Below are 72,089 nucleotides of genomic sequence, written 5' to 3'. Positions count from 1 at the left end.
CTTTCTCCAAATGGAGTTAGAGGTAAATGCTTGTATCTGTATCTCATCCATCAGTTGCTTTGCAGGCAACTTCTACACCAACCTGATATGATAATATGAACATCGCTTTCTGTTCAGTATAATTTTTGTCTTCCAATGCTCGTGCTTTGGCCCCTCTATTACCATTTTGTTGAGAAAACTACTAGTATTATTGTAATGTGTACTTTTGGAGAATGAATATCTTATAATTTAATTTGGCAAAAGATACATTATATAGATGAATGAGAAATCTTAATCTAGGATATACAAAATTGTGATAAAAGATGACTATACATATTAATTTAAATATATATTATAACATTCCTCCCTCAAGCTGGAGCGTCAATCATGCCTAGCTTGTGTTGCATAGATGTCTTATTCTTGCTTCGTTTACAGCTTTCAATTGTTCTTCGGTCTTCACATATTGTAGATATTAAAATCTCTCTTGTATTTTCTCGAGTGACAATCCACTTCAATATGTTTAGTTTGTTCATGAAACACTGGAATGGATGCAATGTGAAATGCAACTTAATTATCATACCATAATTTAGCTAGCACGGTAACACTGAAACCCATCTTAGATAAAAGTTGGTGTATTCATACTATTTTCACTCACAGATTGTGTCATAGTTCTATATTCTGACTTAGCACTCGAATGAGAAACTACATTTTGTTTCTTTTCCATGACACTAGGTTTCCTCCTACAAAAACACAATATCTAGAGGTCGATCTCCTATCCTCTCGAGATCTAATCCAATAAGCATTTGAAAAACATTCAACCCTTGTATGATCATGATCCTTATATAAGATCCCATATCCATATGCAACTTTTAGATAACATAAAATTTGTTCTATTGCAAATAACGATCCACTGCAGGAGAAGATATAAATTGACTCACAATGCTCACAGAATAAGCAATATCACAATGCTCACAGAATAAGCAATATCTGGTTGTGTTATTATTAAATAGTTCAACCTTCCAACTAATCTTCTATATCTCTTTAAATAATTCCTCTTCTCTAGCAAGTTACAAATTTGATATCATCGAAGTACTATATGGTTATAATAATATCTATTCTAAAAACAAAAGAAGTACTATATGCTTTGACTCCTACTTTTCCAGTTTCAAACAACAAATAAAGTACATATTTCCATTGTGATAGATAAACACCTTTCTTGCTTCTCATTACTTCAATTCCCAATAAATCTTTCAATTGTCCTAAATCTTTATTATGAAATTGACTCTTAAGGAAAGACTTAAGGGAAAATATACCTGATATATCATTTTCAATATTATCAACATACACAACAAGTAAAGTAATGTCATTGTCAGATCGTTGATAGAATATAGAATGATCAAAAGTACTTTTTTTCATATCAAAACATTCAAATGCTTGACTAAACTTACTGAACCATGCACAAGGACTTTGTTTCAGTCCATACAAAGATTTTTTAAGGCGACACACCTTATCACTCTCCCCTGAGCAATAAACCCAGGTGGTTTCTCCATGTAAACTTCCTCCTGAAGATCAGCATGCAGAAAAACATTCTTAATATCAAGTTGATGTAAAGGCCAATTGTGGGTAGCAGCCATGGACAGAAATAGTCAAATGGAAGTTAATTTAGCAACAGAAGAAATGTATCAGAATAATAAGTCCCATAGATTTGGGCATAAACTTTGGCAACAAGACGAGCATTCAATCGAGCCATTATTCCGTCAGGATTGGCCTTTATAGCAAACACCCATTTACATCCAATAGCCTTCTTTCCTGCTAGATGTGAGACTAAATCCCAAGTACCATTATCATCCAAAGTAGTCATCTCCTAAATCATTGCATCATGCCACCTAGAATGAGATAAAACTTCATGAACAGAGTAAGGAATAGAGATGGAATCAAGAGATGTAATAAAGAGATATGAGCGAAAACAACCAGTTATACGAAACAAATGAAGAAATAGAGTAAGTACAAGTGTGTTTACCTTTTCGAAGGGCAATGGGTAGATCATCACTTGATTCTGAATCAGATGTCGAAGAAGCCATCGATGTAGGACATGTATTTGAAGGTGGCTTTGGAGGACGCTTTGAGTAAACTCGAGTAGCAAGTGGGCGAGAAGAAAGAGACATAGAAGAAGGTTGAGTAGGAAATAGTGTGCAAGAGGTAATCTTATAGATAAAAAAAAATCACCATCCTCTCCTTTACAATGACTTGATGGAGAGGGACTAAAAGGTATATCCTCAAAAAATGTAACATCGAGAGAGACAAGATACCTGTTAAGAGTAGGACAATAACAATGCTAACTCTTTTGAACACGCAAATAGCCTAAGAAAATGCATTTCAGATATTTTGGATCTAATTCAGTATTATATGGACAAATATCCCGAGGAAAATAAACACAACCATTTCATATAAAAAAGAGTACAATAAGGAATATCTCCATTGAGGACAGAGGAAGACATTTTATTAATCAGGAAGCAAGCAGTGAACACCCCATTAGCCCAAAATTGCTTTGGAACATGTATTTGAAAGGATAAGGCGTGGACTGTTTCAAGGAGGTGTTTGTTCTTTCTTTCAGCAACTTTATTTTGAGATCAAGAGGGTTGATGAATGATGCCATGATCACATAAGTAAGATCCAAGTATATGAGAGCAATATTCACCAGCATTATCAGTGCACAAGGTTTTGATAGAGATTAAATTGATTTCGAATTTCAGCATGAAAAGCACAAAAATGAGATAAAAACCCAGAATGATTTTTCATTAAATATAACCAAGTCACATGAGAATAATCATCAACAAAGGCAGTACAATAACGTAAACCTGTTTGGGACACGATTGGACAAGGCTCCCAAATATCAAAATGAACTAACTCAAATGGAGTGTTGGCTTGTTTATGGACTCTGGGACTAGAACTAAGATGATGAAATTTAGAAAACTAACACGAATCACAATTCAAAAACGACAAAGAACGAAATTCAAGATAAAGTTTCTTCATCACGGACAAACAGGGATGGCCCAGACGACAATGAACTGCAAATGGGGATGTAACTCCAAAGCAGGCTACAACTTTTGGTATCTGGTGGTAAAAAAATGTAAAAAGCCCTCGACTCATGTCATCTACCAATATTCTTCTTCACATGATCCTGAAACAAGCAATAACTAGGGAAGAATGAGACACAATAATTAAGGTCGCATGTAAGTTGACTAATAGAAATTAAATTAGAAGACAATTGAGACAAATGTAATACAAAAGACAAAGAAAGAGATGGCATGAGAGGAATGGTGCCAAATCCAAGGACAGAGGAGGTGGATTTATCTGCTAAAGTGATAGATAGGGATGGGCAAGGGACAAATGTGTAGAAAATAAGTTAAAATTACTTATCATATAAGCGGTGGCACCTGAGTGTATGCCGACTTAATAGATGATGTAAGAAGACATTTCGAACTACCTATCTTAGCAATGGTGGCAGTAGGATTCGATGAAGACGATGCCTGCAGGAATTCCTGAAATACTTGAAATTTAGCAAAGTCATCAGCAGAGATGGTAACAGACTTAGGCCATATTACTGGTGGAAGCTATCTGAGTATTCTGAGATCGTTGAGTCTTGTATAACAATTTTCGACAATCATGTTTCAGATGTCCTGGCTTACAACACTAGTGACAAACAATCTCCTGAGAATATGATTTTCGATTATCTTAACTAGGCTTCTGGAAATTGTTGGTCATCCCTGGTGTTACTCAAGAGTTGTTATTCTTGCTTATAAGAGCACTACTAGGTTGAGAAGCAAATGAACCAGATTAAGAACTTTCAATACAAAGAATATGATTAAAGGCCTCCTATAATGATGAAAATTCAGAATAAAAAATAATCTATGTTTTAGCCTTCCCAAATTCAGGTGAAAGTCCATTCAAAAATATCAAACAACCATTTTTTCTCGCTGAGCTTGTTGAACTTTGGCATCTGGGCTAAAAGGTAATAATAAAGCAAGTTTGGCAGTTGTCTTTTTAAGCCTCATAAAGTAGCTTGTAATAGATTCTGCTTTCTGTTTTGTTCGAAATAATTGCATACAAACTTCAAACATTCGGTGGACGTGTTCTTTTCCCGAGTAAAAAAATTCTAAGAACTCTAAGAGTTCCCTAAAAAAATTACAGTGATCTACCAAACCAACAACCACTCAACGGAATTCTTAATCTGAAGATAAAGTCGAGCATCATCACAAAGCCGAACCTTTTTCTTATCATCTTGTAGTGGATTCTCAGTCACTATTAGTATTAAGTAAATAAAACTGAACCATGTGACGCCAATCATAGTAATTAGCTTCATTTAACTAATGTTCTATTATCTTTAATGCTAAGGGAATTACATTGGATATAATCATATGCTTCATCTCATCCATTAAGAACTAACACACGATCCCATAGGAAGAATTAAACAAATTAGAATCGAAGGCAAGATAAACCAAAGAGCAAAACAACCCAAAATCAGAACAAAACAATCACAAACTGTAGGAAAACGGGTATTTTACAAACAGCTTGACACTTAAGTAGATGTTGATGGAACAAAATGCACAAATGAACTGAAAAACGCAACCTGAGACGAACCCAACCGACAAGTGAAAAATACAATTGCACATGCTTCCACGCATCGACATGTGGCGATGGAGAAAAACCAAGCCAGTTGTGCGTGTACCTCATGCGTGGTTGTTTCCAATGAACGAAGAAGGTAGACTGAAGCGGATGACGGTGGTGCTCCTCCTAAGGTGGGCAGTGTCAACGAACGACCACTCAAAGTTAAGAACCTAAACTTAAACCCTAACTGTGTGAGAATGAAGCCATCAAACGAATATTTTAAACCTTAAACGAATATGGCTATGATACAATGTACTTTATACTTTTGGAGAATGAATATCTATAATTTAATTAGGCAAAAGATACATATATATAGGTGAATGAGAAACCCTAATCTAGGATATATAAGATAATAAAGGACGACTATACATATTAATTTAAATATATATTATATTGACTTTCGTTCATTGTTTGCTACAAAAGTAGAATTTAAGAATTATGTGATGTCTATAAAATAAATAAATAATAACTTAATATATCATTTTATGACATGTCAAATTATGAATAAGAGTTTTAGTCTTATCATAGTGCTAGAAAAATTTTTCAAAATGGATCAAAATGGATAGTGTAATTGATGGAAATGACTTCAATAGTGGTTTTAGGGGAAAATAAAGCTTAAAGTAAAAACTTGTTCAATGCAATTGTACCAAAAATTTTGGAAATGACATGAATGGTTTATAGCCATGCACTAGAGGTGGAACACAAACTTTTAAATGGTGTTTTGTTCACCAACATGAGTTGAATTGAGTTGGTATAATATACCAATTCAATGTTTGGCCCACTAACTTTAAATGTTGGTGGAGTCGAGTTGGTATATTTTACCAACTCACCTCAACTCTCGCTTCTTCCAATGTTTTCAATGGCTCCACCCATCGGCCACTGCAAGTGAATATGGGTGTCACACTTCGGGAACTAACCTAGAGCTCTGACAACCACCTCCGATGAAAAAACCGATGACTACCTTCACACGACCAACTCCAACAACCAATTCCAGGCTCTGACAACTACCTTTGATGACAACTTCGGTGACCCAATTTCAATGACCACCTTCACGCGAAAACTCTGACGACTAATTTCAGGCTTCAGCAACCATCTCTGACAACAAACTCCAATGACCAACTCCAACAACCATCTTTGTAGGCTCCGACAACCACCTTCGACTACAAACTCCAACGAAAATCACCTTTGTTGTTCAACTTTGATGACCAACTTGGGCTTCAACAACCACCACCAACGACAACTTCAGCAACCAACTCCAATACCACCATCATGCGACCAACTTTAGGCTTCGACAACCACCTCCGATTACAAACTCCAGCGAGAATCATCTTTGATGATCAATTTTGAAGACCATCTTCGTGCAGCGAACTCCGGACTCTGAAAACTACCTCCAACAACTAACTCCAATACCACTTTCATACAACAAACATCAAGCTCCAACAACCACCATCGACTACAAACTCCAGCAAAAATCATCTTCGATAATCAACTTTGATAACCACTTTTGATTATTATAAGATTGATTCCTGTTAAAGTATGTTGTAGGTGAAGGAACGATGAAGATTACAGAGAACATTATGCATTATCACAAAAAATTACAGCATATATATAAGAGGAGGAATAAGAAATATGGGAGGTGTGGGCTTTGTGTATTTTAGGAAGAGGGAGAGAGTTTGAGAGAGTAATAGAAAATTCTACAAAGAGAGTTTTTTTTTATTATTATTTTTAAGATTAATCACATAGAGACCCTTCTATACACTAAACTCGTGGAAGAAGAAAATCTCATTAAAAAAAAAAAAAAAAACTCCCCACCACACACGTTCCCCTGAGAGAAAATAAGGGGAGAGAAGTTATTTCCTTCCCTTTAATTTCAAAAATACATTTAAATTTAAATTAATTTAATTTAAATAATAATAAGATATAATATATATATAATAACTAATTTATTATATACATATATAACTATATGTTATATCATATATAACACATAACCTATAGTTTTAATATTGTATCCAATACAATATAACCTATAGTTTATTTCTCTCTCAATAATATATGACATTTAATATAAATCACATTTATACTAAATTTATTTATATGAATCTCATTCATATAATTAATATTTGAATCATATTCAAAGATTTAATTCCTCTCAAATAAACTTTATATTATAATGTATTAAATACATTATAGTAATTATATCATATATAATTAAGTTAAATTAATCATATCACATATAATTAATTCCCTCAATTAATTTGAACAATTCAAATTAATCCAAAATTGATTCTCACTAGTCCCTGTTGAGCTATAAAAGGGACCTTATAGACCTATAGATTAATCCTCTAATGAACAATAATTCATAATCCAACTATGACCAAACCCCTCTTGGACAAGAGAAGGTGTGGTGTCACATTGTTCAAGTCCTGGAATTAGTCATTAAGGGAGCAATTTATCTACTTACTCCAACATTAGGGAATGAATAAATTTCGTCTTGTGTAGTTGTGTTCCCAACTCCCCAATCATATGAATCCCAAATGGTAGGCTTATTGAGTCGACAATCTGGCCACTCTCACCCATACAAATCAAATGATCGTCTTCATAGGTAGGAGTTCACAACTCACTCATGAAGAAACTCGGATTCACAATTTCTATGAGCAGCGGAACAAGACTATTCCAAATTACAATCATGAATCAACAAATCATTTACAGTCGACTTCAATACAAGCAGTTATACAATTTACAGAGAAATTACAGCATGAAACAACAAATGTACAAAGGGAAAAACTGTACTAATAACGGAAGAAGCATCTCCACGCTCCAATGTGCACTCTAATCAAACAACAGCAACCACGAGCGCTCGATCTACACGACCGCAACACTGCACAAACACTTCGCGCTCGTCCTCAATGATCTCCTCGATCACAAACTCCTCCGCAACAGTGAACGGCCTTCGCAACACCACGAACGGCCTTCGAAAAACCTCGACGGTGTCGAGTTGAGTCTGGCACCACCAACAAGGCGACCTTGGTATTCTTGTGTGAGAATCCAGAAGGTGGGCTCTGTTTGGACTTGGTGTGAGGCAGACGAACAGAGGAAACAACGATCACGTACACGATTAGGCAAGTGGGAGAAGTTGGAGACCTATCGTATAGGTCGATGCCCAATCGTTTATATAAAACTATGCAATCGTCTAGCAAAAGCTATGCAATCGTTTAGCTCTATCGTTTAACTCGCTCGATTCTATACGATCATTTACCTTGGTTCAGCGATCGTCTAGAAAAGCTATGCGATTGTTTAATAAACACTGCACGATCGTTTAGCTAGCATCTGCACGATCGTTTAGCTCGCTCAGCCGTCGTTTAGTAAATCTATATTTACTTGACGACTTCCGTGAGTTTCTTTTCGCCGAAGAGAAAACTCAAATTCTTTTCAAACTTTTGTAAAACTTCTTCTTTTTCAAAAAATAGGAAACCATTTTCCTTTATACTCATGGTTACCATGATCCAATAACCACCCACTACATTTGGTTATTTAAAAAAAAAAATATTAATTATCTAATAATTAATATTATTATAAATATAAATGATAACTAACTTATCATACTATATTTATAACCTATAGTTTTAATATTTCATCTCTTGAAACATATAAACCATAGTTCTTTTTCCATTCCATGGTACTTAATGTAAATCTCATTTACATCAATCCATCCACTAAGATGTATCTCATACATCATACCGATTATATCACATATAATCAAAATACCTCTTGTCAATTTGAACATTTTAAATCAACATCAAGAACTGATCTTCAACAGAATCCAAGGCTACCAAGGGGACCTCATGGACCTGTAGATCCGAAGCTCCAACGGTACGTGAATAACTGACTAAACTCTTTAATCACGGGATCCATCATCCATTAACTACCAGGCACTCCACTAAAGACCAACAGTTGAACTCTTCTTACTGCAGATATATTATGTGTCCATCTTAACCAATCAGCAGTACGACAACCCTTTATAGATCGCTCGTAAGTACAACTGGGCCAATAACCGTTATGCCCCTGTAGTTACATCTATCTCAAGTACCACTGATCCCTCTAATGAACATAAATCATAGTCCTACTATGACTGAGTCTTCTCTTCCAAAGAGAAGTTGAGGCCACTATGTTCAAGCCTTGGAATCAGCCCTTAAGGGAGCAATCTCTCTACTTATCCCTGCTTTGGGAAAGTAGTGAATTCCATATTGTGAATTGAATTCCCAGCTCCCAAATCAGACAAGTCCCCAAAAAGGTAGGCATGTTGAGTTGGCAATCTGGCCACTCTCACCCATACTAATCAAAGGACCGCCCTCAAAGGTAGTAATTCACAAAATACTCAGGATTGAGGTCATGTCACTTATGGTCATTTAGGTGAGATGCAAGTCTCTAGTATCAATGACATAATATACAGAGTCTAGTCATCTCGTGGTCCAAGTCTTATACAAACTCTTTGTATAGGACACCCCCACTTCATGTCTCCACATGAATGGTCAGGATCTACCATCTGTAGTAGTTTACAACACTTACAAACCTCTACAAAGTTGGTCGTATCCGTAGTGTCACAAGGATCAGATATCCCACCTTAATCCTTATACTACAAACCGATTTAGGTTATCACTTAAGGCATGATCCACTTGTATATCACATATACTGCTTAAGTTCACATAAGATAACCAAGGAGCTTTGTTTATTGGATATGAGTAAATGCCAGAATTAAATAACATTTATTTTATTCATTGAACAATGTGTATCTTTACAAAACAACGAGACTCTGGGAGAATTAGGATACCAATCCTAACAACTCAAGATTTAGGTCATGTTACCTATGGTCATCTTGGTGAAATGCGAGTCTCTATTATTAATGGTGTTATATAATGAGACTAGTCATTTCATGGTCCGGTCTTATACAAACCCTTTTGTATAGGACACCCTCGCTCACATATCTCTACATGAATGATCAGGATCAGATTATTTGCAGCACTTTATAACAATTATAATATCTACAAAGCGGGTCATATTCATAGTGTCACCAGGATAAGGTACCCAATCTTATCTATCTACTACAGACCATTTAGGTTATCACTTAAACATGATCCACCTATATGTCTCTACATACATGTTTAAGTTACAAAAGATAACCTCAGATGTTAGTTTATTGGTTTTGTGGGTTAATGCTACTAATTGTCGAATAAAATATCTCATATTTTAGTAAATAAATAAATCGTTTGTACATTACAATTACAAACTACAGAACCCCGGGATTTAGATTATCAACCCCAACAATTTACCACTTGTCATAAAGCTAGTGGGATGTACATCATAAAAGTCATACTAATATACAAGTACACAAAACAGTAAACTAGTGCATAATACTCCACTGAGCTAATAGACTGTCGTGCGGACCTTCCGCTCGGGGCCCACTATGCCAAAAACAAGAGAAACCCCATCCCTCTTTTCCTTTTTTTGCCCCCATGTTGCCACACGGGAGGGACATGAGGATGTAAAAAAAACTTCCATCTCTAAGTTTAACTAATAGACTGTCGTGCGGACCTTCCGCTCATGAGGTTAGTCTTACTTCACGTCGAGAAACGAAAGAAAACTTCCATCTCTAAGTTTAACTCAGATGTAGCTCGCTTCTTTTTGGATATGAAGCAACGTCAAACCATAATACCCAACAAGCATTAACTTTCCCTGAAAAAGAGATGATCCAGCCGCACCTTCCAATATGGCTACCTTGTTATGATTTCATTCTAGTCACTAGCCCTGCCTTTGGCACCCAATACTAAATCTCTCACTTGCCCTAGACTAGATGTGGCTTGTCCCGTAGACCTATACTATGAAGATGACTCTCAAATACCTTAGCCATAAGGGCCTTTGTAAATGGATCAGCAACGTTGTGCTCTGAAGTGATTTGTGTGACGATTACATCCCCTTGGTGCACTATCTCTCAAATGAGATGATACTTCCACCCTATGTGCTTCTCGCGCTTGTGACCCCTAGGCTTTTGGAAATTAACCACAATTCCATTATTATCACAATAAAAGGTGATGGGCTTTAACATGTCTGGAACCACTTCCAGATTAGTCAGGAATTTCCTGAGCCACACAACTTCTTTAGAAACTTAAAAAGTCGTTACATAATTAGCCTTCAAGTGGAGTTAGCAATGCACCCCTGCTTGGTGCTCCTCCAGACTATTGCCCTTCTGTTAAGAGTGAACACTGATCCTGATGTAGACTTCCTAGAATCCTTATGAGTTTGAAAATTAGAATGTGTGTATCATGTAAGGATCAGATCCTTAGATTATACACAAGCATGTAGTCTCGTACTCTGTAAATATTTGAGGATATTCTTAACGGCAGTTCGTGATCAAATCCTGGATTAGACTGATATCTACTGACTATCCCCACCGCATAGCAGATGTCAAGTATGGTACATAACATCGCATACATCAGGCTACCAACAACCGATGCATAGAGGATCTATTTCATTTTCTCAACTTCTTGAGGTGTTTTAGGATACTGTTCCTTAAACAATATAACTTCATGCTTGAAAGAGAGTAAAACTCTCTTGGAATTCTGCATTAAAAACTTGACAAGCATCTTGTCAATATACGATGCCTGAGACATGACCAACATTTTGTTATTTCGATCTTTAAAGATCTAAATACCCAGAACAAACTGTGTCTATCGCAAATTTTTCATTTAGAATTGGGTCGCTAGCCAATTTTTAATTTCAATCAGTAGACCAACATCATTCCCAATTAGTAGGATATCGTCTACGTACAGCATTAGAAAAGCTATGAACTGTTGATGATTTTCTTGTAGACACAAGACTCGTCAACATTCTGATCAAAGCCATAAGATTTGATCGTAGTATCAAATATTATATTCCAAGATTGAGAAGCTTATTTTAATCCATAAATGGACCGATTAAGCTTGCAAACTTTTTGCTCTTGACCTTGGGTTATGTATCCCTCAAGCTGCTCCATATAAATGGTCTCCTCTGAAGGAAAACTCAACATGAGAAGTTCCTTGAGTGGAAGCAGATCGTCCAAATTCCATTGTGATCGAACGCATACATTTACAGTCATATAAGAAGATTATGCAATCAAAGTAAATTACAACATGCTTTTCAAATAAAATACATAGCTCAAGGAAAATCATCTTTGAAGGACACTTCTTCTCGTGTCCCTCGAACTGTCACGAACTCTTCGATTAAACAACAACAAAGAATTGAAGACCTTTTCCAAGGGAATCACAAACCAAATGGAAGATAACATTACCAATCGGATTCCTTGGTATGCTCAGGATGAGAACCCAGGAGTGGTGGGCTCTGACTATTTTGGTTAAGAGGATATTTGTGAGATTGGAGGAGGAAGACGATCGAAGAAGCACTGTCGCATAGGAACTGCTTTAATCGTTTAGGCTATTGTATAGCAAAAGTCTTCCAATCGTGTAGACTATTGCATAGCCTCTCTTTTATCGCATAGACAAAGAGCCTATCGTATATGCTCTCTTTTTGTCGTGTAGACTATTGCATAGCCTCTCCTTTGCGATCTTGTTGTTCTCTTTGGTGTATCGAAAAGAAAAAACAATTTTTCCTTTTATTCCAATTGCCATAAAATTTTCATAACCATCCACTAAGGTAGTTTTTGAGAAAAAGGATTATTATTCAAAATAATAAATAATATAAATAAATATGATAACCAACTTATGAATCCTTGGGTTATGAATCCCTCAGGCTGCTTCATATAAATGGTCTCCTCTGAAGGGAAACTCAACATGAGGAGTTCCTTGAGCGAAAGCGAATCGTCCAAATTCCATTGTGATTGAATGCATACATTTACAATCATACAAGAAGATCATGCAATCAAAGTAAATTACAACATGCTTTTCAAATAAAATACATAGTTCAAGGGAAATCACCTTTAAAGAACACTTCTTCTCATATCCCTCAAACGGTTACGAACTCTTCGATCAAAAAGCAAGAAGGACTTGAAGACCTTCTCCAAGTGAATCACGAACCAAATGGAAGAGAACACTACCACTCAGATTCCTTGGTATGCTTGGGATGAGAACCCATGAGTGGTGAGCTCTGACTATTTTGGTTAAGAGGATATTTGTGAGTTTTGAGGAGGAAGACGATCGAAGAAGCACTATCACATAGGAATTGCTTCAATCGTTTAGGCTATCGCATAGTAAAAGTCTTCCAATCGTCTAGACTATCGCATAGCCTCTCTTTTATCGCACAGACAAAGAGCCTATCATATATACTCTCTTTTTGTCGTGTAGACTATCACATGGCCTATCTTTTGCGATCTTGTTGTTCTATTTGGTGTATCGAAAAGAAAAAATAATTTTTCCTTTTATTCCAATTGCCATAAAATTTCCATAACCACCCACTAAGGTAGTTTTTGAGAAAATGGATTATTATTCAAAATAATAAATAATATAAATAAATATGATATTCAACTTATCATATTATATTTATAACCTATAGTTTTAATATTGCATCATATACAATATAAACTATAATTCTTTTCTCTATTTTATGGCATTTAATATAAATCATATTTATATTAAATTAACAACTATTTGAATCTCATTCAAATATTTATTCCTCCAATTAATGTATCAAATATATTATATCAAATATATTATATATAATTTAATTAATTTAATTAATTTAATTATATCATATATAATTAAATTCCCTCTTATTAATTTGAACAATTCAAATTAACCCAAAAACTGATTCTCAACATAATCCTTTTGAGCTACCAAGGGGACCTTATAGACCTATACTTTGAAGTTCCAACTATAAGTGAATAATTAATTAAAGTCTTTAATTACATTATCCACCATCCGTTAACTGCCGAGCACTCCACTAAAGACCGACAGTTGCACTCTTCGCACTACAAATATATTTCTATATCCATTAGATATAACTAGTTAACAGTATGATGATCCTTCATAAATTGCTCGTAAGTACAGCTACGCCGAATTACCGTTTTGCCCCTGTAGTTACATCTAACTCCTTAAGTATCACTGATTCCTCTAATGAACAATAAGTCATAGTCCCACTATGCCTGAGTCCTCTCTAGCCAAAAGAGGGTGTGGCCACTGTGTTCAAGACCCGAATCAGCCCTTAAGGGAGTAATTTATCTACTTGCCCCTGCATCAGGGAAGAAGTGAATTCCGTCTTGTGAAGCTGAGTTCTTAGCTCCCCACTCAGACAAATCCCCAAAATGGTAGGCTTGTTGAGTTGGAAATCTAGCTACTCTCACCCATACGAATCAAATGACCGCCTTCATGAGCAGGAGTTCACAACTCACTCAAGATTCAGGTTATGTCACCCATGGTCATCCTAGTGAAATGTAAATGTCTAATATCAACGGTGTTCTATAAAGAGACTAATCATTTCGTGGTCCGGTCTTATACAAATTCTTTGTATAGGATACCCATACTTGTATGAATGATTAGGATCATATCATTTGTAGCACTTTACAATATTTATAACACCTACAAAGCAGGTCGTATCTGTAGTGTCATAAAGATAAGAGGATAAGGTACCTAACCTTATCCATCTACTACAGACCATTTAAATTATCATTTAAACAAGATCTACCTGTATGTCTCTACATACTTATTTAAATTTACATAAAAATATGTCTCTACATACTTGTTTAAATTTACATAAAAATATGTCTCTACATACTTGTTTAAATTTACATAAAATAACCTCCGATGTTAGTTTATTGGATTGAGTATATGCTTATAAAATAACACTTATTTTATTAATAACAATAAGTTTATACAGAGTTTACAAACTACAAGATTAAAAGAAGATTTAGGAAACCATTCCCAACATCCTCAAGATTGTCACTAAAAAAAACAGTCTTGATGTCCATTTGCCAAATCTCATAGTCATAATATGAGGCATTGGATAGGAGTATCTGGATAGACTTCGACATGACAACAAATAAGAAAGTCTCCTCATAGTCGAATCCCTCAACTTGGGTATAACCCTTTGCCACAAGTTTAGCCTTGAAGGTTTGCACCTTCCCATCAGCACCCTGTTTTCTCAAGTAGATCCACTTGCAACCTATAGGTTTCACCCCATCAAGTTGATCTACAAGATGACCAAATCCCCTCTCGAGCCAAGAAAGAATGTGATGCCACATTGTTCAAGCCCTGGAATCAGTCCTTAAAGGAGTAATTTATCTACTTACCTCGACATCAGGGAATGAATGAATTTCGTCTTGTGTAGTTATGTTCCCAACTCCTTAATTATATGAATCCCTAAAATGGTAGGTTTATTGAGTTAGCAATCTGGCCACTCTCACTCGTACAAATTAAAGGACTACCTTCATAGGAAAAAGTTCACAACTCACTTAAGATTCAGGTTATGTGACCTATGGTCATCCTGGTGAAATGTGAGTCTCCATTATTAATGGTGTTATATAATAAGACTAGTCATTTCGTGGCCCGGTCTTATACAAATCCTTTTTTATAAAACGCCCCCGCTCCCGTGTCTCTACATGAATGATCAGGATTAGATCATTTGTAGCATTTTATAATAAATGTAACATATACAAAGCGGGTCGTATTCGTAGTGTCACCAGGATAAGGTACCCAGCTTTATCCATTTACTACAGACCATTTAGGTTATCACTTAAACATGATTCACTTGTGTGTCTCTACATACATGTTTAAGCTACAAAAGATAACTTTGGATGTCAGTTTATTAGTTTTGTGGGTTAATGCTACTAAATGTTGAATAAATTATCTTATATTATATTACAAAAATAAATCGTTTGTACATTACAATTACCAACTACAGAACCCACATGATTAGGGCATCAACCCCCACAATAGGGTTGTTGATTATATAAATAATAGTATTTTGTCTATATTAAGTCCAATATTTATACATAGAAATTTTTAAAATATATATTTTTTTAATTGAATTCATATATCAAATGAGTGTTAAGAATATTTAGAAAAGTATGTAACATATAACCCAAAAAAAAAAACATAAAGTGGAAATTTTTTTAGGAACATTTTCTAGCAAGAGTTAGTGAAAAATTAAGATTTGTTTATCCTTCTGTTAGATTTTATGTCCTAAAACTCGCAATTTGTAAAAGTCAAACATATTCTATTATTAATATAAAATGTTATTTAACATTTCTTCAATAAAGGTATTGAATCTATTAATTGCATCGATAGAGACTAAATCCAATAAACTAAGATCCATGGCTATTACATGAATACTTGAACTTTATGTGGAGACATAAAGATGGATCAAGTTCGAGTAAATAGCTAAAACGGTCTATAGTACATGAATAAGGTTGGGTACCTTATTCTGATAACACTATTGGATGCGGCCTACTCTGTAGCTGTTACAAGTTGTTGAAAGGATACTACAAACAAAGTGATCCAGATTCGTTTATGTATTGACATGAGGGGTATGGGCGTTCTATGTAATGAGTTTGAATAAGATCAGACCAAGAAATAAGTCACTCTTACTTTATAACATTGTTTACTGTTTAAGACTGACTATTTCACTTAGATGACCTAGGTGACTCGATCTTAATCCTGAGCTAACTATGAACTCCTGTTTATACGAGATTATTATTAGATTTGCATAGGTGAGGGTTGGCTAAAAAACGTCGGCTCAATAAGCCTCCCATTTTAAGGGTAAGATCGGGCATATAGTTGGGGACGTAGGGTGTAAGACGAAATTCACGGCTACCCGATTTAGGGATTGGATAAAGGTTGTTCTCTTAAGTATTGTATCCAGATCTTGAACAAGGGGCCCTACCCTCTCATTGGCTCGAAAGGAATCAGGTTTAGTGATTGGATCATAAACCAATTGTTCATTAGAGGAACAGTTGAAACTTAAGGAACAAGACATAATATCGAGGTTAAAACAGCACATTGACATAGTCGGTATTACGAACAACCTGTGAAGGGTCGACTTATTAGTTTTGGTTATATTGTGTGGACATAAATATATCTACAGTGAGGAGAGTGTAACAATCGAGCTATAGTGGTATGACTCAGTAGTTAACGAGTGTTGATTAATTCGGTCTAAAGAGTTTAGCCAATTAATTTTAATCGTTGGAGCTCATGATTTGTAGGTCCATAAGAACCCTCTACTAGCTCGTAAAACATGAACACATTAAGTTATTAAATTGAATGAATTTGGAATGATATCAATTTGAATTGTTCAAATTGAATTTGAAATTGTTCAAATTAAAAATAGGGTTTTTGAGTTTGAATTAGTTCAAAATCAAATTAGGGTTTGCTTAATTATATTCGATATAATGAACTTTAATTTGTTGAAATTAAATGAAATTGGAGAGTGTATAATACTTAATGTTGATTTAAATATCAATTGCATGAATAGGATTCATGTTTAAAATTAAGTGTGTGATTAATTTAATATTTGATATTTAATTAATTAATTAATTAATTATGTTTAATTAACTATAAATTCAAATTAATTCCAACCTTTAATCCAATTAATTTTAGAAATTGGATTTTTAATTTTAGATTTGATTAATTGAGAATTAATTAAATCAAAATTAGAATTATTGTAGAATTAATCAAAAGGAAAAGAAATTGGAAATTGGAAAACATGAAAAATGGGTTTTCCCACTTTCATCTTGAAGCATGAGGTGCAACTCATGCATCTTCACACAAATCCATTCTCCAATTGAAGTAGTTGTTGACTAATTCCATTACAGAGGTTACCTGCATGTAGATGAATAATAAAAACACATCAAATTGGCTGAGATGAGGTGAATGGATTGAAAATAAAAGGCAGAAAGTGAGTTTCTGCTTTGGCTTCTTCTTCCTCTTCAAACCCACAAAAACCTTCACCAAATTCACTCAAGTCTGACTTCCACAACTCAAATTCAAGGCTGAGAATAGTAGAGAAGATCTCTTGATGGTTCACTGTCGATTTGGAGCTTATTTGGAGTGAATAACAGCTTGGAATTGGAAGATTTCATCAAAGGTATGTTTATTCCAAACCCTCTTGTGAAAGCATGCTTTTAGAACTCAAATTAAAAGTAATTAGAGTGTTTATTGATTCTGTTTGCTTCCGTTGCATGCTTATGTTTTCCTTCACCTCCAAATCCAGAGGAATTGAAAGTGAAATTGTTGAAGAAATGTGGTGGCATTCTATTGACTATTTAGATGATAGGAAGATTCAATTAAAAAAAATTCACAATAGAGTAAAAATACGAAGCAAAAATGGGAAGAATAAGAAGAAAAAGAAGATGATGATGATGAAATTCATGGAGAAAAAATAGAAATCAAAAGTTTTGACTTCACTTTTGTTTCTCATTATATTTAACCATATTTCTGCAAGAAATGTATGGATTAATTATTATTCATTATCCAAAAGAAGGAAATAATGAAAGCAAGAAAATGTTTAAAATTAAAAGAAAGCAAATTGCAAGCCATATTTTATTTCAACAAAGATGATAGAACTATTGTATAAAAAATTTCAAAACAAAAATAGTAATCATAAAAACAGATTATTTAAAGTTAAAAAAAACTACACCAGATATCTCAGACATATGAACTCAACGCTGCACCTCAAACACAAACATATGAACTCCATTATATATAAATTTCAGACATCATATCTCAACTCAGTGTCTCAAACAGACCCTTAAATGTGTTTTAAAAGGATTAGGTGGTTTAGTTACGTTTGTATTTAAAATTGCTAATAGTATGAATCTTCAATTCTATGTCTAGTAATTCTTAAGAAATTTATGGTTTTGTTCGTATACAATATTAAATTTTAGATGTGAAATGAACTGTGAATTATTAAACATAAAATTAATTTTATTGAGCACAAAATTAAAAGTTTCTTAGCTATTAACATCTTTAAAAGTTTATTGCAAATTTAGGGATTAAGCTTGTAGTCTAGCTAAAAATAATAAGTTAATAATTATTCTTGATCATTTTATTTGTGTCATATTATTTTACTTGCTTTGATGGTTGTTAGTGAATTACACAAATGAACTCGTATACCATAATGCTTTAGTTGATGGAAATCATGAACTTTTCATTGAAGAGAGAGAGAGAAAAGGGGGTAAATTGCCTGTTTGATTTCCTTAAAAAAAATTGCCTTTTTTGAATCTATAGGTTTAAATTTTGTGTCAATTTAGTTTAAAAGTTTCAAAATGGGACTACTGAATCTCCTAACATTTAGAAATGTTCAATTTAGTAATACCTTACCCAACAACTTTTAAAAATAATGATAAAATAATAATTAAAATAAATGAAAATAATAATTATTTTAAATTAAGAAGTCCAAAAAAAAAGGAGTTTTACATTCTCCAAATCCATTTTGACTTGATGAATCTAAAAATATTGGATAGAATTCATAGTACCTAACAAACCTTTGGAAACCCCAGGGCATGTTTCCTACTAAATTTGAAAACAAGGTGAAAATAAGGGTGTTGGCAATTTGCCACTCAAATCTCATTTACGGTTGTTGTCGTTGTGAGTTCTTGATTTTTTGTCCGTCCAAATCACGAGGTACTATTTTTTTCCCTTTTGGAATGCACATAGCCCTATGCCTCTTCCCATACCTTATGGGCTTGGATCTACCCATGAACTTTTTGCCTTGTATTTGACAATTATCAACAAAGAAATTCAATGAAAACAAAGTCATATTTCATGTTTTCAAATATATGTTTCATAATATATTTAAAAATTAGATTCTAATTTGAACAATTGTTTTAAATGTGTTTGATATTATATTTATAAACCATAAAAATTAGTTTTAATTATCTATTAAATATTGTGTTGAGTATGAAATATTTTTAATTAATTTGTGAACATCTTTATGATATTTTATATATTGTCATTATTTTGTAATATTATAAAATTTCTAATACATTACATATTACATATTCTAATTTTTAAAAAATGAATTGAGTTTATAATCTGACAAACTGTATTTCTATGTATTTTTATCTTTATTTTTGCCTTTTAAAATTCAAAATTCAAAATTTATATACATTGAAAACATAAAAATGTTATTTTTAAAATTTATATTATTTGGATCATATAATTTAAAAATAGTTTTCAGAACATAATCAATGAATTTAAAAACATAAACTACAAGGGCAATGATGATTAATACAAAAGCTTTTAATGGTAGAAAGAGATTCCTCCTCATCTAAACTTGTCAAAAGGCCCCGCATAAAGGAAAAAGGTATGGGGACAACCTATGAAGCACAGACACAGATAGGATTACACGATACTAATATGATCGGATATAGCGATTTGTCAATTTTTAAAAAACTAAGATACGAATACGTCTAAGGATACGTCATTTTTTTTATATATATATTTTTAATATATATATTTCTGAAAAACGAGGATATTGATACATTGAAGATACATTTACTTTTTCTTAAAAAAATCTAAGATATAGATAAATTTAGCATACAGGTTAATAACAATAGCACAAAATATAATACAAATACTGAAATACAATACAAAAAAAGCAATATCTAAGATGTTGAAATACAATAGTTAATAAATTGCAATAAAAAAGTGACTCATATTACAAAGAAGAAGAAGAAGATTAGAGGGAGAAGTAAACGAAGAACTTCTTCATTGAATTGTTGAAGATATCAAAATGGTTTATATTTTGGTGGACTTTGTGGGGACTCAAATGTGAAGATGAAGATTAGATGATTTTAGGGTTTGGTCTTTTCTTTATTTTTTTCTTTTAGTTTGGACTTGAGTAGTGAGCTGTTTAAATAGGTTTCTTAGTTTTAAATTGGGAAAGATTAAACGAGTTGCTTGTATTTTTTTTCTTTAAAAAAGGTACGCATAGAAATAGATACGTCAAATCATCAAATCGCGTGTCAAATAATATCTGGAAAGTATCTAGATGTCTCACATGAAGTATTTGTGATTATATTCTTTTTTATATATATAAGGTGATTTTTCGATGTGGTTTTTTTTTTTTATATATATACTATGATTTATATATTTGTTTCCAATCTTAATAGTATATTTTATATATTGTTTATAATATTTGCAAATATCGAAGACAAATGTTCTAACGTATATCTAAAAATAACTATGAATCCAAACTATGGTGTATATATATATAAATCATTTTACTAGTATATTTAAAAATATATTGGAATATTTAAAAATGTTTTACCATTTTACTAGTATATTTCATATATTGGTTTGATTATTTGCAAACATCTAAAATAATGTTCCAAGATATAGATACATACATATTAGAGCAACGGAATATTGATCCTAATTAGAAGTGCATATATATCATAATACTTGGGATATATACATCAAATACATAATGAAATATATTGACATACGTATCAAAATATGTTTGAGTTATAAGGTATATTTAAAAATAACCACAAATATTTTAGTAGATATCACAAATATTTGAGTAGATATCAAATATATTTACCAGAATGTTTCCAAATAAACAATGGAATATATTACATGCACAAGTGAACAAACATTGAAATATTTCACATAATATAAAAAATCAATATTAAAAACGAAATTGTGATGTATGTTAAGAATTAAATCAATCTCAAATTTACATGTTGTGGTATATTTCAAATATTTTTTATAATATTTTCAATTATTAAAAAAATACTTCGAGGTATATTTTAAGTAACCATGAATTCGAAAAAAAATAATATGTGGATTTTTTTAAAAAATAATGTTTTTTAATAAATAATGACAAAAATAGGGTTGGGGAGAAGTATTTTCAAAAATAGGTGTTTTGGTAAAGTATTGACAGATTTAGGGTAGTGGAATCGTGTACCCGGTACACGATTTCCATGTGGCATACTCGTGTACCGGGTACATGAGTACCATTTAATCCAGTTAGCCGACCACATCAGCTGACTAGTTGACCGGTGGGTACACGAGTTCGCTTATAATTTTTTTTCTTTTTTTTTTTAAAGTTAATCATTAAAAGTTAATTGTTAAAACTTAATTCATTCATTGTTGCTTATAATTTTTTTTAATTGTTAAACTTAATTATATATTTAATCTACAATGAAAACATCTTGCACTCATATTAAAAAAAATACCATGATATTAAATAATATTTACAATTAATTCTTTTAAGATTTGCAATTTGAAAATGATACAATGTGGGATTTAAAAACGACCCTCTGGCCCTTACTCCTCATGGGGTTGCCTTCATGTCCCTCTAAATTAGGTTCACTCCGTTGTCGCTGTCGTCTACGATGAATATGCCTTCGATCGGTGTCAGCAACATTGAGTCGTCTTGTTTGTTGAATAATACTTTCTACGTTCATCAATGTTTGCTGACACATTGAACCCAATTTTGATAGGTTGTTCTACACTGAATATTGTTGAACATCGCCGATAAAATTATTCTGTAGAATAAAAAAATATTAAACAATATTATATGGAAAATGTCTGATTTTAAATATCTTACCATGCAGTAATAGTAAGCGTCGTCTGGTGAGATAAATTGCCTCGTGATGAAATTGTACCAAGGAAAGTAGTCATCTGATACAGCTAACCCATCTGTTAATTTTCCCTGTGCACAACAATCACGTCGTCCATGCCAGTAGGATAAATACTCTGCATGGATTTGACGCCAATCTTGGTCGTGCTTACCTCTTAAATCGATCTGGTGTAGTTCTGGGAGTGTATAGGACAATGAAGGGATCGTTTGTCGTATACCGAACTGTCTCAGCACACAATCATGATGATGTCACTCTACTATATGGAAGCATATAAGAGGGCTAACAGTCAACCAAATGTCTTCACCATCACGACAATAATTAGGTAAGGATGACCAAATCTATGAGTATGGCGTCCAAATAATCTGACAAAAAAAAAATAAGTATACATATTAAATTTTTTAAATATTCATTTATATACATATTTACTACCTGATTGGGCTTCAGCATGTCAAATTTTTTTTGTACACGAGCAACATATTTACTGTTCAGAGGCAGATGATACACCATTCCATCTAAAATTATAAAAAATACAATTAATTTATATTCTTACATAAAATGGTAACGAAATAAATATATAAATAAAATAATACCTGGCACTAAGTGGACGATGATCTGGGGCCTATAGTTGGACTTGTGGTACTACAATTGAAAATCAATTATAAGCCCATACTTTAATAGTATCAGTGGCCCCGCTATTTCCAACGTTTGTGCATTGGAAGCCCGACAAAGTTCTCTGTACAACCATGCAAGACATGCACCACCCCACAAGTACATACCAGCGTACTTGAAATCATACAATAATGGGAGGAACATGAGATGCACCAGAGTATTTGACTTGTCGGCAAATAAAAATCCTCCAATAATACTATAGTGATCCACTGGTAGAATGCCTAAAAGCTCTTCTAGTGAGCCTGTTAGTGGTTACCCGTCCACTCTTAACCCAAATTGTACAGCAACATCCTGCAGCATAATAGTGCATTCCCCATAAGGCAGATGAAATGTGTGGGTCTCTGGTCTCCAGCGCTCAATTAGAGCAGTAATCAGGTGCCAATCAAGCTGGATGAAACCAATTTGTACAACCCCAAGAAAACTCGCCTCTTGAACGTATGGAATAATGCGATGATCAAATGAGATAGTACTTTGTGCAGTTGCCTCCCTCCTCCAACAACTCAACACTATCGTGGAAGAACTAAGCGTGTTTTGTTGATATAATTGGACAGGATTAGAAGGACCAGGTCCATTACCTAAAAAGTTTAAATTATATTATATAATAGAATCGATACATAAATTATACATACATAAACTATACATAAATTATACATACATAAACTATACATACACTATATATAAACTATACAAAAATGTAGGAATATACCGAGCAAAATTCAACCCAAAAACATGCAAAAACATACATATAAATACAGATCAGCCCAACTAGAGAAAGAAATATACCAAGCAAAATTCGGCAGCAAAAAATGTAGGAAAATCGAGCAACACGACCTCTACAATGGAGGATTCGATGAGGATCAAATGAAGGACTAAAAGTCAAGCAAAATCAAAATTTTGGAAGATTTCGGTGAAATAGAGGCTTTGGTGAGGAAAATCAACGAGATTTTGGTAGGTAGAAGGGAGGAATCAATGGTTTCAGTGAGGGAAAACGGCAGTGAGAAGAAGAAGGGTTGGGCTGAGGTTTTAATGCGAGGGAATCGTGTACCCGCACGATTCCCTCAGTCAAACCTGCATGATTGCCACGCCAGACTGGGCGGGGAATCGTGTACCTGGTACACGATTTAGACCTTATCGTATATCTGATACATGATTTAGGTGTAATCGTGTATCCGATAATACTTTTCCTCCAACCCTATTTTTGTCATTATTTATTAAAAAAAACATTATTTAAAAAAAAAATCCAATATGTGAAACCAACAAAAATAGAAAATAAAGTATCATTAAATGCATTTTCTCTCTGCAATTAAATTAAAGAAATAAAAAAATCTCAAATTTTCTCTCTCCATTTCAAAATGTTAAAAAATCATATTAAATGCATTTTCTCTCTCTATAATAAATGTAGTTTTTCTCTCTATCATTACGAAAGTTTTGTAAATAGAGAAATATATATAAAAATCGAAAATAAAATAATAAAAGGGAAAATTTGTCCAAGAATAATACTAAAAGTCTTTTTTGAAAAAATTCTAAGTTAAAGACATTTTTGAAAAATATGATCTAAAGATGATTATTTATGTAAAAAACTCTTTAATATTTGTTAATGTTAAGGACTGATTCAAGGATTTTGTCCAAGATGAAATGGGCTTTGGATTGTTATTTAGCTTAGGTTTAAACTTGAGATAAGCACTTCACTACCGATTCGCCTTTGAATCCATGTTGTTGTTAAGTATGTGATTGTATTGAAAGCATGCTCCTGTATGTTGGATTGAACTGTTATGACCTGTTATGTTGGACTGTTGAGGGGGTTACAGAGGCCTATGTTTGTGCCACAAGAATTATGATTCTGTGTGAATGTTGTGGTGTCTGAATGATGGATGTATTTAGAGATTGTTTTGAACCCTTTCAGACATGATTAAAGACTATGATTGTATGCTTAAGACTATGTTAGACTAATAGTGTCTGTTAGTATTTTTTTTTTTTTGGGCCATGCACATCGTATGTTGTGAACCTTGGGGTTCACATCTTATGCCTATGATGTGTCGCTTCAGGGTCCTTACTTATGAAAGCGTGCCTTCGGGTTCGTCCCTTATGTCTGTACCTACAGTGCGTAATGTGCACTTGAGTCCCAATAGGAAGACTAACAGTTCACCTAGGTATATTTATATACTCATTCTTTTCTCTTCATGTCTTTCAGGTAAAGATAAAGATAGATGGGTGAATGACGAGAGGGATTTGTGACCCGGTCATTGGGACATGACAATGCTTCCGGACTTACGTTTTTATTTTATTTTGGCATGATTTAGGTTAGAGATCTAGCATTTAAAACTTTTGGTTATTTTGTTTATTCATTAGTTAATTTATTGGTTTATTCAACTTATTCTAAATTAGAGTTGGAGGGGCACCAAATAGTGTTTTATGATAGTATTACTTTGGAAATAAAAATCTTGTCCCCTTTATTAATTTTTTTTTTTAGAAGTATACATTGTCAAGTTTATGCGTAGTAGCATCTTGAAAGTATGGTGGGAAGTCGGGTCATTATAAATTAATTAATTATAGATACTATTTGGGATCTTTTTGTAATCTAGTAATAAGTCATTAATTAAATCTAAATCAGTTTTAATATTTTTTTATAATCTAAAATATCTGGCTATTTTTTAAAATGAAACTTTAAATGTTATTTTTCTTGTTAGCCTGACTGACTACCAACCAAATGTGGTGACCCGACATTTCGGATTCTAAAACACACAGAAGGCCAATCAACCCACATGTTCATTGGGCCGATCGGGCTCATTTAGAGCAAAGCCCAAAGACCCCAACAGGTGTCAACAAAACAGCGGTTCAAGTCTTTCACTCTGGAATATTCGCATATGAAGGCGCCTGTCAGAGAAGACGACGAAAACGTGAGCCACTAGTCCACAACCAACAACTGCTCCGGCAAGTTTGATTAAGGCGATTGGCTCGTAGCGCGCAGCACAACATCAACCAATGGTTCAATATCCGCCCCTTCACATGGACCGATCGCAGCGGCCGCCGCCAATGCCATGCCGTCCGTTCGCCAATTTCCAAAGCTCTCGGAAATTTATGCAAATTCCAATGCCAATTTTAGATCCTCTCTCTCTTTGGTTCCATAGGGGAGGGCTCAATACACGCGCTCCTTTCCGCGCGCGGTCTTTAACGACTCTGTTTCGGTTGCCTTTGTAATGACAATGAATATTACTATATATCCTCATTGTTTATTCTGTTTCTCGCTTATAAGAAACGGGTCAAAGCAATTTGCTACCGCTAGACGACTCTCTTCGCTTCATCCTCCCATTAGAGCCTCTTCGCGAACTTCTTCTTCCTCTGTTCTTTGCTCTTTTTCTCGCTCTTCAGGTAGATTAATCCACATTCTCTGTTCGACGTTTCTTCATTGATTATTTCTGTTTATTGATCAGATGAACTATTTTTGATCTGTTGAATTTTCATTTTTTGAGACTGTGAAATGTCTGGAAATTGATCGTGGCGATTGGTTGGGGACTTTGTGTGTTAAGAATATAGTTATCATTCTGGTCGATTATGGTTTTCCGTTTAAAGGAACGAGGCCTTGAATGAACAGTATTTTGCTTTGCTTAATTGGTTGTCTTATTAACTTCTGCAAGTGCTTTTCGTTTTCGACGCCTTTGTTTCTTCTTTCTTTTTTTTTTTTTTTTCACAAGCTGTCTTGTTTTCACTTGTTTAGTTGCAATTTTTCTGATCTACAGATATGTACGGTTCAGGGGATCTAAGTTTGTATCCATCGCACCGTACTAAAACTGTTCATCTGGTATGTGATCATCATCATCATCATTATTATTATATTTATGGGTTTGAATCTAGTATTTGTAGTTGCCTAGCATCTGAACCTTGTTAAAATTAAATTTACAGGTGAGGCATGCCCAGGGATTTCATAATGTGGCCGGAGAGAAGGACGTGAACGAATATCTATCTTTTGATTACTTTGATGCTCAACTTACCTCTTTAGGATGGAAACAGGCAGGCCCTTATTTATCTATACTGCTTTTGCAGAATCTTTAGTACTATTTTATCCTGGAATGTGAACCTGCGGTTTCAGATTGAATCTTTACATAGGAAATAACAGTTATGAATTGTGAGCTGATGAAATGTTACTCTGTCAACATGATTGATTCAGCATTCTAAAAAGTTACATATGGCTAGTTTCATTGCTTATCATCTTGAGCAAGCATGAAATTGGAATTTGTTTTCCGAAGTCCAATGAACTGAGAGATTTTTTTTTTCCTTTCTGGAATTGAAACAGGTTGGCAATTTGCGGAAACATGTACAATCATGTGGACTTTCTAAGAGAATTGAGTTAGTCATCACATCTCCATTGTTCAGGTATCACTTCTTATAAACGGATGTTGTTTTTTAAGAAACATGTACAGATATAAGTGATCGGGTGTGCAAACCCTTCCTACATGTAAAATTTTGAACCAACGATTGGGGCATCTGGAGTTTGAGTTTCTGGATGGGAACTGACTCACAGTAAATGGTGTGGAACTGAATCATATCCAAAATGTATGAGCCAAAGCATAACAAGCCTTTGCCAATCTTAAATGATGCAAATTGGGATTGATACAGTGACTTCTTATTATTTGCCTGATCACTCTGAGTTTGTCGTATGTTAATATGTCCAAAAATTATTTTCCCTTTAGTTCTTGCTTTGGACCTCATCTAATTTACTATTTGGCAAGCTCATTTCTTTTTAATGAGCTTGCCTAGTGTTCTGTGTGTTTCTTTTAATATTTAGGACTGAATTTTTAATGTTTGTGTGTCGTTTGACAGGTTATGTTCAAATATTCTTCCCCTCTTCAATTCCAAGTTGTCAACTTGCATGAAAATCTTATAATATAGCTATTTATCCTTCTGGATGATTGTGCTAGTGTCTTTACTTTGTGGAGGGCATTTTCAACTTATAAAATGTTTTTTTTCTTTTCTTTCACCCAAATGCTTAAATATCATGTTTTGTCCCCTACTAATCAAACATCTGCTATGGTTGCACATAGGACTATGGAAACTGCAGTTGGCACATTCGGTGGTGAAAGTTACTCGGATGGTATAAACGTTCCTCCATTAATGGTAGCAAATGCAGGAGATTGCAACCGCCCTGCAATATCAAGTTTGAATTGCCCGCCATTTTTGGCAATAGAGCTTTGTCGGGAACATTTGGTACATTCTATAAAATTAATTCCAACTTCTCAAAAGTTTTCTTCATCTTCATTTTGTAATTGCTAGTTTGCGACTTCTTTGCTGTAATGAAACATGGATTTGCATTTTTAAATGTTCACGAGTTCTATGATGTTTCCTCTCTAATGCAAATGGCAATTGTTTAGAGGGGATGTAACCTTAGGCATTCATATTGAGTGAAACTTCTTGGATTTTATGCATGTATTTAACTCTATAAATTCTTACATGGTCAATAATTAGAGAGAAGGACGTAAGCAAATCTAATTTTTGCCTTGAATCTGATTCATAAATTTTCTTACATTGCTATATTAATTAGAGAAGGATGTTAGTTGACAACGAAATTGAAAGGTAACCAATGGTGAGATAATAATTATTTTATCTGCATGGGTAACATATTTTAGATTATTTCGTTTTACTGGCTATCATTGAATTGGATATTCTTGCATTTTTCTTGACATGTTAATTTTTTCAGCTTTGATAATACTCAAAAATATCTTTTAGTTGATCTTTAGGTCTCATTTTATTCTATTAGATTGTTTGACCTCATTTGTTGGGCTGATTTTTATGGATGCCCTTTGTACCCTTTTGGTTTATCAAGGAAAGACGGATGGCTTTCCATTAAACTTTTTCTTTTATATATATAACAAACCATTATATTCATTGTAACAGGGTGTTCATCCATGTGACAAGAGGCGAAGTATTAGCGAGTATCGGTCTCTTTTCCCAGCTATTGACTTTTCATTGGCAAGTTACATTGTTTCTTTTCGATATTGCTGGATTATGTTTCTTTTCTTGAACTTAACTTTATTAAAAAAGAAACATTGCTACTTTTTCTAGATTGAACATGATGAAGATATCCTGTGGAAGCCAGACATCAGAGAGACCAACGATGAAGTTGCAGAGAGGGGACTGAAGTTTCTTAAATGGTAAATTTCTACCTCGTTTATCTTCTGTACGGTAGCTCTTTTTGAAAATTCACCTCTTGGAGACGAGGATATTTTGAAATTAAGATTACCAATTACAGAAAAAATAAAGATTGTACTTTTGTCAAGTAATGTTGAAAATGAGACATTTTCAGATATTGGTGATAAATGATATTTCCCTTTTCCAGTCAGTTTTGTGAAACAATGGATATTTGTAGTAAACATGATGACTGAATTGCAAATGCGACTTTTTCCATCATCTCTCTGTTTTCCTTTTCTACTTTATTGTTATGAACTATGAATATTTCTTCAGGTACCTTATGTGGGGCTTGTTACAGCTTCATATAGGTTTTTGCTGTTTGAATTTAGTGTTATTGTATATCATATTACATGCATTATAATATTATATTTGTGAGAAAAGTGATTGTTTTGTTTCTGTACTTTGTGTCGTTTGTGTAATTCGGCATTAATATAACTCATGCATTTCTTTATCTTTTGGTTGTCTACTCCGACCAGGCTCTGGACCCGGAAGGAGAAGGAGATTGCAGTTGTCAGTCACAGTGGATTCTTATTTCATGCATTGAGTGCATTTGGAAATGACTGTTGTCCATCTATAAAGGATGAAATCTGCAAACAGTAAGCATTACTCTTATTCAAAAAATGGAAACTTTTTTTATTTTAACGCTTGAAATTTGTTCTTTTTGTCGTTCTCATCGAAGGGGATTTACTTTTTTATGCAGTTTCTCCAATTGTGAGCTACGTTCCTTTGTTCTTGTTGATAGGAGGTAAGCACATTCCTCAATAAGTCTTTCCTTCTTTCAGGTATTCATGTGCCTAGACTCCATCTATTTGGTTCAACATTTGCAGCATGATCGGGTTGGAATCCTCGACAACCAATTTCCCAGGCGGATTACCAAAAGGAATTGATCTTCCCAGTGATGTTGCAGCTGAAAAGCATCCGGAGAAGGGAGTTCCAAATGAAGATGTGGCTTGATCTTGAGAAACAAAGACTTCTTTTTTCTTCTTCTCCCTGGGAGCTTTGTTTCTGTAACAAAGTTTCCCATAATTCAATTTTCATGAATTTTTTACTCACTTCATTTGAGAGAACAGTTATCCATGGGATTGTTATTGTCGTAGCCTCTTTCTGCAACTGGATTTAGAGGTACATGTTTTTTTCTGTATCTCATCCATCAGTTGAATTGTACCTAACTTTTACACCAATTTGATATAATGATATGAAAAACGTTTGTCTGCTTCAGTACTATCTCTGGCCATACCTTATGTTTTTAGCACAACAAATAAGAGGGTCCGGAAAATTCGGCTGTTGGAGTTTAGAGAGATAGTACTGTGAATTGCCTCTAAATTTAGTCTGATATATTCATAAATCAAAAGGTTTAACATTGATATTGAGTATTAATTGATATTTTCAATATCTTTTGTAAAATATCTTTAAAAAAATTAAATAATATAATGTATTAATCTCAACATGAATATGAAACTAAGAAACGAAGACTTAGTTTGGAAGAAAAAATAACTTAAATATTTCTTAAATAATTTTTTTTTCTAAATTTCTTTATTACATAGATATTTGTTGATTTTGATGATTTTATTGGTATATCTCTAATATTAAAATCTTAGAGTAGCCAAAGTATGCGAACCTTTAGTTTGCATTGTTAATGGTGTTGGTGTAATTATACACCTAATCTAGCTGTTAGACGGATAAGTGTCAGGCTGATCAGCTAAGCGTTTTCCTTTTGAGTACTCGGCTTTTAAGCTCAGCTTGGTTGGTAGCCATGGGGTTGAGTCATTTCTTTTTCTATTCAAGAATAGGGTTGTGTGAGCTCTAGGCTACTATAAAGCATACACAGATACGTAGATATAGATACGATAAGATATAGTGATACATCGATTTTTAAAAAACTATACTTTTTTTTTCCTTAAGAAAAATCTAGGTTATAGATAAATTTAACATACAAGTTAATGACAATAGTACAAAATACAATACAAACAATATAATACAGTACAAAAAAAAATCTAAGATGTTGAAGTAAAATAGTCAATAAAATGCAATAAAAAATAATAAAAAAAACAACATCTAAGATGTTGAAGTAAAATAGTCAATAAAATGCAATAGAAAAATGACTCATATTAATCAGAAAAGAAGATTAGGGAGAGAAGTATGAAGATAAACGAAAAACTTCTTCGTTGAATTGTTAGAGATATTCAAGTGAGTTATATTTTGGACGAAGAACTTCTTCGTTGAATTGTTAAAATATTTAAGATGATGTTAACATTTCACCTACCACGCCATTAGTGGCAGAGGTTCAGAAAGGACTAACGCGCCGAATGTCAGACTCAGAGCAATCCGTTAATGTTGTCGGCGACCCAAGCTCTATAAATAGAAGTCGATGAGCAGAATTCAAGTTATCTGGGGATTTTCCTCGTGATCCAGACAAAATGCGTGAGAAGACGCTTGAGAGTTCTTCACCTTCTTCATCTATTCCGAGTAACGACTGGAGCTAGAACTCGGGAGGGTCAACTCTACCGCCCATCCATGGCACCACCGGCAGCCTTGACGCACCTCCGCTGGAAGTAAGTCTTTGCTTCCAGCCGATCATTTCATTTCCTTTCTTTTCTTATATTGTATTGTATGACATTTTGTGATTAAGGAATTAATACAATTTGTTTTCAATATATTTCTGTGTTCCTTCGATTCCATCTCCATCATCTTTGCTTAGCATCCTTAATTTCATTGTAACACTTAGTGAGATTGCTTGGGTATCGCATACTTAGTCATGTGGATTAGGGATATGAAGCATGTAGCAGCCCACCGAGAGGTGTGCGTTGCGTGAGTGTGTGAGTAACCTTATTTGCTTAGTGTGAAGCTATAACACGCTTGTCCATGAGTAGAGTCAGCAATAACTAACTGCTTGGGAGGGTAAGTGGTTGGTTGCATTAAGCAATGTATGCGTTGTTCACTAGGAATAGGAATAATTTACGTTAGCCAAGTTCATGCGGTTACCTTGTCTTGTGTATGCGTCCATTGCACCTTTAGAGCTACTCGGGAGAGAGTCTAAAGAAAGATTCTGACTCGAGAGAGCTAGGTTAGAATCGATGCTCGGAAGGGCTAGATTAGGTTTGCATAAGCAAGAATGGGGAACTTAGGAATAAGCTTCGTTTGCTATCACACAGCGTATGCACCCTACAGATAAGATATTTTGTATGTCCAGGAAGTAGGATAAGGTGGTATGCGGCTAGCACACTCATGCGGCAGAAGCACGTGAGTGGGTTATAGGGGTTTAGGCTGCCATAGGCTTCTCGACACTATCGCAGATACACCATATACGTCCTAGAGTTAGGTTCACGTGTGTATGGCATGATTGCATGGCTTGCGTTGACTAAGGTTGCTTTTGTGATCACCCTTAAGTATTGCAATGAAAACATCTCCGCATTTGATCTATTTTCCCATTCATTTGTCTCATGTCAAGAGTTGTCGTGTCTCTACCTCTCATGCATATTTTCATTGCGTTGTCTGTTAGTTAGGAGTAGGAGTAGGATTAACTTAGCAACCCCTCCAACATTCTTTTATTTAAACTGCCGCATGCACAAACACCGCATTCATTTTGCTACAAGTCCCTGAGTTCGACCTCGAATCACCCGAGAAACTTGCGTTTGCGTTATACTTGGCACGAGTGCAAGAAAACTTGTGATGGGACGCATGGTCATCGCATACATTCATTAACGCATTATCATTCCAACACATGACCATTGACGTATGACTATCAACGCATATCTTAAGAACATGCATCGCATATCGCATCCACGGGATTTTAGTTGTCGAGTAAAATTGACTTCTAATTTTCTGTCACCAATATTCAAATGAGTTATATTTTGGAGAATTTTGTGGGGACTCAAATGTGAAGATGAAGATTAGATGATATTCTAGGGTTTGGCCTTTTTTTTTTTTTTTTTCCTTTTAGTTTTGGACTAAAGTAATGAGTTTTTTAGATAGACTGCCTAGTTTTAGATTAAGAAAGATTAGATGAGTTGCTTATATTTTTTTCTTTAAAAAAAGTAAGTGTAAATAGATACGTATATGGAAGTATTGGTATCTATGTGATATGGATTCTCTTTGCCTCACATAAAATATTTGTGTTTTCATAGGTGGCCTGCTTTGAGAGTATATTCATAGGTTACTTAATAATATTGACATCAACATTTTAATCCTAAACTATACTTCATTTATGCTTGGTTTGGCTCATGGATTTGGATAGAAAAAATTTTAAATTCCAAGTTTTAAGAAAATGAAATTATTTCAAATTCTAATTTGTGTTTGGAACCAAAATGATTAAATGATGGAAATTAAAATTTCTTGTTTGGATGTTCACGAGAAATGAAAGAAAAGTGTAGTCATTTACTGTTATGTCCTTACACAATTTTATTTATTTACTTTAGTTTGTTCATTTTCTCATCACAAACAAGCTTTTTCCATCTCTCCTAACCCAAAACTTATCTTTTTTGACAATTAAAACCATATAAAGAAGCAATTTCTTTTTTTCTGAAAACATGAACAAAATTCTAATAGATTCAACAATAAAGTATTCTAAAAAGGAAAAAAAAAATTAAACAGAATTAATCAACCCAAAATTTATATATAATACTTCCAAAAAAAAATTTACAACCTACCAACTTCATGCTTACTTACATTGAACTACTCATAAAAGTGACTATCCCCACAAACCAATATAGATTCTTTTAAGATACTTTGTTCTCACTCCACTATTTTCTTGGAAAATTCTCAAGAGATCATCAAACATAAAAAAGAAGGTGCATCTTGTTAATATGAATAGTAACTTTCGAGATCCATTTGATTCAAATGTGATATTGATTCATTCATGTAACCTTTCAACTTAGGTTACAGTTTAGTAATTAAATAAATCTAAATTTAAAATTGTCTAATAAGTACATGCACAATAAAGTTACAGTCTCATAGATCTATGAAATAGTTTACTTCTTACAAAATCCATTATTATGTTATACACAATAGTTTATATTTATATAACAAATAGATGATGAATCTGTTGGACATAAATTCAAATTTATTAGACACGCAATTCAAAGTGTACGAGTCTATTGACATATGTACTAAGAAAATGTTTATTAACATTTTAAAGTTGATTTAAACTTGTAATCTTACCTAACCTGAAAATATCCTAATTAATCTTGATCATTTTGTCATTCTACTGTTCATGCTTTAATTAATGCTGGCGCATTACACAAATAATTGTGATATCCATATACCCTAATGATTTTGTTGAGGGAAATCATGAATCTTCATTCAAAAAATGGGGAAAAAAATCATGATCCTTCAGGAAGATAAGGAGAAAGTGGACTCTGAATTGTATATTTAAGTTTAATTGATATATTGATTTAAGAAAAAACTGTTTTTTTTTTTAAATTCATTTTTATTTAAATACTTTTTTTTATAAAAAAAATATTAAAAGTACACTTTAAAAGCTATTTTAAATCATTGTCAATCACTTCATTTTTTTTTCTAAAATGACTTATTTTTTAAATTAAACACTTAAAAATCATCTAAACACATTTATAAAATATAGCTTAGTGGGGTACTAATGTCTCTTTAATTATGACTTTCGCCCATCTCTGTTTTATTTTTCTTTCTTTTTTAAAAAGTAATCACATCTCTCTTTTCTTGGTAAAAATAGAGTTATATAAGTACTTCAAAGTTAATAAATAATTTAAATTTGAGTAATATTTATATAATCTATATTCTTTAATATCATTTTAGACCCTATAATTTACTTCTTCAAAGATAATTTTATCGAGATTAACTAAATAATAATAATACTAATTATCATGCAAGATAGAATAGAATATAACTGCATACTTTATAAAGGAATACTGATAGAGTCTTTTAGAAGAAGATAAAAAGAATCTTGTCTGTCTTCTTCTTTTCCAAAAAAAAAAACAAACAAACAAAAAAACTATAATCTAAATGCATATATTAATAGAGTGGAGAATCTAACCTCTAACTTCAAGATTATCGTATCTACTTGATTGAGGGTTTTTTAAAAATAGAAAAATAAGAAAAACTATTTACATATAATAACAAAATTTTAATCTTCTTTGATATAAAGACTGATTGAAATCTATTAGTTTCTATCACTTATGATTGATAGACACGGACTATCTGTATCTATCATTATTTTTTTGCTATTTCTATAAATAATTTGACATTTTTTCTATATGTAAAAATTTTCCTACTTGTGATTTGACATTATTTTTCTTTCGATAAATGAATTAGAACCATTTTAAATAACCCAAATTTTAAGATTTTTAAATAATTCTCTTATTTTAAATATCTAATTTGTAAGCCAACCTAACATTAAAAATATGTTTATATTTTATATAAACAAAATTAAAGTAGTGGGAAGAAAATAAGAATATTATCATGGCATCAAGATGTAACCCTACATGTTAAATCAATCAATTGCAATTACTCCCGCAAAATTATACTCTTCTTTCATTTTTTTTTTAATTCTAAAAATCTACATCTTAAGTCAACAGCTATATCTTAAGATATTTTGATGATATCAACTTAAAATGGAAATATCTATTAAATTAATGGTCACATATGGGATTAGTTATAGCTTTGCAAGTCGCACCTTTATAATTATATTTATCCTGAACAGTCGTGTGTTCATCTAATAGGCCAACAAAAACCACTGGGCCGACACGACCGGCGATAAAGCCCAAAACGGGTAACACGTGTCTAACAAACTGTGATTCATCTTTGACATCATACCAACCAACTAGTGTGGGCCACTTGTCCATATCCATACCCAACTACTCTCTGTCGACACATTTTTATGGGATCAAGTGCCAAAATAGAGGTGTTAAAAAATTATTGACAAAAATGTGGGAACTTTTGAAATAGAAAAGTTGAATTTATTTAAGTTCACTACTAGGTTTGAATGTTGATATCAACCAAATAGGAAAGATATGGAAATATCGATAAAATGTTGATATTGATGAATATTTTTTAATAAATTTTAAAAATAAATTTAAATTAGTAAATAAATATTTATGATTAGGTTAACATATTGTAATTACATTAGTGACATTTGTTGTTTATTTTTTATATTTTATAGATTTCTCTACAATATATTCAAAATATTGATTCACTTTTTATATCTATATTGAACTCAAATAAAATGGAAATTCACTGTTAATCAACTCAATTTTAAAAGGAAAAAAAAATCAGCCAATTGCGTTTTAAAGGAGACTGCAATTAGACTGTTTTATTATGTTATATATATATTTTTTTTTCATTCTCTTTGTTTTCTGTTTTTTTTATTTATTTTGTTATGGTTAATTTTTTACATTTTGTTTTATTAGTGTTCGTTTATTACCATTTCCCCATTTTTCTTTTTAATTTAGTTTTGGTTTATTTTTCAAAATTTGAAAACGCTCAATTTTTTTCTCTGGTTGGTTTTTTATTCAATTAAATTATGGAAACACTTTAATTTCGTTTTTCCTTTTTAGGTTATTTTATTTTATTATTTCGATTTTGCAAATGCCCTAATTTTTTTTCTTTTTTCTTTTTATTTAAAATGTTGAATTAGTTCTCTAATCACATTTTATGAAAATTAATTAGTTTGTTTTGATCATTAAGTTAAGTGTATATTTATATTTATTTATTAAAAAATTTAGAATTAACAATTATATAATATTATGTTCTTTAGATCACTCAAATATAAAATTAAAAAGTTAATTCCAAAATATAAACTTAAACTAAATTACTTCCTGAAATAAATTTATTCCTGAAACAAATTTATTACTTAAACGAGATTTTATAAATGCAGTTTAAAAGTAAAATATCCTCATCCATATATATGATCGGTTGGTATTACCATCTACTCATGAAATGAAAATAAATATTAATAATCATATAAATATGAACAACAAATCTAAAATGCATGGTCACAATACACGCTTTTTAAATTTGCGGTGAGCATGCATTTTTTTTTATAAAAAATTAGTTTAGGTTTATATTTTATAAAAAAGTTTACATCTAAGGTATCGAAAGACACTAATACCGTAGACTTATTAAATTATAAAATTTGTATTAAAAAGAAAAAAACTTCTTTGGGAATTTTAAAAATTTAAAAAATAAATTAACAATAAAAAATAAATTTAGAAAAAAACGAAGCCTAATAAAAAATGTAAAAAAAATAAACCAGAACAAAATAAATTAAAAAACATAAAACAAAGGAATGGAGAAAAATAACATATTAATGAAGAGATTATGAGGTCCGAAGCGGAAGCAAAATCATGGCCCAAGTTTAGTTTTTCACATACAAAAATTAGAGAGAACAAAATATGCATTTTCAATAAATTTACAGCATGCTAAACAGAGGAGAAAAGATTAGGGTTCAAAGATATTAACCCTTGAAATCCAAAAATCTTCACGAAATCCTCTCAACTGGTCACGAACTCTTCAATTGAAATCCTTCAACAAAAATCAAAATGGACACTACCAATAGATAATTCTTTGTATTCTTCTTTAGGGATTGAGAATTACAAGAATGTGTGGATTCTATTGATTCTGGAAAATGGATAGAATTTAGAATAGAGGTTTTTATTGGGAGAGACCACCACTGGAATCACACGTGACTTTAGGAGGAGGATAATCTTCGTAACCTCCCATTCTCCACGTTTTCTAAAGAGAGAAACAAGAGGAGAGAGTTAACTCCCTCCTAAATTAAATTCAAAAAAAATAATTTAATAAATAGTTAATATATATATTAAATTATTTATTAAGTTGATTATCATATAGTATATATTAAACTATATATTATATCGAATATAAAACATAACCTATAATTTTCATATTGTATTAAATAATATATAACCTATAGTTTGAATTCTCTTGATAATTTATGGTATTTAATATAAATCAAATTTATATTCTATTTAATTATATGAATCAAATCCATATAATTACTTTTTGAATCATATTCAAATATTTATTTCCTCTCTTAATAAACTTTATATTATAATGCAACGAATACAGTATACTAATTACATCATATATAATTAAAATAAATTAATTATCTCATATATAATTAATTCCCTCAATTAATTTGAACAATTCAAATTTATCCAAAATTGATTCTCAATAATCCCCGTTGAGTTACAGATGGGACTTTATGGACCTGTAGATGGAAGCTCCAATGATACTTGGTCAATTCATTAAACTTCTTTAATTAAATTAATCAACTTCCATTAACTGTCGGTCACTCCATTAAAGATCGACAGCTGCACTCTTCACACTATAGATATATTTCTGTGTCTATTGGATATAACCAGTCAATAATGCGATGACCCTTTATAAATTGCTCGTAAGTACAGCTGGGCCAAAATTACCATTTGTCCCCTGTAGTTACATCTAACTTCTTAAGTACCACTTATCCTTCTAATGAACAATAAGTCATAGTCCAACTATGACCAAACCCCTCTCGAGCTAAGAGAGGGGTATGGTGCCACATTGTTCAAGCCCCGGAATAAGCCCTTAAGAGAGCAATTTATCTACTAACCCTGACAGTAGGAAATGAGTGAATTCTATTTTATGTAGCTATATTCCCAGCTCCCCAATCAGACAAATCCCCAAAATGGTAGGCATATTGGGTCGGCGAACTGACCATTCTTACCTATGCAAATCAAAGGAATGCCTTCATAGGTAGGAGTTCACAACTCACTCAGGATTCGAGTTATATCACCTATGGTCATTATGGTGAAATGTAAGTCTCTATTATTAAAATGAGACTATTCATTTCGTGGTCTGATCTTATATAAACTCTTTTGTATAGAATACCCTCATTCACATGTCACTAATGAATGATCAAGATCGGTATTTGTAGAACTTTACAACACTTATAACATCTATAAAGCGGGTCGTATTCTTAGGGTCACCAGGATAAGGTACTCAACCTTATTCATCTACTACAGACCCTTCAGGTTATCACTTAAACACAATCCACTTGTATGTCTCTACATACATGTTTAAGCTTCATAAGATAACCTTAGATGTTTGTTTATTGGTTTTGTGGGTTAATGCTACTAAATGTTGAATAAAATACCTTAGATTTTATTGAATAAATATATTATTTATACAATACAATTACAAACTACAGGATCCACGAGATTAAGGGCATCAACCTTAGCAAATAAAACCGCACAATTGCATTTTCTCAATTTTTTTTATTAAAATATTCAAATGGTCATAAGCAAGTATGCCTTAGAGACAAAACCTAACAAATCCAAAGAAACAAAAAAATACTTAGGTGCATCTTGGGCATAACTTACTTTTGTGCCCGTACCAAAATTTTCAATCATAATTTGACATATGTTGATGCCAAATTTTGGTTAAAGGGATGTAACCTGATCTTTCATGTGATATCAATGGTAAATTTTTAATTTGAGAAAAAGTTGACCTACAAAACAAAGAAAAAAAGCTCTAATGCCCAAGTTAGTAAGAGAATTGAATAGCAGAGAAGAAGTCAGAAGTTCCTAGATACCATGGAATCATAATGGTGTATTTATAGGGGATTTGTTATAAGGTTATCTTAATCCAACTAGCTAGGATTAGGATATGAAATTTCCTAATCCCATATAAGGTAAGTTAACTTTCAAGCTAAACGGGCCTGGGTGTGCATTTGGCAAGCCTTGTTCATCAAATTTCGAGGCTTGACCTCAGCCAAGGATGAGCCGAGGAGGTTGGTTTGGGCCTTCAACCCAAATCATTATCTTTTCAAGGCCTAAAAAGGCCATAGTAAACGTCGGAGAAGGTCGGTCATGGTCTCATCATGGCCGAGGGTGATGGCGAGGAGGTTGGTTTGGGCTTTTGACCCAAACCATCATCTTCCCCAGGTTCAAATAGGCTATAGTACGCTCCGATCATCAAATGGAGAAGGTCGGCCTCGAGGCCGATCGGGCTATTTTGACTCAAAGTCCAATTAGTCATTTCCTTAAGCCCATTTTATCCTATCGACCCAGTTGTTTGTCTATTTGTTGTAGCTCTCTTGGCATAGTCATCTATTTTTCCTTGTTACAACGCTTTTATCCTTGATTCTACCATCCACGCATAACATGTTACAAATTCTTTTTACTTTTTTAAACATTTTATTTTCTTGACCAAATATTTTAATTTTTTTAATAGTGTAAATAATGAGAGAGGATGTATTAAAGGTGCACCCAAGTGTTATCCTAAATTCAAATTCTATCTTTGTAAATTGTTTAAAAAGTTTTCATATTTTTGTCAATTACTTTTTAAAAACCTCTATTTGAATCTTGATTTGTATTACTAATTTTGGAGTTTTGTGACAAGATAACGTTGTATGCTCAAAACTTTAAGTTGTTTTATTGGATCCGTGGAGTTCGTTGAGTCAGCTACACTCTCCAAGGATATAATTATAGTAAAGGAAGCACGAATTGCCTCTTTATGGATGAAAATGTTCTCATTCATTCTCTGGCAGTTAAGGTTTTGACCATTTCAATAATGAGGTTCCAACTTTTGTTCGACCTTAATTGTTGTCTAAAGAACGACAATAATGTTGTTCATTATTCAATTTATCATACAAGAAAGGCCAAACTTTTTATTGTCTGGATTGAAGAACACCCTCTATGGGTGGATGAAGGTGTTTATACGGGTGCACCAACCTTGTAGTTTTTACTTTTGCCTTTTCTCTTTTTTAATTAAAAAAAGGAAAATTGTTATTTAATATCATTAAATAATTATGTGCAATTTAACTATATTAAATAGATTTTTATAAAAGACAAGTAGTTAGAAAACCACTTTAGACGACTTTGTATCTTAGAGTTGGTTTAATTTTGGTTAACCTATTTTTAAATGTCTAATTTTAATTTTGTTAAAATATCATTATTATTATCATTAAAAAAAAACAAACAATATATTAATATGTTGTCAAAATTTTCCGTGAAAATATAAATAGAATAATTGTTCTTTTTTGAAGACCATCTTAAATGAGTATCAAGAACTAAATTTAAAATTGATTGAAATATAAAAAAATAGACATTAAGGACCTATTTGATAATTTTTTTAAAAAAAATTTGTGTTTGTATTCTCATAAATTTTTAGGTTCTCTTCTCATATTTTCTAATAAACATTTGAATTCTTAACTCAATTTTTAAAAATAGAAAGAAATCTTTAAAAATTATTATTATTATTACTTTTTTTTTTTTTTTTTTTTTTGTAGTTTTCAAATTTTTGTTTTGATTTTGGAGACGTACTTTAGAATCTATACAAGAAAACATATAATCCAATTGATAGAAATAATGTTTATAATCTTAATTTTTTAAAATAAAAAATAAGAAAATGAAAGTTCTCATTTAGTAGCTATTTTATTTTTGTTTTAGTTTTTTTAAAATTAATTTTATTTCATTTCAATCTTACAATAGTGTGCATCTTTCTCAAGTGAAAAATTGAATTCTTAGCCTTTTTTTTCTAGAAAAAAAAACTTTTAAGAACTATTTTCTTAATCTTTAAAACTTAGCTTAATTTTTAAAACATTAGTAAAAATATATAATAAAACAAAAACGAGTGTTTATGGATTTTATTTTAAAAAATTTAAAATTTATCAAATGATTATCAAACCATTCAAAACTAAAAGTATATAGATTCATAATGAAAAAATTCCAGTATACAAGAACTAAAAGAACATTTGAAATATGACACCTAAAAGTGATGATTTTGATAATTTTGTCTTTAACTGCTGATCTGAAAAACTTTTGTAAGGAGTCTGACCTTGTTACAAAGTATGACACCTAAAAGTTCAGCTGTAAACGATGACTTTGATAATTTTGTCTTTAACTGCTACTCTGAAAAACTTTTGCCTGGTATTGATTCTGGTCGGTTGATTTGGTTTGGGTTTAAATTTGCCTGCTACACCATAGATTCCAATAAAGTAGTCACACTGCCCGACAAATTAACAGTTCAACATGCTTCCCTTTGCGTGCTTCGAGTTATGACATAGCGTACGTTGCGTTTAAGGACTTTGTACCAATTCCAAGTTTAGAAAGCATATATATATATATAGTATATTTAATTTAAAAAAAACTTTACCCTGATTCTTAAAAGTTTCGACTTTTATATTTTAATTTCTGTTCCTCCCCTAAATTTTTGCCACTGAACAGAGTGACAAAGTGTCATTTTACGTCATGCAATTTCAATTTTTTACCTACCTTAAGAGACTGAATAAAATCATATATCTTGCATGTTTTATTTTTAATTATTCAAATATATATGAAAAAATATTAAATTACATATTTTAGTACCGAAATTTTGTAGATTTGTATTTATTTAATTTTTGAATTGTTAAAATAATAAATTTAATTTGTATTGTTTTAGTCTCAGAGCCTCATTCCAAATGAAATTAGAATTTTTTTTAGAATTTAGATATGATAGATCAATGAAAATTGTTTTTTTTATTTGTTAGAAACCAATTAAAAATAAAATTACAAGTTTAAGTACTTATTTGACACAAAATTAAAAGTTAGAAACTTAAGAAAAAAAGGAAAAAAAAAATAGAAATCTAATGACCAAATAGACACGTACCTAAAACTAAACATGTAATTTACCTAAATATATTAGGGTAATGACTCATCTATGAACTGCTATCCAAATTTTACCTAATCTTCTCCAAATATTGTGGTTTTTCTAAAAAAAAATATTGTGTATTTAATCTTTTTAAATGATTTATTTTAAGAAAAATAAGTGTTAGGTTGGATTGCATCTATCTTTATGCAGTCCAAGCAGTTGGTTAGTAAAATTATTTCACAACAGTTAAATTTTTTTAAAAAAATATATAATTTTGATGTATAACAATGAAAAAAATATGAGATTAGACGGCATCTAATCGCTAATCTAATTTCAATATCCTTTTACAAAACAACATAGCAGAGTTGAATGGACAGTGAAATAGGGAAATTGAAAAGAATGGAATTTGGATGTTGTTATAAAGTGATTGGGCATTTATAGAGATGGCTCAAACCGCGCGCTTTTGAACTGACGACACTGCCTCGGTTGCTATATTATATGTGATTATCCGCGATATTCTGTAACGTGTTGAAAGCTCTGTACCAATTATTGTCGCGCCATTTCTCTCCTTTTCATTCGTCTTCAAGCTCCATAGCTACGTTTTTCCTTCGCCGTCTTCTCATCTTCCTGCTCTCTTCAGGTGGATTTTCGTTACCTGCTCTTTCTTTTTTCTCTCTGACCTTTTTGTTCCTTCAGAACTTTTGCATTTTGTTCTTCTGCGATATGGCGTTACAATTGATGCGGATTTTTATTGAAATTTCTTAGAGACTGTAAAATGTGGTTGATTCCGGTGGGAATGGAATTGTTGCGATGATTGATGTGGATTTCATTTGTTCAGAGCTTCTTTGTTATTTCACGTTGTTTTGGTCGATTCTAATTTTGATTTTTGAATTATGAGACCTCGAATGAATTACGCCTGAGATTTGCATTATTTGTTTCGTCTCTTTGCTTTGTCCTCTCGATTTCCATGGCTTTTCCTTTCCTAATTTCTGAGATGTTTTTGTTTGATCGTTTGTGTTCTCTATTTTGTTGCTTTGTAGATATATGGACTCTGCAGGAGGTTTGAGTTTGTATCCCTCGCACCGTTGTAAAACTATTCATCTGGTTTGTAACATAATGTTTTCAATCTCGCACTCTTCTTGAACTCAGCGATTTGTTTTTCTTCGATTTGAATCTGTTGCTTGTACATATCGTTGAGTTCATGGCCGTTTATTTCATTCTTCAAGCATTTGAACTTTGTATGACTTTTACAGGTGAGACATGCACAAGGAACTCATAATGTTGCAACGGAAAAGGATCGCAGTTTGCTTCAATCTTATGATTATTTTGATGCTCAACTTTCCCCTTTAGGATGGCAACAGGTATATGCTTATAAATTATACCATAATTTCTATAATCTTTAATGTTATACAAACTTCCCCTAACGTATGAGACTACGTACGGAAATAAAACATTTACATAGGGAAAAACGGTCATTAATTCTTATCAAGATTGATTCGATTTTCCAAAAAGATTCGTATGTCTAGTTTAATCAATCACCCTCTTCATAAAACATGTACCAAAATTTTGTTATAAGATCCAGAAATAATATATTCCCTTGATAGGTTGATAATCTGCGGAAGCATGTGCAATCATGTGGAATTTCAAAGACAATTGAGTTAGTCATCGTCTCCCCCTTGTTAAGGTATCATAACGGTAGAAGGCAACTTAATTAATTAATTTATTTATTAAAAAAACATAATTTCCTTATCTTTATAAGGATTCGTGGTCTCATGCTGACATATTATAATTTGCGTGCCTACTTTTTCTTTTGTGGTATGTTTTGTTTGCCCTCCAGGATAATGTTCATTTAGTTTTCAGCCGTCGAAATCCACTATTTTATTTCAGATTCAACATAAATTATGAAGCAAGAATATAGAACTGTACCGCTATGCACATGGAATTAACATTACATTTATGAATTGATATAGTACCTCAGTACAATTTTACATACTTAATGGCGATAAAAGATGGTATGACTGAAAGGATCTACATATTTCTTCCTATCAGAAGATCGAATCACCTAGACAGGCGTCGGCTAGAATTGAGACGCAAAATTCAAGCCCGTGCCTTTCATTTAATACAAAAATTTGATCAGCTCTGTTGTCCACGCCTTTCATTAATCACTTTACTTGAAGGTTTAGGATAACTTTTATGTTTCATCATTGAGATATCTAGTAGAAAAAATATATGATTCATCGTTGAGAATTGATTTCTGTTTAACTTGTATGTTTAATTCTGTCTTATGATAAGGATAACTTTTATGTTTCCTTCCCTCTAGAAAATTGAGTTAAGTCTCTTTTTTTCCTGCTTTCTGGAAGGAAATTTCATCTTCCACAATTCGATTATTTTTGTCCAGATGCAGGAATTTCATTTTTTTTCTTCTAAAACTAATTAAATATTTCTTATTTCAACCATCAATGGTTGCACTGTAGGACTATGCAAACAGCAGTTGGAACCTTTGGTGGGGATGAGTACAAAGATGGTATAAATGTTCCTCCGTTAATGGTAGCAAATGCGGGGGGCAGCAACCATCCTGCAATTTCAAGTCTTAACTGCCCGCCATTTTTAGCAGTAGAGCTTTGTAGGGAACGTTTGGTATATTTCATAAATTGAACTCAAAATTCAAGATTCCATTTTGATATTTCGACTCTCTTCTGCATCAAAACATTTTAGTATATTTATATACATCTGATTGTTGCATGATGTTCACGAGTTTTAAATTTACTTTCTTTTAACATGAAACTATCCAGTATCTATGGCAGTTTCAAATAAAATTTGAGTAACTAATATTCATCTTGAATCAATACATAAAATTAAGCTCTCAAGTTCTCACGTTGAATAATTTTGATTAGGGAAGGGGATATATATAAGCCGAACAGTTAACTTGAAATGTTTTCTTGAATTATACATAACAAAATTATCTGTACTTACATGCGATATTCATCTGTTAGTGAAGTAACTTGTAGTCTCCGTTGATTCTCAACATAGCGGGAATTCGAAGGAAATTCTCGATATAACTGTATTAAATATACATAAGAATATAAGCTGGACAAGTTCTTGGTTTAGATTGCAATGAGTTAAACAGCTAAAAGGCAAGATTTTCCCATGTTTTCCATCTTCGATGATGTCGAATGATTATATTCATTGTACAGGGTGTTCATCCATGTGATAAGAGGAGAAGCATTAGCGAGTATCGGCCTCTTTTCCCTGCAATTGATTTTTCATTGGCAAGTTAAATTGCTTTGTTCATATTGCAAGATTATGTTGCTTTGGTTTCTATTTTTCATCTCTTTTTATTAAGTCAAATCTGTTTTGATACAACATTTCTTCATTTACTCTAGATTGAACATGATAATGATATCCTGTGGACACCGGACAAGAGAGAGACGAATGACCAGATTGTAGCAAGAGGACTGAAGTTTCTGAATTGGTAAATGCTCACTTTATTTATCTGAAATATCGACACGTTTGATGACATATTTTTTAAAGTCTTACTCTAGGAGATTAAAAAACCAAGTATACATGTAATTGGAAAAGGAGAGAAGACATACTCAGTTTAAGTAATGTTTACAATGATGGAGTTTTCATTTAAGTAATGTTTACAATGATGGAGTTTTCATACATTGGTAATATTTCCTAGTTGTTTGTGTGTCAATCGAGGTCAACCTTTTTGTTATCATATTTCCAGTCAGTATCGATTCAGTTATTAAATTTTCTCTGTTCTTTACTCGAAAATTCAATACAAATTGGGGAAATGTCACTCTGAACTTGAGATATAAACCTCATTTGTCCTGTTTTCTTAACTTATCTGTTTGCACGTCAGTATTACTTGGTTCTCTTGCAGTTGAGGAGTTCTACCGTGTTGTCTCTGCCTTTCATTTAGGAGGAGAAAAGTTGCTTCCAGGCAGTAATATCCTACTGTTGAATCAATTTCACTTGAAAGAATAAGTTGAGAAATAGTTTCGACTCGATAGCTACTTTTTGACATTCGTTAATGCCTTTGAATGCTGACAAGAGTTCATTACAGTTATATTTAGTTTGTCATTTGTTGAATTTACAGTTATATTTAGGCAGTAATATACGTCCTTTCTATGTATTATCTCTGGGAAAAATAGAATTCTGCATCTGTAGCCATGGCTTGTGTGTGTTGGCACTCACGGGCTCACAGCTCCTATTTTCTCTTACTTTGTGTTTCTGTCCTGGCCAGGCTGTGGACTCGGAAGGAGAAAGAGATTGCAATTGTCACCCACAGTGCATTCTTATTTGAGCTCCTGAAATGTTTTGGAAATGACTGCCATCCATCTATAAAGAACGAAATCTGCAAATAGTAAGTATTACATTGATCAGAATGACAATTTCTTAGGCAGCAGAACTAGGAAATAATTTTTCAAAAAAAAAAAAAAAATTGAGTATCAATCTACATTAGTTTGTACCAATAAAAAAAGCAAACAATTAATGACTTAAGGCTAGAATCAAATGTGTTTTCTGTATTATAAATGTTGTCTCATTCCCTGAACTTGCATTCAATTATAACATATGAAATTCACATCAATTTGCAGTTTTACGAACTGCGAGCTTCGATCCATGGTTATTGTTGACAAGAGGTATGCACGTTTTCCAGTTTTCTCTTCATCACCTTTTTGTACGGAATAATAGTTTTATTTGGAACACGGGATTTTATATTATCAGATCATTATTTGCAGTATGACAGGATCAGATATCTCAAGGACTAATTACCCCGGCAAAATTCCTCAAGGTCTTGATCTCCCTAGTGACGTTGCCACTGAGAAGCAACCGGAGAAAGTAGTTACAAGTGATGTTGAAGCTTGAAGAAGATAAAAGCTTGTGCTGCTCATTCTCTCTCCATGGGAACACGAGAAATGTCGTCTTCATCGTTAAATCTTGAATCAATTCTATCAGTTAGGTTCTTAGTTCATTTCACTTTTTGGGGTTTTTTTTTTCACTTCAAAATTCAGTTAGGCATGAATTAGGTCAGTCCAAGCCTGCAATTTGTCAATGAGGAGCTTTATACTCAGATTGTCGTGGCTTCTTGTCTCCAAGGTACATTTTTCTGTCCATATTTCGTTTGTTGTGGGTACATGTACTCTTAATTTGATTTTAAGTTAATAAAATTTATGTCTTCCATGTGTTCCATGTGCAAGCTTTCTATTTTAATTTGAGCACATAAGGAGAATGAATAATTCATGAGACTTCTCTTGTCTGTGTCAGTACATCACTATACTGAAGCCAACAGTTTCACATGCGATGACAAGAGAGTTAAATCAACCAATATTCTAACAACTTAGCTAAAACGAGCACATTTGAAACTATTAGAAAAGCATAGCATTCTTTTGTCTTATTTTAGATGCGCATTCAATTAGAATGCAGAAACATATTCTTAAAAAACCTAATTGTCAAATTCTGTTGGTTTTTTTCTTCTAATTAACCTCAATCGTGATTAAGAATATGTTTGCTTTTAACTTTTCAAAATTTGAACATAAGCCATTTTGAAAAAATAAAATGTAGTGTTTGATAATCACTCAAAATAGCTTTTGAAACATTTTAAAAATATATTTTAAACATTTTTTATAAAAAAAAGTTTAAATAAAAATAACTTTTCTAAAAAATATTTTTCCTCTAAACAAGCCCTAAACTTATCATGAAAATGGGGCATTAAGAAGTCCGAAATGAATCTTTGCCCAACCAATTATCCACCCTCCGGAAACCCATAATTGATGAGAAACCAAAACAATAATCATCCTATGATGCTCTCTAATGGCATTGGCTATCAAAATTTGTGTAACAAAGGTTAAGTAAATGAATCATGACCCCATATTGAAAAGCAACACATATCCAATGATAACTGCAAGGATAAGAACGAAAACAGCCACCATAATATTAATACCACTCGACTTGCTGCCCGAAATTACGTCACCACCCGTTCTCGTATCATCGTTTATGTTGTTCATCACTAAAGAAGTCTCAGTCGACTGGATGGGGACGGCCACATCCCAAAATAATTCTGCTGAGAGGGAAAGGGCCTCTTTTTCTGGTTCGAGAATTGACGTCTTGTCCATTGGTGCTTCAGTGGACATTAATTCAGTAAAATGTTCTTTTAAAACCTACATTGAAGTTTGAGAAACACAAGTTAACAAAAAGAATTTACTTCCAGAAAACAACTTTGATCTAGAACGCAATTTAAACTCACAAATTTCAACTGCAAAAATGAATCTCATATTATCCAAATAAATCAAAAGTTCAAAATTTTCAAATTAACTAAATGCAAGCATCAAGGATGATGACTGCAATGGAGAGAAGGGAGAAGGAAAAGTAAAGACCTCAGTTGTTTCAGATGGTTGCAAGTAGTCGCAAACATAAATGTCTGCCAACCAAGGAACAAATACTCTGCGAGGAAATGAGAGATCACACTTTTTCCTGCACACAGAAGCATACAGGAACTGATATTAAGACTAAGAAAATGCGGGTTTCACACCCACTAATATATAAAGTTCAGAAAAGTAGAACATTTGGTTGACTGAACTGCCAATAGCATTCGGCAAATGTTCAAATCACTTTTGCAATTATAGCCTATGAAGTGCACATGACTTTATATGATTGGAATGCTTTTTATTTTGTAGCTTCTTTGGGAGGAGGTTCTCTCTAGGCCGGTCCTTTGGTTCTTTGTCTTTTGTGGTAATTCAAAGTATCTGCTAGTTTGTATAGCACAAAATATTCTTTCGTATAATCACTCTTCTCACTTCTCAGACTATTAGAAGTTTTTTCTTTTCTTTTCTTTTTCTCTAAAAAAAGGAAAGATCCACAACCAAAAATTTTAGAACAAAAACTTGCTGACGCAAATTCCAGAAAACATTTTTGGCTAATTATGGCGTCTATCCTTTCATGTAACCTACATACCTCAACGAGTGAAGGAAGAGCTGAGAAACGTGCTGTGCTGATGTCACTTCATTTGCATCCCCATGAACGTCATCAGATACATCTCTATCTTCTGCATCTACCTCATCACATATTATGTCCAATCTACTCTGTAAACTTGTGATGATATCTCCCTGTGTGGAGAAAAGCATGTGTCAACGTCATGGGGAAAATAAGCAGCAACCATTAATGATAATAACCCTGATTGTCTTGATCTTTTACTTTGTCAACCAAAAGTTGACCCACACTTTGAATGTCCTTATGTCGCACCAGTCACCACGTGAAAGTGATGATCACTAAGAAAATTGACTTTCATGTCTTTTGCGAATAAAGAAGTCTGAAAATGTATAGTCCAGCAAGCACATTTCACTGAACATTATGATCTTCGGAGTTGTGGAACGAATAAGAAACCAGTAGTGAGGTGAACCACATAAGGGAACTTAGGTTCATTAATTGAAAACAAGAAAAGAAATTTTGAGGAGAGAGTTGTGAGGAAAGATTGGACATCTGAAAATCAGATTGGAGGAAAGGTGAAGCAACTTTCAGATCTTATGGGAGACAGTGATTCATAATCCATTTATCATCAATCCTTAACCCCTTTCAAAAAAAAAAAAAAAAAAAAAAAAAAAAAGAAAAGAAAGAAAGAAAGAAAGAAAGAAAGAAAGAAAAAGAAAAAGAAAACATGATGGAAGGGAGGTAATTTTCTTTAAAAGTGGAAAATGAGAGGGTAGTTTTTGGAGAATATGATTTCCATTGAATGAAATGATAGTTTGGTGGAACTTGTCATAACTAATAATGGTGAAGAGCTCTGTGAAAAAACTTTTGAAATGTCAGAGAAGGTGAAGAAATTAGTAACAGAGAAAGGAAATGCTCAAAGAAAGGGCCCGAAGAAGCAACAAGAGCGGTCCATAGCCAATGGATGTAATCAGAATCTATCTAAAAGAAGACAACAATACAAGATGCACAAAACAGTTAAGACCCAGTAGAGGCCAGAGTGGCTGGTGGGAGAAACAAGTGAGATATGGATGGAGGAGAGACCGCATGAACCTTAATTCCACAAGTGAAAACTGGTTCTATAGTCTATTCAATGGAAGAGATGCTTCGAGGTAAATCTTCCAGGATCTTAAATCCGTCGTACAATTGACATAGCAGACAGCTAGAAATTTCAATTGGCAATCAGAGATCAGCTCATCACATAGGAAAGCCTTCTGAATAGAGAATATAAGATTTTTATGACTTAAATGTAGCAGGCAAAAAAATAGTTTCAACATGATGTCAAAGGACATAAAATTAAACATGTAAATGTAACCTTTATTTCCATTACAGCTTCGGAAATAGGTTCTTTTGAATTCAAATAAGCAAAAGAACAAACAGAGCCTCTAAAGACCAGGATACCATCAGCATCTTTTTGGCTGCACACTGTACAAAAAAATTTAAAATTTAAAAAATAAATAAAATGAACAAAGAAAAGCACCACAAAGAACATTTAAATATAATATAGTAAACCAGCAAACCTTCAAAAGACGTATTTTTCAGGAATGGCAGGAGTAATTCAATTTCATGCAAGTCCCCTGTCATAGAAAGGTCATCACTAACAACCTGGCAAGAAAGAAGAAAGATGACGAGGATCATAAATCATCGTTAAACCAAGGCAAATGAAAGAACTATGGGTAATTTGAATAATTATTAACACAACCAAAGAAAAACAAGTAAAGAAAGTACTTTTTTCCTTCAAACAAGGAATATAAGAGAAAGATTCATGCAAGGCATTCATCAAATACTTCCTGGGTGCAACTCACTATTTCCCCACAAAGGGGTACATCATTCTTTCCCTATACACCCTTGGATGAACACACCACCTCTACCAGTTATTAGCACAGTTTGATATAATCTCCACAAAATACGTTGAAAAATAATTTTTTGCTGTGGTTGTAAAGAAAAGGTCCTAGATCTTACTCATAGGTTTGTGCAGCAAAGTTATTCTACTAACCAGATTTCCATCAATCACGGCCTTCGCACCGTTTAGAACATCAGCTTGAATGGAAATTCCATTACGAATTACATCTACTAATCTTTGGACATTTGATGCCCTCCAAACAGGTAACCTGGCAAAAAGTAGCAAGACACAGATAAAGGAATTAAAAAAATCACATTGAGAGGTACATTCAAAATGGTTGCAAAAAGTTTTAGGAAACAACAAGAAGCATAAACTTAAAGATCAACTTTAATTTGAATCCATGAGCTTTCATCTTTGTGTCCATTTAATCTTTGAGCTTTCAAACCTTATAATATCTAAGGCTTTAGAAATAGGTTAAATGGTCTCTCTCTGTTAGCTTTATGTTAGTTAAAGTAACAAACACTAACTGAATATTTTCATTAGTTTTAACATATTTCTATGTTGACGTAGCATAATTAGTTTTGCATGTTATAATTCAAAATAATTTCCTAATTGGTTTACCTCCACGAACCCATTAGCTAGCCTCTACTATTTGGTTGTGTCTCCCCAAACCAATTCACTACCAACCTCATATCTTCTTCCTTTCGCTCCCTAAGCCCATAAATGATGAAACAAATTTCTGCGAACTTACTGTCTCTCCTTTAGCTGGATTCAAATATGTACAGAATACTGGGATCATAAAAGGCCTTTTTCCAAAGAGTGAACTTGATGAGGGTGGTGGGGCATGACGAGTGGTGTAAGCTTCATGGGGTGTTCATAGAAATTCTATGGACAGAAGGGACATAATACAGTATTATACGCTTTCCACATTTTCCCGAATTTGTCTTTAGTTAGAATTGACAAGAAACAATTTTATAATGATACAAAAGTATGGAAGTGGGTGATAAAAGCTAAGCCCCAAGCAACCAAGCAAAAAGAGAATACCAAAAGTCTTTCCAATTGGCAGACTTGCAATAATCTCATACCACAAAGCGTCAAGCTCCAAAGGAAAATGCAATAGACACTGACTTAGCTATAGGTCAAAGTTGTTACGCACAATATTGCCTATACCCAACCCACGCTTTCTGCACAACTCAAAAACGACCTCCCACTTCATGAAAGGAGGCACTCCTTGGCTCTTTCCTACAAAAAACCTTACCACTTAAATTTGACTTTGAAAGGTTTATGAGTTAAGAGTGACCATGTTGTTTGGAATTTCATGGATAAGATGTGTGCAAAAGGGGTTTGACTCAAGTGAAGTTCTTGAGAATAGAATTGCTTGAGATCAACAAACTTCATCATCCTGGTTAATAAGGGGCAAGATTCCTACAACAAGAAGGTTCACATTAAGGTGCAAAAGGTGGAGTGCTAGGTTTTTCATTTAGCATCTATAGCCTATTTTTTAGGGCTTACAGTGGAACACATCTCCAGAACTTGCTCCTTTTGGGACCTCAAGATGGAAACAATTCGAAAATGTCTGTCATCTGGAAGAAAGCTTGCCAGTTTTCTATGTGTGGAAGGTTCACATTAATACATTATAATAGGCCACAAGCAACAAAGAAAGAGACTAAATACTTTATATAGCTTCGTATGAGAAGAAAATAAAGGATGTTATAGTTATGCAAGTTACCTCATATCAAAGTTGAATATACACTTAAATGTCTGAAGTGATGTTAAGACTCTTGCCATTTTAAAATCACAAGGACGCAAGCTGTTTGATGTGAGATTTGAAGTCAAAAAGAAATTCCGACATGTCCACCTGCCAAAATTGTTCATCAGCAAATCAAACATTTTTGACTGGTCTAGAAGGTACGTGAACTAAATATATGAGGATCTCGATGTACACACCTCCTTGGACTATAACAGATATGGATGAGAAGTCTTTCCTCCAAGACATTGACTGAAAATGGTGCTGCTTCTGCAACAGCCTTTACAGTCTACAAGAAACAATATAGTAAAATAGCACTTGAGGGTCTCCAGGCAGAATGAAAATAATAATAATAATAAAATAAAGTCTCTATCCACCATAACCACTGATTTTGATTGTAGTTTACTCAACACTTGTAAGATTCCAACTTCAAACCTCTCTCCAAATTGTCCCAGCAGCTACTAATGGAGAAATTCCTAGAGAGAACCATATTATACACTCGGGGAAAAAATCCTCAACTGGCCACAAATTAATCTATGAGATGCCGCTCCTTTAGAAAACATCACAAGGTTAGCGTTAGCTTTGTAACTTCACCACAAAGGCTTGTATATTCGATACGGACAGAATTTCGATGGAGCAGCTAGACATCAGTTCAACTGTCATGCATTCCAAACCAAGGGCCATTGTGCACGAACACCATAACTAACCAATGTAAAGATACGGTAACTTCAACAATTAAAATCTACATATTGAAAGGGGTGTCAAGGATACCTGGCAAAGCATTAAGGTTGAATTCTTAACCGCCATTTCACTAGCCCATACATAAATGCCAACCACCTTCACACCACCCGGTAGCATTCTCCGAACCTGGAATGAAAATGATATCCAGACCTCTTTTACAAATCGAGATCCCGAAACTATAATTGCGAACAATTTTAAAGTCCACCTGGCGGGCATGTTCAGCAACCCAATCCTTGTCAATAACCAAAGACGATGAATCGACAGCCGGAGATTTTCCTTTCGATCCCTTCTTCTTATCGTCTTTAATGGCGCCGAGGATGGAACAAGCCGCCTCTCCGGCATCGTTGGGAGGAGTTGGGATCAAATCGAACACAAAACCTCTATCTAATGGAGAGCTAAGTCTTCCGATTGCAAGGCCGATCTGTAAACCAACCAAAAAACCATAAATGTCAGTGACAAAAACCTAACGAAATTGTCGAAGCAAGAGAGAAAAGAACCTCCGATGGAATTGCGGACTGAGCGAGGCGATCCTCGACGATTTTGAGCCGAGATTCTTCTCCGACCACAGTTTTCACCATGATAGGCTGTGGCAGTGCTCCACCGCGGCAATTCGGATGGCGTTTTCTTTGTGAAGGAGATCCAATTAGTACGAAGCTGCCTAAGAAGGCGAGATGAAGAGAAGAATGCCGCGATATTCAGCCTCAATTCTAAGTGTTCCTCAGCCCTTCCCGCCAGTAACCGCTCGGTTCGTTTCTTCCATTGTGTTTATTGTTGACTGAACCTTTCGTCGCAGTTGGGCTATGGCTGTGGCTAATGTCGATCGAGCGAACACGTGATCCCCTCAAATAAGTATCGAGCGAGTATATGTCGAAACATGGTTAAATATATATGATGCACGGACACAAATACGAATATGTGATACGGGTATATAATATGACGATATCTTAATTTTTTAAAAAATTAAGATACGAATAGATTGTAGATACATTATATATATATTGTTTAATTAATTTTTATAATACTCATTTTAAGTTAAATTAAAATAGATTCAAGAAGAGAGTGAAAGTTTGAAAAAAAAAATTCATTAACGTTGAGTGATTGTTGAGCGACTGGAGTAGACGGTAGAAAAGAAGTAGAAGATGAAGATTGAAGAATAAAGTTGAGGATGAACGGACTATTTAAATAGTAAGAGAGAAGGGAAGAATGAAGATTTAATTATGTTTCAGATTTTTTTTTTTTAAATTGTTTATGTTTTATCATTTTTAATTTATTTTGTTTTGGATTGCTCAATTTAAGTGAACTTTTATGTTTGGAGTGATTTTAAAATGGTTGAAATCACTTTTATCATTTTCAAAATCACTATGAAACATGTTTAATTCTTTCAAACTAATTTTGATGATATGCAAATTGCATTTAAAAGTGTAAAATTGAAAACTAAATTAATTTTGAGTAATTAAAAGTGTATTTTCAAGTGATTTTAAAAATGAAAAAAAAGTTATTTTTGATGATTTTAGAATCACACAAATAAAATGGGTTGTTGGTTAGGCTTAAATTTGAAAAAAAAAAATTGCCCAATATGCGTATCTGAAAATTTAAAATAAAAAAATCATATACTTCAAATCATATATCAGACACATATCTATCACGTATCTGTATCCATATCTAATACTGATTATCTGCACAATTAGAAGTATCTGTGCTTCCTAAATAAAAAGGCTAAAATATGAATTTAGTCATATTTATTTCTTTTTTTACAATTTTAGTCCATATACCTAACAAAACTTAAATTTAGCCCTAACTACTAGTTCTATATATATATATATGTAACTAAATATCATTATGGTCCTTGTATTTTTAGTTTTAGTTCATTTTAGTCTTTTAAAATATTTATTTTAGTCCTATATTTTTAACTTTAATTCATTCCTTGTTAATAATAAATTTTAAAAACATATCTTTATTTTCATTCCTTGTTAATAATAAATTTTAAAAACATATCTTTATTCGCATTCCTAGATTATCATTCCTTGTTAATAGTGAACAAACCCTCAATTTGGGTAAATACCGACATTGATAACATTATATTTTCCATAAATATCAAGGTTCTCAAAGTAGGTATAAACTATGGAAGATGTTATCCCTTAGTTCCATGACAATATTACTTCTAAAATATTAAAAGTTGTTTGGAGACCTAACATGAGATGGTATATCCTCACATCTTATATCATCAATGTTTAGAGGCTATCCTATCTCACCGATTTTAATTATTTGTGGGCCAATTTACGGAACGTGTTTCGTATCTCATCGTCATTTTTCTTCCATGTATCGTATATCATCTCAGTGCTTGAACATTCTCGATCATACTCGATCGTTCATACTCGATTAGAACTCTTAAGACATTAGAACTCCCCATATCCTATATCATCTCAACACCCCAAGCAATCCCTAAAAGATGTCACGATACTCTTTTTACCATAAAAAATAATTAAAAAAAAAAACACTCTTCAGTTAAAAGAGAGATGGAAAACATGAGCTTATTTGATAGAGAATCCAGATCCTATTTTACGTTTTCAGATTTACTGAGTTCAACAATTATGTGATTGGCCAACCATTCTATTTTTGAATTTTTTTTTTTTTTTTTTTAGCCAAATTTGAATTTTAAATTTTAAAATGCAAAATTATATTAAATAAAGATAAAACATTTTGAAATACAATATGTCACGTTATAAACTTAATTCATTTTCTAAAAAAATATAATATATATTATGTAATGTATTATAAATTATATAATTTTTTAACATAAACCATAGGATTGTTTTCAAATAAAGAAAAATGAACCAACTTATTTACAAATATATCAAAATATCACTGTCTATTAGTGATAGATCACGAGAGACACCTATGAGTGGGTGATCACGAGAGACATCTATTAGACACTTGAAAATATTTTTGGGAGTTTTACCATTTAAAATAATTACCCTAAATCATATTCATAAATAAATTAATAAAAGTTAATTGTCAACTAAATATTAGTGGGTAACTACAACTAGTTTTATAATTTATAAATATAAAGTATCAAACACATTTTAAACAATTGTATAAATTAGAATCCAATTTCTGAATTTGTTATGAAGCATATATTTAAAAACATAGAATAGAACTCCGTTTTCATTCAATCTACTACTTTCAGATTTATGTCTTCAAATTATCTACCAAATGAGTCATATGTTTTTCAATACTCTTAATGAAGCCTGTCGTGTTGAAACCAAACTTTTTTATCATCAGATAATCCTAATTTATCAACATAAACCTTCTTTCAGTCTCTACATCATCCTATTGAGGTTAATATATGTTTTGTACCCATAAAGGTGTGCTTCGATGATCATCAAATGTTTATTGGTTATTGCAAGTTTATAATCTTTTTTAGGCAAAAGAGTATATATCTTAGATAAGAATGACCTCAGAATGAGAATAAAGGAAGAATGAAAGACAACGGTAACAATTTCCATCTAACTATTTAACCGTGTTATAGCTCAAATCTCGTCCGTGTTAGGCTTCGTTGCAGGTACCCGATGGTCTTGACCTTCGACCCACTTTCCTATAGTTTGGTCTCAACCCTATCCAAGCAGACATGCGTAAAAGATCTTTACACCAATGTGGTATCGAGTCGACTTCATTATAATGCTTAAGTTAGTACTTGAAGTGACTAATTCAGCTAAGCACAAAAATGAAATAAGGTCTGGTCTCTCCTTCGAAAATTACTTATCCCTTTTTGGGGTGGTTGACTGTACTATTTATAAGTCAATTATTTGACACATGCTTACGGTTGCATGTGATGGTAGGGGTCTTAAGGACGTTTCTTGGCACGTAAGGTTGTAAGGTGCCATACCTACCTTCACTCATGTATTTCCTTATTGGTATATATTTATTGGCTTGACTGATCGGCCTAAGCCTCAAGGCAATGGCATTTTTTTTCTTTTGAGATATGTATTCCCCTATACCCTTTCATGGTACCCTTCGGGCTTAGACCCGCCCATGGGCTTTGGACCTTACCTTGGGCAAACATCAACAAACCAATAAAGGTAATTTTGAACCTTTTAAAAATTCAAAAGTATTAATACAACATTTTAAAGTGTTGTGCAAAATAGTAAATGTAAAATGATTTTGACAGAAAACTAAAAATATAAAGATGAAGAAGAAGAGAAGAAAAAATACCAAGGTTTTTATAATGGTTCAACTCCAAGTTTGGAGTCTACATCCATTGTAATCACTATATTAATTGCCAACTGCTTCTCAGGTACAAATATAGAGAGATGAAAGTAATTTCAGCTGCTAAACAGAACCTCAAAACCTTGAGCACTCAATAGTTTCTCCTCACTCCCAACACTCTATATTTCTCTCAACAATGATATTGAGCATCTTGAATGAAATCCCTAAAAGCTAAAGAAGTTCAAACAAGGTTGAAAAACTTCTTTTACAAGAGGAATACACTCACCCGATTGTTCTTCTACTCACAGTGACTTCTTTAATTCTACAATTATTCACCACACCAACTTCAAAGAAAAGAGCATCAATTTAAACTAAGAGAAGGGAATCTTCTTCTAACAAATTTTCATTTTCTTCACATTGAAAACGGAAAAGGATCTAGAAGCATACACGTGACTCTAAAAAATTTCATCCCAAATCTACATTAAATATCAGTTGGATTTCCAACTCACGTTCGAGCTCATATTCCAGCTCATATAAAAATAACCCAGTCAGCAGAAGATATTAGCCAAGTAAAGCAGATCATATCAATCAATTTCAACAATCTCCACCTTGATTGCTATAACCAAACAAGCAACAAAAAACAATATAGTGACATCAAGACTAAATGACTTACAATAACAAATCTTGAGAGTTTTCAAACAACTCTCAAATTTCTTCAAAGGTAATGACTTTGTAAAAGCATCAGCAACATTATCAAGTGTACTTATTTTTTTCAAGAGTAAACTTTCTTTCATGCCTAATATCACTTAGAAAATGATATCTAATGTCAACATGCTTAGTTCTATCATGAAATGTCTGATTTTTTTGAAAGAAATACAACACTTTGGCTATCACCAAAAACTATCACAATATTATCATCTTTTACAAGTTCATTTGTAAGTTCTTTCAACCAAATAACCTTTTTAAAAGCTGCTGCTGCGATAAACTCAGATTTTGTAGTGGATAAAGCAATTACAAATTGTAATGATGTCCTTTAACTAACAAGGTTATTCAGATAAGTAAAGATATAACCTATAAGAGATCTTCTTTTATCACAGTTGGTTACATAATTGGCATCAACATACCCCAATAAGCAATCCTGATTCACATTACTTTGAGTATATAACAGACCATGAGATAAAGAAGATTTAACATCTCACATAATCTATTTGGCTGCTTGCCAATGGTCTTTCCCTAGATTTCTTATAAATCGGCTAACAACACTCATAGCACGAGCTAAATTAGGACGAGTACAAACCATCGAATACATTAAGCTACCAACAACATTAGCATAAGGTGTTCGAGTTATAACAATTTTATCTTCATTGGATTGAGGTGACTATTTAGAGGATAGCTTAAAATGTTTATCTAAGGGTACAGACATATCTTTACAATTTCCCATAACAAATTTAGCTAACATTCTAGTAGAGTATGTTTCTTGTGACAGTTTCAAAGTACCTTTCAATCTTTCTCTTTTAATATCTATACCAAGGTTCCTCTTAGCTTCACCCAGTTCTTTCATAACAAACTTCCTTTGGTAAAATATTTTAGATTTTTAATTTCTTGCATATCTTTACTTGATATTAGCATATCATCAATATATAGCAATAGGAAGACATGGGATTTACTCCTTTCATGTTTGATATAAGCACATGATCCAAATTACTTATAAATCCACAAGACAATATATATGAGTAAAACTTCAAATACCATTGCCTAGGAGATTGCTTGAGACCGTATAAGGATATATTTAAAAGATATACCTTATCAAGAGCTTTAAACTCAATAAATCCAACAGGTTGTTGCATGTATATAGTCTCATTAAGATCTTCGTGCATAAAAGCAATTTTTATGTCTAGTTGTTCTAACTCCATATAAAAAAACAACAGTTAGTGACAATAAAACTCTTATTGAAGTATGACGAACCACTGGTGCAAAGATTTCCTTGAAGGATCCATTGAAGGTCCTTGAGCGAAAAACGTGATCGAACCCAAATCCAAAATTTACAGAATTATAATTTTACAATAAACATATAGAAATTATGCATCTAAAAATAATTTATAGCATGCTTGAGAAAAATACAGAAGAATAAAAATGAGTTTAGAAACTCTTACCTTTGAAGAACGGTTCTTCAACAAAGAAAACCCTCGAATCAAATGGAACACCACCACGAAATTTCACTATATTCTCCGGATGATAATCCAAAAGGTGTGGGCTTTAGCTATTTTGGATGAAGGATTTTGAGAGAGATGAAAACAAGAGATTGGAACTTACAGAACCTTTCTGTAACTTTTCTTCAGAAAGAAGAAGATGAATAACCACCACACCAAAAACCGGCGTTCCACTAACGTAGTAAAGAGAAAAATGAGAAAAAGGGGAAAATTAATAAATAATTTTTTTTAATAAATACTTTAATATATATATATATAATAATAGCTATTTTATCATATAATATATATATATATTAAACTATATGTTATATCAAATATAATATAACATATAGTTTAATTCTCTCAACCACGATATTTAATATAAATCCTATTTATATTAAATTTAATTATATGAATCCAATTCACATAATTAATATTTGAATCATGTTTAAATATTTATTTCCTCTTAAATAAACTTTATATTATAATGTATCAAATACATTATAGTAATTATATCATATATAATTAAAATAAAATAATTATATCATAGATAATTAATTTCCTCAATCAATTTGAACAATCCAAATTAATCGAAAAAACTGATACTCATTAATTCTTGTTGAGCTACAAAGGAGACCTCATGGACTTATAGCTTGAAGCTCCAATGATACGTGAATAATTAATTAAACTCCTTTAATTAAATTATTCACCATCCGTTAATTATTGGGCACTCCACTAAAGACCGGCAGCTACACTCTTCGCACTACATATATATTTATGTGTCCATTTGATATAACTAGTCAACAATACGATAATCCTTCACAAATTGCTCATAAGTACAATAGGCCAAAATTACGTTTTTCCCCTGTAGTTACATATAACTCCTTAAGTACAACTAATCCTCTAATGAATAATAAATCATAGTCTATCTATGACCAAACCCTTCTTGGGTCAGGAGAGTATGTGGTGCCACATTGTTCAAGCCCCAGAATCAGCCCTTAAGAGAGCAATTTATCTATTTATTCCGCCGTAGGGGAAGGAGTGAATTTCTTCTTATGTAGCTGTGTTCCTAGCTCCCCAATCAGACAAATCCCCAAAATGGTGGGCTTAGTCGGCAATCTAGCCACTCTCACCCATTCAAATCAAAGGACCGCCTACATAGGCTTTTCACAACTCACTCAGGATTTAGGTCATGTCACCTATGGTCATCTTGGTGAAATGTAAGTCTCTATTATGAACGGCATTATATAATAAGACTAAATATTTCGTGGTCCAATCTAATACAAACTCCTTTGTACAGAATACCTCCGCTCACATGTCTCCATCATGAATGATCAGGATCAGATCACTTATAGCAATTTACAACAATTATAACATTTACAAAGCGGGTCATACTCGTAGTGTCACCAAGATAAGGTATCCAGCCTTATCCATCTACTACAGACTATTTAAGTTATTAGTTAAACATGATCCACCTGTATGTCTCTACATACATGTTTGAGCTACAAGATAACCTTGGATGATAGTTTATTGGTTTGTGGATTAATACAACTAAATGTCAAATAAAACATCATATATTTTATTAGATAAATAAGATGTTTGTATAATATAATTACAAACTATAGGACCCCGTGAGATTTAGGACATCAACCCCAACATTCCTCATAATTTACTCATTGAGTTTGAGTGAATCCTTTAGCAACTAATCCTGCCTTATACTTAACTAATTCATTTGGATCAACACTATGTTTCAGCTTATAAATCCATTTACACCCAATAAGTTTCTGATTTGATGGTTTTTCAACAAGTGTCCAATTATCATTTTTATACAATGATTATATTTCTTCATTCATGGCAAACAACCATTTATCTCTATTAGGTGAATTAACAGCTTCAGTATATGTTATAGGTTCATTTCCAACTTGATTTAATTCAGCACTTGATGAATAAAAAACTAAGTCAGCAAAAGCATACCTTGTAGGTTGTTTGATTTCCCTCATTGTCCTATCTCTACCAGCTGATGGGTTTGAAGATCAGGAGGCTGTACTCGAGAAGTTGGAGCAGTCTGATTTTCAATAAATAGTCGACTGGAAGTTGAACTTTCAGAAACTTCCTCACTGTTTGTAAAGTTTTCTGAACTTATAGCTCCATAAAGACTAGAAGAGTCTTCTTTGAGTAAAACTCCACCTTGACTCGAAGAGCCTTCTTAAGGTGAAGCTCCACCTTGACAAGAAGAAGAGGATCCTAATTCCATTTCAAAAAACAGCTTGTCCTATTTTTTACTTTCACTGTCTTTTTCTGATTTCATTGCAATTGTAGCCTCATCAAACACCACTTCACAACTAATAAAACATTTTTCTTCTCATTTTTCTAAGCTCCATAATTGGTAACCTTTAACATCTTAGGGATACCCTATGAAGACGCGCTTCTTGGCTCTATTGTCAAGTTTCCCTCGTCTGCTATGTACATAAGCCACACAACTAAATACTTTGAGGTTTGATAGACCAGAAGGACTTCCTATCCACATTTTTGTTGGAGTCTTAAAGTTCAATGCAGAGGAAGGGATCCTATTTATTAGGTATGCAACCATTATCACAACTTCCCCTCAAAATATTTTATCAAGATTTTCATTGAACAATAAGCATCAAACTCGTTCAAGAAGATTCATATTCATGCGTTCAGCTAAATAATTTTGCTATGGAATCCCTTTTACTGTAAAATGTCTCTGAATGCCACTCTCCTCACACATGTGTTTTGAATTTCTAAATTTAGAAATTCAAAACCATTATCAGTGCACAAATGTTTAACTTTTTTTCCGGATGTATTTTTAGTAAGAGTCATCCGATCTTGAAATTTTTTAAAGGTTTCATCCTTCCCTTTAAGAGGGTATACCTATACACTTCTTGAATAATTATCTTCAATAGACATGAAATATTTAGCTCCTCTTAATGTAGCAACCTTTACAGGGCCCCATAGATCGCCATGGACATAATCAAGAATATCCTTTGAGGTATGTTACCTTTATCAAAGGATACTCTAGTTGACTTGCCATATATACAATGTTCATATAGACCCAAAGATCATATAGGAGATAAACCAAGGAATCCTTGTTTATTTAATTCACCAAGACCTCTTTTGCTTATATGGCCAAGTCTGGAATGCTATAACTGTTGGGTTTTATGTCCTAAAACTCGTGGTTTATAAACAATAGAACTTATTCTGAAAATTCAATAAGTTGTTATTGAATATATTGCTTATTAGAAATCCAATAAACCTAAAAGTCCCTTGACTATTACATGAATACTTGAACTTTATGTGGAGATATAAAAGTGGATCAGGTTCAAGTAAATAGTCAAAATGATCTATAGTATATGAATAAGGTTAGGTGCCTTATTTTGGTAACACTATTGGATGCGGCCTACTCTGTAGTTGTTACAAAGAGTTGTAAAGTGCTACAAACGAAGTGATTCTAATTCGTACATGTTATGACATGAGAAGTGGGGCCGTTCTGTACAAATGAGTTTTGTACAAGATTGGACAACGAAATCGGTCACTCTTACTTTATAACGTTGTTTACTGTTTAAGATTGACTATTTCAAAGTGATGACTAGGTAACTTGACCTTAATCCTGGGCTAACTATGAACTTCTATTTGTTTGGGATTGTCCTTTGATCTACAAATGGTGAGAGTAGTCCAACGTCACTGCTTATAAGCCTCCCATTTTAGGGATAAGACCGGACAAATAGTTGGGGACATAGCCCTGCAAGATGGAATTCACTCCTACTTGATTAGGGTTAGTAGATAGGTTGTTCACGTTAAGTGCTGATTCTGGGTCTTGAACAAGAGGCCTCACCCTCTCATTGGCCCGAGAAGGACTCAATTTGTTGATTGGATCACAAATCAATTGTTCATTAAAGGATCAGTTGGAGTTAAGGAATAAGAGGTAATTTTGGGGTTAAAATAGAGATTCGACCCAACCGTTATTACGAACAACCTGTGAAGGGTTAACTTACTAATCATGGTTATATCAAGTGGACATAATATATCAACAATGAGGGGAGTTTAGCTATGGTCTTTAGTGGAGTGACCCATTAGTTAACGAATGGGGGTTAATTCGGTCTAATAAAGCCAATTAATCTCGGATCGTTGGAGCCCATGATCTGTAGGTTTGTGAGGTCCTCCTACTAGCTCATAAATGAATTAACTCTAGAGTAGCATGATAAGTTAATTTAAAACGTTTAAATTAGAATTAAACGAAATTGGAGAATTGATATTTAAATATGATTTAAATATTTGAAGATGGAATTGTGTAAAATTAATTTAATATTCGATATTAAATTAGTTAGAATTATTTAAATTGTTTAAATAATTATTTGTTAATTTTATTAAGAAAATTAATTTATGAAATTAATTTTATAAAATTAATAGTATTTTCAATAAAATTGATTTATGAAATCAATTTATGAAAAGTTGAAAAAGAAGGAAAAAAAAAAAACACACAAAATGGAAAGTTGGCATTTTCCATTACTTCTTCAAGTTGCTCACACTAAATCCACATCTTTAAGTCTTCAATTACTCTAAGCATGAGTTGCATCTCATGCAGCCATTCTCATTGCATGATGGTCTACAATATATTGAAGAGATTGGAGTGCATTTGAGGCAATGCAACCGATAGAATTTTACTGAAAAATTCGTGAGAAGGAGTTCTTCATTGGGTTGCTGCTGTGAGCTTATCTCCATATTCCCTTAATTCAGGCTTATTTTGAATCCCACAACTCAATCTAGAGTACCAAGAGGATAGTAAGGAAGATCTTGGGGTGGTTTACAATAAGAATTCAGTGAGATTTGCAAATGGAATCAAGCTTTGAGAAGTTCTACAAAGGTATGATTTAAAACCCATTTATTTCTGTCGTAGCATGCTTTAGTTTCTGTCAAAATTAATAAATTAGAGTGCTTATGATCATCGTCGCTTCCACTGCGTGCTGATACGTTCCAACAATAACTTTGCTTCACTTTGCTTAGCTTGAGAAACTATTGATGTTGTTCCACACCCTGTTGATCCTTCAAGAAGATAAAGATCATTTGTTAATCTTCCTTTCACCTTCATTATCGACTCTTTTATAATTTTCATGGTTCCACCCTCTGTTCTACATGTGGATCTTGAAGGATCTCGATTTACAGAGAACCTATGAGTAGAAGCGGATCGTCCAAATCCTATTTCGATTGAAACAAACATTTACAGTATAAGTATAGATTATGCATAAAACATAATTACAACATGCTTTTGAACTAGAGAAAGGGTTTAGAGATTATACCTTTGAAGAACTCTTCTTCAAGTAAACCCCTCGTACTGTCACGAACAACACGAATAGTTACGAACTTTCTTTAAGCAAACAACAACGTAACTCGAACCAAAGGGAGAGGACACTACCACTTAGTGATCTTGGTATTCTCGGAATGAGAACCCAGGAGTGGTGGGCTTTGACTATTTTGGTTAGGAGGGAGTTTGTGGTTTGGAAAAGGAAGACGACTGAAGGAAGAACAACTCTATCGCTTAAGTTTTTCTTCAGTCGTGTAGGCAATCAAGTCTATCACATAGACTCTCTAAGATTCATGTGACTCACTATCATGTAACACACACTTGATTTAGAATAATAAAATCAAATTTTATTTTATTCCATTTTTCCATAAAAACTACTTAACTTCCTACTAAGGTGGTTAGAGAGAAAAAAGGTTTAATTATCAAAATATTAATAATTATAAATAAATATGATAACCAACTTATCATATTATATTTCTAACCTATAGTTTTAATATTGCATCATATACAATATAAACTATAGTTCCTTTTCTCTATTTTATGGCATTTAATATAAATCATATTTATATTAAATTTAACAACTATGAATCTTATTCATAGATAATATATTTGAATCATATTCAAATATTTATTCCTCCAATTAAAGTATGATGTATCATATACATTATGTCAATTATATCATATATAATTGAATCTATTTAATTATATCATATCTAATTAAATCCCCTCTCTTTAATCTGAACATCTTAAATTAACCCAAAAACTGATTCTAAACTAAATCCTTTAGAGCTATTAAGGGGACCTTATAGACCTGTAGCTTGAAGCTCCAACAGTATGTGAATAAATAATTAAACTCTCTAATTACTTTATCCACCATCCGTTAACTATCGAGCACTTCTCTAAAGACCGACAACTACACTCTTCACACTACAGATATATTTCTGTATCCATTGGATATAATCAATAAATAGTACGATGACCTTTCACAAATTTCTCGTAAGTACAACTGGACCAAATTACCGTTTTGTCCATGTAGTTACATCTAACTTCTTAAGTACCACTGATCTCTCTAATGAACAATAGATCATAGTTCCATTATGACTAAACCCCTTTCGAGTCAGGAGAGGGTGTGGCGTCACATTGTTTAAGACCCAGAATTAGCCCTTAAGGGAGTAATTTATCTACTTACCCCTGCTTCGGGGAATGAGTGAATTCCATCTTGTGTAGCTGAGTTCCCAACTCCCCAATCAGACGAATCTCCAAAATGGTAGGCTTGTTGAGTCGGCGATCTGGCCACTCTCACCCATACAAATCAAAGGACCGCCCTCATAGGCAGGAGAAGTTCACAACTCACTCAGGATTAAGCTCATGTTACCTATGGTCATCCTAGTGAAATGGAAGTATTTATTATGAGTGACGTTATATAATGAGACTAAGTATTTTGTGGTTCGGTCTTATAAAAACTCCTTTGTATAGAATATCCCTGCTCACATATTTAATACATGAATGATTAGGATTAGATCATTTGTAGCACTTTACAACATTTGCAACACCTACAAAGCGGATCATACTTGTAATGTCACCAAGATAAGGTACCCAACCTTATCCATATACTACAGATCATTTAGGTTATCACTTAAACATGATCCCCCTGTATCTCTCCACATACATGTTTAAGTTACAACGATAACCGTGGATGTTAGTTTATTTGTTTGTGGTTAATGCTACAAAAATATCATATATTTCATAGACAAATTGAATAAAATATCAAATATTATTAATCACAGAAATGTTTGTTCATACAAGGTTTACAAACTATAGGACCTACGAGATTTAGGGCATCAACCCCAACAGATCTAGCTTTGCCAAATACTCCAGGCAACAACACGCTTCGTTTAAGATCAGGCGCATATCAAACATTGGAAATCATTCTGACTTGGTTGTCGAACATCTTTACTTAAACTAAGCCCTTACCTTTAATTTTACATTCATAAAGGTTTCCAAAGAGAACTGTTCCACCATTCAGAGCTTCGAAAGCTTGCAACCATTCGCAGTTAGGTGTCATGTGGAATGGACACCCAGAGTTCATGATCCAACGAGAAATAGGTATACCATTTAAACCATCTCCTGCCATCAAAACTTCAACAGTATCATAATGTTTTGTCACATTTGCATTATTATTATCTTCACCTCTTTTGTTTTCTTGCCTCCTTTTATTCTTCAATTTAATAAAATTCTTCCGGTATGACCTTCTTTATGGCAATAGAAGTATTTTCTGATTTTTCCCTGAGATCTAAACCTTCCCCGATTGTTCTCTGATTTCCCTAAACTATTGTTGGCTTTGTTACTACTTTTCCTTTCATACCTTCCTCTAGTAAAATGAGCTTCACCCTCCTTAGATCCTTATTTCTTCACTTTCACATCACGAGATCTAAGAGCATTAATCACTATTTCCATAGTTAAACTATCACCACCATACTTGATAGCATTTTTTATTTCATTATATGAATCAGGTAAGGTGTTAAGCAGAATGATTGATTTATTTTCATCATCTAATTTTTCTCCAATATTACTAAGATCAATAGTGATTCTATTGAACTCATCTATATTTTGCTCAAGATCTTTAGACGTATCTATTTTGAAACTAAAGAATTACTTCTTAAGATAAAGTTTATTAGTCAGGGATTTAGTAAGGTAAATCTCGTCAAGCTTAGCTCATACCTTTTTTGCTGTGGATTATTGTTTACCTGTCTGAGGACATTATGTGCTAGGTAAAGGATAATTGTACTGTACACAATTTCATTCATATTAGCAAATTGCTCATCAGTCATGGATTCCAGTTTTTTCATCCAATTCAGTTAGGGCTTTAACAACTTTATATTGCACGAATAGAGCTTTCATCTTCTTTTTTCACAGGGACAAATCGCCCTTGTGATAGCTCTAAAAAAGAGCTATAATTCTTAGCTTAATTTAGGCTCGTTAATAGAGTTTACATGTTAATTGTCCTACTTTGTAGGTATTGAGCACCGAAGAGGTAGAACCGAGCATTTGTAGTCAAATAGGGTTAATTTGAAGTAATTTGGAGGTAATTTGAGCATATGGGTTTCAAATGAGGAGAAATGACCAAAGTGCCCCTGATTGTAGCATCGCAACCCTCGCTTAACGCTCTAGTGCAATATTGAAAGGCAAAACACATGGATGTAAGGCAACGTTGCAATGCTGCCCAAGAGCACTGCAACGATGTGGGGATGATCGGAGTGCCACGACCGCCTTGTCACAACGCAACGTCGTGCCAGAGTTGCAACGCCATCCAACGCTCAAGCACTGGATCGATAAGAGCGTTGCAATGCTCTTGCTAGCATTGCAACGCTGTGACTTTAATATAGATATGTTCTTCTTGATTTAGGTAAAGGAGGGAGAAGAGTTAGGCCATCTTAAAGAGTATGTTACTGAAGGAACTTTTAAACAAGAGTATCCATGCGCGGAAGCGGATCTTTTCAATTTCATTGTGACGGAATTACCACACATACATTCTAACATACAGATATGCATTTAACACTAATTACTGGCATACTTTAACAAATAAAATACAAAAGACCGAGTAAAGTACCAGTTGAAGACAATCTTCAATCAAACTCAGTTCAGCGAAAGCAAACTCCTCACACTCCTTATTGTCCAGCACTTAGCCGCCTAATAGCACCACAGTCGTCTGCACGATTGGCACACGAACCAAACGAAATCGGGGACGACACCATCACTCGAAGCCCTCGGTATTCTCGGAGTGAAAATCTAAAGGGTGGGCTTTGATGGAATTGGTATAAGGGAGGAGGAAAAGACGATTGTGTAGAACGAACAAGCAAGTGGGAGATAGTAGAAGACTATCGTATAGTCGGGTGCTTGTCATTTAGAAAAAGGTACATGATTGTGTAGGTTTAGCTAAGCGATCATCTATCAAATGGTAAGCAATCGTTTAGATCTGCTCGGCACGCTAAGCAATCGTTTAGAAATCGCGTGTGATCGTTTAGTGCGTGGGTGTGCAACCGTTTTGGATGATGGGCGCTATCGCATAGGCTCTCAACGCTAAGCCATCCTAAACTTTTCACACTGTGAGCGAATTTTTTGAATCACCTTTGTGTCTTTCAAAATGAAAACAATTTTCATTTTATTCTCCAGTTACAAGAACTGAATCCAAACTTCCCATTTTCGCACGATTCCGAAGAATTATTCGGCCAATTATCCCATAACCACCTAACTAATTAAATAAGGAATATAATCATATTATATTCTTAACCTATAGTTTGATATCATATATCTACTATAGTATTTTCTCCTTTACTTGATATAAATCATATTTATATCCAATTTCTTCCAAAATAATGTATCTCATACATTTAAGTTCAACTTTACCAATTTGAACATTTCAAACTGACCCAAAAACTAATTCTCAACTTTATCCAAGCTACCAAGAGGACTTTATGAACCTATGGCTCGAAGCTCCAATGGTACGTGAATAGCTGACTAAACTCTTTAGCCACAAGATCCACCATCCGTTAACTGCCAGGCATTCCACTAAAGACCAACAACTAAACTCTTCTTACCACAGATATATTTCTATGTCCATCCGATATAACTAATCAAGAGTACGATAACCCTTCACTGATGCTCGTAAGTACAGCTGAACCAATTTATCATTTTTCTCCTGTAGTTACATCTCACTCCTTAAGTACCACTGATCCCTCTAATGAACAATACAACATAGTCCAACTATGTGTGAACACCTCTCGGGCCAAGAGAAGATGAGTGGCGCCACATCGTTCAAGCCTTGAAATCAGCCCTTAAGGGAGCTATCTATCTACTTACCCCTGCTTTGGGGAATGAGTGAATTCCACTTTATGTAATTGAGTTCCTAGCTCCTAAATCAGACAAATCCCCAAAGTGGTAGATTTAAGTCGGTGAACTGGCCACTCGCACCCATGCAAATAAAAGGGTCGCCCTCAATGGCAGGAGTTCCCAACTCACTTAGGATTGAGGTCATGTTACCTATGGTCATCCTAGTGAAGTGAAGTCTCTATCATGTACGGTGTTATATAACGAAACATTAACACTTTGTGGTTAGGTCTTATACAAACTCTTTGTATAGGACGCCTCTGGTCACATGTCCCCTACATGAATGATCAAGATCAGACCATCTGTGACAAGTTACAACACTTGCAACTATTCCACAAAGCGAGCTGCATCCGTAACGTTACCAGGATCAGGTTTCCCTCCTATATCCATATAATACAAACCATTTTGGTTATCCCTTAAGACATGATCTACTTGTATGTCACCACATACATGCTTAATTACATAAAGATAACCAGGGATTTTAGGTTTATTAGTTTGTGGTAAAGCAAATAAAATATTCAACTGAGCAAAATCAAGAAATGAAGTAAAATATTATATATTATACATCACAAGCGTTCTTACAAACTGTTTACAAACTACAGGACATGAGACTTTAGAGCATCAACCTAAACAATCTCTCACTTGTCCTAAAGCGAAGTGGGTGTACAAAACTAGTACAAAATAATAAACTAGGGCATAAAAGCCTAGTACAAGAAAATCTCCCATTTGCCCTAGTCCAGCCGCGGGCAATCTTGTAAACCCATGCTCTGAAGGTGACCTTCAAACACTGTAGCCATGAGAGCCTTCGTAAACAAGTCAACAACATTGTGCTTCGAAGCGATCTTCGTGACAATCATGTCCCCTCGATGCACTATCTCACCGATCAGGTGATACTTCTACTTTATTTATTTGCTGCGCCTGTGACTCCTAGGCTCCTTGAAGTTCGCCACAGCCCCATTATTGTCACAATAGAGGTAATGGGCCTCGACATATCTGGAACAACTTCCAATTTTGTCAAGAACTTCTTAAGCTAGACGATTTCTTTAGCAACTTCGCAAGCTACTACGTACTTCGCCTCCATAGTGGAATCGACGATGCACCCCTGTTTAGTACTTTGTCACACTACAACTCCTCCATTAAGAGTAAAGACTGACCCTGAAGTGGACTTGCGAGAGTCCTTATCAGTCTGAAAGTCAAAATCCGTGTATCCAGTAAGGATCAAATCCCTAGATCTATACATGATAACGGACAAAAATGCACGTTATTACAACACAAAGATATAAAACAATGTGGGAATGCGATGGTAAAAACATTTAAAATCGTGTCCAAAAGCATTAAGTTGAGAACATTGCGATCGCATGCGCCCATCGTATTAAAGCAGCTAATTTATTTATTTTGCGCAGGAAAATGCATTGGCGCAAAGAAAATTGCGATCCAAGGAATTTGGCACCCAAACGCATTAGAAGATTGCAACCGCAAAGCTATGCGATCGTATGTGCTCGCGAAGATCTGCTCAA

At 33.2% G+C, this 72,089-nt stretch overlaps 3 protein-coding genes and 1 pseudogene across 4 annotated transcripts; 3 read left to right on the top strand and 1 right to left on the bottom strand.

Moving 5' to 3' along the window:
- Positions 1–136, top strand: part of LOC120087083 — a 6,390-nt pseudogene extending 6,254 nt beyond the window's left edge.
- A 25,653-nt stretch (positions 137–25,789) lies between these two features.
- LOC120084472 (phosphoglycerate mutase-like protein 1) lies at positions 25,790–30,292 on the top strand. Its single transcript, XM_039040260.1, is given in 11 exon segments — positions 25,790–26,257; positions 26,626–26,687; positions 26,789–26,896; positions 27,180–27,259; positions 27,928–28,090; positions 28,778–28,852; positions 28,946–29,034; positions 29,548–29,667; positions 29,772–29,816; positions 29,899–29,992; positions 29,994–30,292. Coding segments are annotated over 11 exon segments (1,206 nt in total). The 5' UTR covers positions 25,790–26,085; the 3' UTR covers positions 30,192–30,292.
- A 12,772-nt stretch (positions 30,293–43,064) lies between these two features.
- On the top strand, positions 43,065–47,866 carry LOC120085712 (phosphoglycerate mutase-like protein 1). Of its 2 annotated transcripts, XM_039041865.1 has the most exons (10): positions 43,071–43,310; positions 43,711–43,774; positions 43,924–44,031; positions 44,275–44,354; positions 45,145–45,307; positions 45,865–45,939; positions 46,054–46,142; positions 46,920–47,039; positions 47,272–47,316; positions 47,416–47,866. In XM_039041865.1, exons 2-10 carry the CDS (start codon positions 43,715–43,717, stop codon positions 47,540–47,542), a joined length of 867 nt encoding a protein of 288 aa, XP_038897793.1. In that variant the 5' UTR covers positions 43,071–43,310; positions 43,711–43,714; the 3' UTR covers positions 47,543–47,866. The 2 variants fall into 2 exon arrangements, with proteins under 2 accessions (XP_038897794.1, XP_038897793.1); XM_039041866.1 differs by lacking the exon at positions 45,865–45,939 and having other exon boundaries at positions 43,065–43,310.
- Positions 47,867–48,400: 534 nt separating this feature from the next.
- Positions 48,401–54,793, bottom strand: LOC120085711 (protein odr-4 homolog). The gene is made up of 11 exons (XM_039041864.1): positions 54,468–54,793; positions 54,176–54,391; positions 54,001–54,096; positions 53,430–53,518; positions 53,212–53,340; positions 51,636–51,750; positions 51,160–51,244; positions 50,955–51,064; positions 49,628–49,779; positions 49,051–49,147; positions 48,401–48,834 (listed from the first exon to the last, which is right to left on the bottom strand). The coding sequence occupies exons 1-11, from the start codon at positions 54,546–54,548 to the stop codon at positions 48,535–48,537; spliced, it is 1,470 nt and encodes a 489-aa protein (XP_038897792.1). The 5' UTR covers positions 54,549–54,793; the 3' UTR covers positions 48,401–48,534.
- Between the last annotated feature and the right edge of the window lie 17,296 nt (positions 54,794–72,089).

Source organism: Benincasa hispida, chromosome 9 (genome assembly GCF_009727055.1).
Source record: "Benincasa hispida cultivar B227 chromosome 9, ASM972705v1, whole genome shotgun sequence".
Classification (NCBI taxonomy): Eukaryota; Viridiplantae; Streptophyta; class Magnoliopsida; order Cucurbitales; family Cucurbitaceae; genus Benincasa; species Benincasa hispida.
This window is presented reverse-complemented; position numbering and strand designations above follow the sequence as displayed.

Bases quoted from the DNA above. Each gene is read 5' to 3' on its own strand.
- LOC120085712 (XM_039041865.1), top strand. From the start codon at position 43,715: ATGGACTCTGCAGGAGGTTTGAGTTTGTATCCCTCGCACCGTTGTAAA. The intron at 47,040-47,271 runs GTAAGTATTACA...ATCAATTTGCAG, and splicing joins AAGAACGAAATCTGCAAATA to TTTTACGAACTGCGAGCTTC. The intron at 47,317-47,415 runs GTATGCACGTTT...CATTATTTGCAG, and splicing joins ATGGTTATTGTTGACAAGAG to TATGACAGGATCAGATATCT.
- LOC120085711 (XM_039041864.1), bottom strand. From the start codon at position 54,548: ATGGTGAAAACTGTGGTCGGAGAAGAATCTCGGCTCAAAATCGTCGAG. The intron at 51,065-51,159 runs GTTTGCTGGTTT...TTTTTTGTACAG, and splicing joins GAAAAATACGTCTTTTGAAG to TGTGCAGCCAAAAAGATGCT. The intron at 48,835-49,050 runs GTCTTTACTTTT...ACTTCAATGTAG, and splicing joins AACCATCTGAAACAACTGAG to GTTTTAAAAGAACATTTTAC.